General features: G+C 35.4%; 1 pseudogene; it reads left to right on the top strand.

Annotated features, from left to right (window-relative positions):
• The first annotated feature begins 55,482 nt into the window (after nt 1–55,482).
• Nucleotides 55,483–56,058, top strand: LOC143379318 (polyadenylate-binding protein 2 pseudogene; annotated as a pseudogene).
• Nucleotides 56,059–72,089: the final 16,031 nt, after the last annotated feature.

The following is a 72,089-nucleotide window of genomic DNA, read 5'->3' as shown; positions in this document are numbered from 1 at the left end:
GGAGGTGGAAGTCCCATTCATTATTGATGGCATTGTAAATGGTGGCAGTTAGATCAGATAACCAGCTGGCACTTTCAGGTCACCCTAAGTATGTGCCAACTCTGCCTAAGTATGTGCAGTTCCCCTCCTGAATATTTATCCTATAGGAAATTGGATCAGAGTCCATAAGGAAAACATGTACATGAGTGTCATTTGCACCATAATTTATATGTAAAGTGTTGAAGGTGCTCACCCATTTCTAAGAGAGTAGGTAGGTGAGATGTGGGGCAACACCTTGTAGAGTATTATTCCAACCAGAACCAAAAGATCATCTGTACACAGAACTGTATAGACAAGTCTTAAAAAACACATTACCTAGTGAAGAAAAATAATAAAAAAACAGAACAGAGGTATAATATATAATACCGTTCACTTAAATAAAAAATGCATTTGTATAAAGATATATATTATGTGAAAGCAAATACTGGCAACATTATATGCATTAACCACATTAGAATATCTTCTCCAGAAGAAAAAGAAAGAATCAAAGGAGAAGTTTTAAAAAACGAAAGGAATGAAGAGAAAAGAGAAAAGAAAGAAAAAAAGGAACAAAGAAAGATGTTAAAAGGTAGAGAGAGATAAATTAATAACTGAGGCAAAGTAGAGAGCTGAGAAATAATTGCACTTACATATAAATATAAATATGTAAGTGGAGAAATGAGGAAAAAATATGAAATTACAATAGAGCTTGTTTTGTAGGTTAATAAAAAAAGGACTAGGTTTTTAGTAACTGAAATTAGAATACTATATCATACCCCCAAAGACAAATGTCAAAGATGAATTTAAAATTTTTATAAAATAATATACAAATAGCTTTATGCTTTCAGAATAGGAAAGGATTTCTTTAATAGCACATAAAAATCATGAATCAGAAGGAGGATAAATGAAACTAAAATCCATTATGCTAAAATAATTTGTCACAATACATTTTAAAAAAAAGGTTGATTAAGATGTCATAAAGACATTGGAACTATAAGTACAAAGAAAGAGATGGTTATTTTCAATTTACAAAATATCATCTGTGTTACCCCTGGAGTACCTACAAGTGAGCAAGAGAAATTCGAGTAATCCAGTAGAATATTGGTCAAAAGCAATTAAGAGAAATTTCATAGAAGAGGAAATGCAAATCACCAAATAATTTATGAAAAAATTCTTACCATCAGTAGCAACTAGAGAAACGAAAATTAAAATAGAATTGAGATTCAAGTTCTAACCCAATGGCTTTATCAACATAAAAAAAATGAATATATGTAGTACTGGTGAAGATATGTAGTAATTGAAACATTTTTCTAAAACCAGTAAAAATGTAAATTTTCAAAAATCAGTACTATTTAGCAATAATAAAATTGTGCATTTTCTGTGATCTAACAGATCTAACCTTTTAACTCATTGGTCAGGAAATATATGTTTAGGCATATGCATATCCATAAGCAACATTCATAATAACAACAGAGGTGGAGATAACCCACATATCCATCACCACAGATATTTTAGCACTATCTTTAATAGGGTATTGGTCAGCAGTCCAAAGAAGTAAAGTGGAAAGACATACAATAATAAGGAGGACTCTCACTGAGAATTCTATTTTCTAAAATTTCAAAATATTCAGAACTAAATAATATACTAAAAATATGTGTTCAAATTTGGATAAAATCAAGGGAATTGTGATTTGCATGCAATGACTGCACTGAGGCAGGGCAGGTTAGAGGAGAGGTTTGCAGATTTGCCAACAGTAATGTATGTGTGCACATGTGCAAGTATGCAGGAATGTTCTTAGATTAAAGTACTTAGGTATTTCTTGTACCACTCTTATTACTTCTCAACATATATATCTTGGAAGTTACCCATTACATTAAAAAACAATATTTTTTTTTCTAAAAGATTTGTGAGCAAGGAAATGTCCTGGGAAATTTGTTGTTGAAGAAATAGCATGGAATCTGAGATTAACCAGAAAAGGGTCATTCATGAAGGTCATATGTAGGATTCCATTATATCAAATACCAGAACAGATAAATCCACATAGATGGAAAGCAGGTTGGTAGTTACCAGGGACTGATGGGAAAGGGAAACAGGAAATGACTGCTTAATTTATGCAAATGTTTTAGAAGTTGATAGAATGTGATACACTGTGGATTGACTAAATACAATCACTAGTATACTTTGAAATGCTTAATTTTATGATATGTGAATCTCACCTCAAATTTAAAAAATTTAAAAAAATAATATAGGCCAGGTTTAATTTAATTTTGTTTACTTAATAACTTACTTCGCTCTGAATACTTTTTCTTATTTACTCAACAAGCTGCAAGAATAAACTCTTGCTGCAAGAATATCATTGGGTATGCACAGTCCTCATATGTGGTAGAGGGTTACTAAATGGAAGCTGACCTTATTTCATTGTCAACATGGGTAAAGCTGCATGTATAGGCATAGTTTGTCATTTGGAATATACTTAGTTGTTAAATCTTTGAACAATTAATATGCAAATTTTCTAAGTTCTCACAAACTACAACATCAGTTACAAACAAACAATCTGACTGCCCACTGCAAGTATGAACGCCACTCTTTTCCCAGAAAAATAAAATGAGTTTAATTGCAAAATAAATCAAATGATGTGATTTATATATTTTTTTCAAGAATTAAGTAAAACGAACTATTTTTTCCTAATCATAGGAAAAAATACCCTAAAGAAAAGAAAAAAATATAGCCCAAAACTGAGAATTTAGTGTAAAAGAATTTCTATACAGTTTTTATAATTCAAAATTTATAATTGTGTGGATCAAGGAATAAGCTCTTGGCATACTATTGATCTATGATGCATAGAAGTTGAGGAGGTGACAATTGATGTCATAATAAAGAATTCAGCTGCATTTTCATTATTCATAAGCTAAAGCTCTTCTCAAGTTTATGAAATCTGTGAAATATAAAAGGTAAAGTAAAAAGCATCATTTTCTTATAGTTCTTTGCTCAGCAACTGCTCAAAAACTTCAAAATAAAGACATTACTCCTAGGAAAGCTTTTCAAAAAATCTAAAGTTGAAGATTATACTTAATAAGCCATTTATTTTGTTTTGGTCTTTTCACACATAATGATATAGGTCTTCAGATCTGACTTAACCAAATTCTGAAAAAATCTTGCTTGTAGGGTTTTATTGCAGATGATTTTAACAGAAAAAGCAAATAGGTAAAAATGATGATACTTCACTTTATATGTGATACATGTTTGACTTCTAAAAAATATTTCCATTTTTCTTTAGAAACAAAATCACGTGGTTTATGGTTTGACATATGAAGAACCTGGAAGTCATTACAACCATCCTCAGAACCACAACAACAACAACAAAATTTTAATAATGTAAAATCAATCTCAGAAAGTGAAGAGAAGGGTAAACTGTGGGAATCAATCCTTAGTGTAGACAGAAGCCCAGGAAAGGCTGCCCACCCACTGAAGTCAGCACTGCTAAGACATGTGGTGTAGCATTTGTCATTAATTTTGGGAAATTCTCAGTCACCATTACTTCAAATGAGCAGGTAAGATTCATATCGGGTATGCAAGTCTGGTTCCACAGCCAACTGTGAGCCATGTATTCCAGCACATCAGCAGCAGAGGGAAGAACAGAAATTCTATGCAGAAATACCACACTCTTTTGTGATTTAAAAACAAAACAACCTCAGTCAAGGAGGAATAGAGTGGGAGCTCCTTAGCCTTACATAAAACACCTCCAGGTAAGGTGTAATCAAGGTTAAGTGAGGTCCTAAGTGTGGGCCCTCATAGAATCTGAACAACATCTTTATAAGAAGAGGAGGAAAGACCAAAGACGTTCACAAAGAAAAGTCCAGGTGAGGACACAAAGAAGACAGCTCTTTATAAGCCAAGGGAGAGGACTTAGGAGAAACTATGGCAGCCCACACCTTGATCCTGGACTTGCATCCTCCTGAACTGCAGAAGGTGAATCTCCATTAGGTGCCCAGTCTGTGGTCCTTTTTTTTATAACAGCCCCAGTGAACTGGTGCAGTGCCAAAACTTACACGAAAGAGTTGTTCAGCTCTTATCTTTTCCTCAATATTATACAATTCCAATGAAATTGGTGCCATATTATAGCATCCACAGGAGTGCCTGAGACTTCACAAGTCTGAGAGGAGTGGTGGGTCCACAGTTTGATCCAGGGCATTTGGGTTTGAGTTAGTTTTGATTACATACAAAAAAACTTTCTTGTAAATATTTTTCTACTCAGATAACATGAAACCACTGTACAGCATGAATGTAATGTGGAATACTTATGGTATACAAAATAAAAGCTGTTCGCTAGTAATTTGCTTTCATCTTCTGCAAGTGCATAACGTATAGCAAGGTATCTGATAAGTTGTAGTAAAACTTGGTCATGATGGACATCATCATAGAATTGGGAATGGCTATATTTCACCTTAATTGTCTTTATTGGTTAGTATTTCTACATGGGTGTCTATTCCAAATAAATTATTTTGATTTAAAAATGTTTACATCAACACAAAAATGAATTGCATTGATATTTTGTAGAAGAATGATATGCAAAATAAAAACAAAGCAAAACATCAGAGCTTTGGGCTAGCATCTGTTTCCTGTTCCTTATTTCACACTTGGATGCTGAACTTGCAGTTTTTGCTCTCCCTGGGCCTCCCCGGTGTCCCTTTTCATCTTCTGACCTGCTGTTCATAGTGCAGCTTCTCATCATTGGAACATAATCTTTTTCCTGGCGATGGTGAACTCATATAAGGTTTATCACCACTATTTCACTTCAGTCCTACCCACATCAAAGTATGCACATGATCCATAGGAAGGCTTTAGAAACAAATCATCTCTCTACCTTTTATCATCCTGGCTCCTCATAAGCTCATGGCCTTCCCACCAGATAATTTTAAACCCATATTTCAGAGTTTTCCCACAGGATTTGTCCTTTGATATATTTCATTAAAAGATGAGTGTTCTTTTTCCCAGATAATAACCAGATAATACACCCCTCTTTTTTACTTTCTTTTTCTCACAGCATCGAGCCTGCCCCCCAGCAACCCCAACATCATCCCAGATTGCCTGTTCTCAGTCAGTCCTTCCCACTGGCTTTGGTCAGGAGGATAGAAACTAATTGTAAGCAAATGAAGTCTGAGCTGACCAATGTGGTCATAAAATGTGCTATTGCCATTAAATGAAATTTACAGACAATGAAAACATTTATATAGTAGAACTGAAACAAGCCTCATTAGAAAATAAGCTTATTATAATGTTCTTTTTGCTACAGAGACATTTTCCTGAATTGGTTCTTGTCCTGCACACTGCAGTGGTTCGGTAAGGGGGTGGGTTTTAATCTCTTCCTAGGTGAGACTGATACCCACCCAGAGTTTTCCTATATAACAGATGTTTCCGAGAGACAAAAGACAGCAGGTGTACCACTAGTGCTGACAAGAAGACATTTCTTCACATTGACAAGTAGCCACAAGGAACAGGACTGATAGTAAAAATTTGGAGGAAAGAAGTTGAGCTGTCAGGAAGCCAGAGAGCTCCTCCCAGGAGGAAATGCACTGGCAAGTGCATCTCTAGCCATGTTGCATGAGCCCACCCCATGCCACTCACCTGCACAAGGAAATGACAATGAGCTCAATGTGAGCCCCACTTGATCCTGACCCTAAGGGACCCTAAATGCATCAGTCTTCACTGAACTTAGTTTACTGAATCCTATCTCAGTACTATGGCAACTATAATTCTCTATGCTAAAGCCAGTTTCCATAGGAAGTATGGATGGAGCTTCCTCTGTCTTTAATGTAACAAGGATCTTTTACCTGCTGTTTCAGGGACTAGTCAACATGAAACAACATAGACTTTTTTCAAGATAAATTAATTTTTATTAAATTATGACTATTAAAACACTTATTTAGTGTTGCTCAAAGTTAATCATTCTAAAGGGACTGTCTCAATACAGTGTTCTTCCTATAATTACCTGAAATCTGGAAAGCATGGGGTAAAGAGACATAGACAAAATAAAGATAAAGGAAAGCAAAGTGAAGCAAAGGAAGGCATAAGGAAAAGTTCCAGTTTTCCTAGTTTTGCTAGCTTGCTCCCTTTAATGGTCCCCTCATCTATGTGGTTCTCAACTTACTGAGCTCTTAGATAAAGGCCTAAGGAAGCTGTTTACAATATAGAAATAACATAATCAGAGAATGATGTTTGAGAGTCTTGATTTTCACTTTTTAGAACCCTGCTAAAGCTTAAAAAAGTAAAACAATTAGATCAACAAATCATGAGTACAACAGGGCTACTATATGCAGCAATTGTATATTACGCTCCCTCTTATCTAGAAATGGAAAAGCATGTCTCATTTATACAAGTAAGTGATGCATTTGCAATCCTAAAATAATAAATGTAAAACTTAAAAAAAGTAGAAACATAGGCACTTAAATATGTTTTGTTTAAATATAAAGTTTAAATTAAATTAAAGCTATGTGAGAAAATCACATAGCATGCTCAACTATTTTTATCTAATGATGACAATACTTTATCCTCAAATTAGTAGATTTATTTTTTTTGCATTCACGTTTTCAACAATGAGCAAACATATTTCATAGGAGGAGAAAGTTAAACTGATGAAAAAGAAACAATAAGGATTACAACTTCAAACAGACTATTCCTGAGTCAGCTCTTACAGCACAATTAATCCTCTTGCTTGAAGTTTACAGATGACAGCTCAGGGCATCCAGAGGGGAAATCTCAGGGGTCAGGGCTCATCTGGTACAAAAGGAATTTCCCTGTTGGACTCTAGAGCTCAGAAACCCATGTACAAGCTGGGACCAAATCAACTAACTTTGTGTTCTCAGCATTTATAAAGAAAACCAGTTCTGATTAATTACCTACCAGGAGCCCCACATGGCCCTCCACATACTATTTCAGCAACTGGGAGTCCTGAGGGTTCTTCTCATCTCATGCAAGCTCTCTGCCTTACGATCAGATTGAAACATTTTAGAAAATGAAGGGATGCTCAGTCGAAGCACTTGTTGTATTCTCAAGGTCATCAGGAATTGTCTTTTGGGCTAGGAAGGCTGTTTCACTGCAAGCAGGTAAATGGTTTGTATTGAATTATCTGTCCACAAGAACATCGTAATGAAGTAAATGATAAGAATACTAAATGGGATAATGATTAAAGCTAGTTGCAAATTGGTTCAGAGGAGAAATTGAGTCTAGAATACATTTTTTTGTTTTGTCTGATTAGTTTCATCTAATAATATTTGTGGAATAGGATTAAAATATAAAACAGATTTTGTTACAGTACTGAAGGTTAGCCCACCTCAGTATTTTAATATCTTAGAATTACAAAAATAAAATGAAAAATCATTTCCATTGAGGACAAACGAGACCAGTAGTATTGCATAGCATCCATAATGCATTTGCGGGAAGCAGGGCAGACACTGAGGGGAGTATTCTGAGACAATGGCAGCCTACACATCTCTTCAGCCTGAGAGAAGAATAGCAGTCACAGGAAAGATACTGCCTTTTTAGTTAAATGGAGCCACCAGTGATCATTTGAGAAAGTCCCAAGTATAGCTTGCACACACACTCAATCTATAATTTTACAACTAAAATATTTCACATGTGAGTTTAAAAAGAAGGTGGTTAACATTAAGTACTAAGTTAAAAATCTAGAAAACTAAGTCTAAGAAACACCCCAAATTTCAGAGCAAAATTATAGAATTGGAATTGTTGGGTGAAATATAATAGACTAGAAAAGTAAGCCCAAGACATAAATAAGAGAATAAAGGGATTTTAGAAGGAAAAGAAGAACTAAATGTACTTCTGAGAAATTTTCCATATAACCCTCATGTAAAGAAACAACAATTTTGAAAAATAAAGAAGCAGATATAGAAATAATATAAACATTCTAAGTATATAGGTTGTAGAAACTCCTTTATAAAATGCTAGAATAATATTTAAAGAAAATATACAATACATTTTGATATATGAATAAGTAATCTTTTGGAAATGACATCAACCTTATTCTCCAACTGAATAGACTCTTGAAAATCAAATAGTATATAGACCTTAATAAAGAATTCAGTATGGACGAACATTATTCTACAAACAAAATGAAAGCTAGAAAGGCAACCTGAAAGAATGCTAACTTAAAATTAAAAGCAGAAAATAATAATGAAGAAGAACATTCCCTTGTTTATATTTTTTATATAAACTTATGCTTAGATGTACCACACTATCTAAACAAAGTTTATAAAAAACAGAATCATAACTATTAGTATTATGAGCTTGGTGGGGTATTTTAAATTGATGCTTTGAGAATTGAAACAATTTAAAGACAAAAAATGTATTCCATGAAAATAAGTGAAATTAAAAAATGAATAGTAGAATAAATAATTATCAGTGCTAGTCACAGAATTTTATATTCCTTGAACTGGAAACAATTTTATCCATGTGTTCATGGAAGATTTAGAAAAATCAATAATGTCTTGGCCAACAAAAATGAATAAATCTAGACCTTGCCTGCACAGCAGCATGAAGACTGTAGTTAATTTTGTGCACTGTTTCTTTGCTAAGAGTAGACTTAACTATTCTTACCACATACATACACACAAAGGGCAACTAGTCCAGGTGATAAGGAGAATGATTTGCTTTACTATAGTAATCAATTTACTAGAAATATCTATCAAAGTACCATATTATATACCTGAGGTATGTACTATAAAAAAGAATACCTAAACACATTTTGAATAAAAAAATTTATTGAGTTTATTCTGCGAACTGGAACTAATGAAATCAGAAATAATTATAAGAGAGCCAAAAGCAGAATTCCTTGGGAATTTAAAAGCATATTCCTGAATAGGTAACTATAAATTCAACAAGAAAATTACAAGGAAACTTAGAATTATGTAAAATGTCATAAATAAGAATATTCTTCATAGCTGAAACTATTGAACAATGTGGAAGCAGATTCCATAAAAAAGAAAAAAGGGTATGAAATATCATCTTTATTCACAAAGAAAATACAACAATAAAGATAGTTTGTATTCTTTTTAAGAATATAAAATAATCCCCCAAAAGCAAATAAAAGAAATGAATTGATAATAAAAATTAATAAGAAATGAAAGGTAACAAAAATTCTAACAATGTTATATCAAATCAGTTTCCAATGGTTGTTTTAAAACACAAATACCATAAAACTTTCCATCTTAACTATTTTAAGGTATACAGTTCAGTGACACTAATTATTCACGTTGTTGAACAACCCTCACCATAATGTTTCCATAATTCCATGCATCTTGTAAAACTGAAAAACTATATCCTGCTAAACAACTCCTCATTCCTTTCATCTCCAGACTCCAGCAACCCCATTCTACCTTCTATCTTTGTGATTTTCACTGCCAGATGTACTTTATATAAGTAGAATCACACAGTTTTTTATGAGGGATTATTTCACATAGCATAATGTTAAACCATGTTATAGCATATATCATAATTCCCTTCTTCTTAACATTAAGTAATATTCAATTCAGTGTGTATGCCATGGTTTGCTTATTCTTTTATTGTTAAATGGAAATTTGGGTTGCTTCTGTTTTAGCTATTGTAAATAATGCTGCTATCAACATGGATGTACAAATATCTTTCCAAGACCCTGATTTAACTATTTGGGGCATATACTAAAAAGTAGAATTGCTGGATCATATGGAAGTTCTAATTTTAAATTTCTGAGGAATCATCATACTGTTTACCATGGAAGCAACAACATTTGAGATTTCCACCCACAGTGCACAAGTGCTCCAATTTGTTCACATCTCATTTACACTGTATTTTTTTTATTTTTATGGTATCTATTCTAATGAATGTCAATTTCATTATATTAATACCTCATGAGTTTATTCAAAACAAAAAAGAAAAGACAAAAATATAACAAATGAAGAGAGAAAAGATAGGAATAAGCATGCATTTTTTAAGTGTTTAAAGCAGTCATAAAAATACATACAAAACTTTCTGACGAGACATTTGAAAGTTTAGAGGAAATGGATGATTTCCCAGCAAAATATGTATTGCCAAAATTCACCCAAAAAGAAAGGGAAACTTAAATACATCAGTTACCATAAGAGAGTTTAGAAAAAGACACTTAAAGATCTACCATTGAAAAAGGCACTGAGAACAGATGGATTCCCAGCTGAGGTTTATGTAACATGGATTTTATGTAACCTTTAAGAAACAGAGCTTTTCAAAGTTAAAATATTTCAGGCCTTAGAAAAAAAAGATAAAAGACCTTCCCAAATCATTTTACAAAGGCAATATAACTCTTTTTAAAAATATGATAAAGATAGAACAATAAAAGAAGATTGTAGAAAGATTTAGTTTATGAATAAAGATTAAAAAAATGTTAGAATCTGAGGAATTATAACCACATTTTCCTTTATTTATGTGATTTCTTTTTGTTTTGGTTGCTCACCTAACATGTTCCGTACACGGTTCTCAGTCAAAAATTCAGAAATAGAGTATAAAGTACAATAAAATAAAATAAGATATTCTACCACACCCTCATGGGGCTTTCTCTCTAACATGAAGTAGAAGATGACAAACAAAATAAGTATTAATATGTAACTAATATGATAGATGATAATAACTGAAATCGAGAAAAAAATAAACATATAGAGTAATTCTTTTGGGGAGAGGACACTGGTCATTTTGAGTGATTCAGTTATGTTTGTAGGAGAAGGTGTCACTCAAGTGATCAGCACAGATTACAAGATGAGAAAACCTCAGCTACCTAGGACTGGGTATTCAGTGGGAGACCATTTCAGGAAGAGGGAAAGTAGCTGCAAAATCCTAAAGAGCCACTCAGAGGACAAGGTACCTGTATCAAAACATAGTACAATGTGCAAGAGATGTAGTCAGAACAGTAATGGGCCCTGGTTATGTCAGGCAGTGTAAGGCACTGTATTGAAATCGAATGAATGGGGAACCCATTTCAGGATTTTGCAGTACTCCAAGGGTTCACAGTACTTTGGGTGAGAGTACTAGCAGTGAAGAAAAGTGATGAGAGAGACTCAAATGGATATTTTGATGGATTGAACTTGTGAAGTAAGAGGGTGGGGGGAGAGAAGAAGTGATCAGGACTATTTCCAGATCTATGACTCAAGAAGCATACATAAAGATGTAATCATGAAGTGATATTGGGGGACTGGGTGAGGTTAAAGAGTGATCACAAGCCTTTTAAAAGATATTAAGTTTAGAATATCTATTAGACATCCAAAGGGCATCAGGTAGAGGGTTGGATATATGAGACTGGAATTGGTAGGGTGAGTTCCTGTCTAGAAATAAAAGTCTGAGAGTCTTAAGTATATAGCTGATACCTAAATGTGTAAAATTAAGCAAGGTTTTCAAATGAGTTTAAATAGAAAAGGAAGATGTAGAAGAAGACATTCTAAATTTAAAAGGCTTTTTGATGGAGTGCTCGAGATCAAACACCTAATTTGAGGGAGCTCAATAGAGGATAAGAAGACCTGAAATGGAGAAAGCAAATGCAAATGATTTTGAAGAGTTTTCCTACAAGAAAGGAAGAAAATGGGCCAATAATGGGACAGGAAGGTCAGACAAAGTATGTCTATTTTAGTAATTGGAGAAATAACATGATTATATATTGATGGGAAAGATTAGTTAATTAGAACAGAGGTGGACATTTCCAAACAATGTCCCTGAGCTGGTTAGAGGAGAGGGGATGTAATTCACAAGTTGGAGGAGGAGATGGCCTTTGCTAAAAGTGACAGAAGCGAAGGTGGAGAGGAGTATTAGTAATCAGTGTAGAGGGGAGTCAGTGAACAGCCTCTGCAGATGTCTTCTGCTTCCTCAGAGAAACAGACAATGATATCATTAGCCAACTGTGAGAGCAGGGGAAAAGGTGTGGGACGTTCACAGAAAGAAGGGTGGGAGAGGGCAAGGGCTATGGAAGTACATTATGCATAGATATATTCAATAAGTGATAGCTCAGGCTTATATATATTAAAATAGCATTTCTATTTTAAGCTGGTGGACAGCTTTCAGCATTTAGCTAAGGCTTTCTTTTTGCTCCATCTATATGCAGCAGGAAGAGTTTGGGAATGGGGTAGGCAGAAAGATTAATCATTACTTCCTTAAGTAAGTTCCATTATACACACATAAAAAGAAAATCAATGTAAAATGCTATTTTAAAATATGTAATGAAATATTTGTTAGCCTTCCTTTTTTAAAACTTTAAGTTAATAAAAAAAAGTTGATCTGAACTGCTTTGGTGAAATAATGACTATTTATATAAAACATGTAAAATTATTTTATCTGGTAAAATAGAAACTCTATTTTAATTAAAATCAGAAATTAGATACCCATTTCTACAATTATAATTTAATATTGTCTTCAAGGATACAGTCATTTTAATTAGATGTAGAATTTAATAAGTGAGCCAAGGTTTGCAAAAGATAAAAATTTCTCCACATAACATAATTTTATAAGTAGAAAACACAAAGAGCTTCAAGGTAGATGGATATAAGGTAAATATATAAAAATTGTTGATTTTTGTATGTTTAAAAATCAGAACAAAGGAAAAAGATATTGCAATAATGAGAAAAGCAAGAGGTTTTTAAGTATTAAATTCATGCAAGGAAACCAATCATTCTTAAGAGAAAAATAATATTTTCTTGAGGAATATAACATGCTACATAGACAAATGGGAAGACATAATATTGATATATAAAATGCTAAATATTTGAAATTAATTCATAATGTTAATGCATTATTATAGCAAATTCCATTTGAATTATATAAGCATATAATTTATATGTGCAAATAAATGTCAAAAAATAGCAAATAAAATTTTGAATATTAACACTAAGAAAGATGTGATTTGACTTACCAGATATCAGAAAAAAAAGTATAAAGCCATAAAATAAAATTGATATCACATTTAGCATAAATATATACAATAGGAGATAGAGGCTAGTATATATTAAAATAGCATTCTATTAAATAAGAAAAGGATAGACACTAATTAATGGAATTAGAATAAAATATCTACACATCTCGAAAAAGATATAATTGGAACACTATTTCACTTCCTGTAAAAATAATTTCCACTAGAATTAAAAAATAAAATAACATGAATTTGGAAGAAATACTCAATGAAGAAAGAAAAATATAGGGCTGGGGATGTGGCTCAAGTGGTAGTGTGCTTGCCTGGCATGCATGCGGCCCGGGTTGGATCCTCAGCACCACATACAAACAAAGATGTTGTGTCTGCCGAAAACTAAAAAATAAATATTAAAAAATTCTCTCTCTCTCTCTTTCTCTCTCTCTCTCTCTCTCTCTCTCTCTCTCTCTTAAAAAAAAAAAAAAGAAAGAAAGAAAGAAAGAAAAATATAGATGGCCCTGAAAGTTTAACTCCCTATTTTTGGCGGTTGACCAATAATCTGGCTTTGATGATGTAAGTTAAAGCTTCCTGGAAGCTACAGCAATGGGAGCTTGCTACACCCATTCAGCAGTCACATGCCCAGTGTAAGGAAAGTCGAAGGACACTCACCCCAAGCACAGATCAACAGGATGAATTGGTGTTGGGTACCACCTGCTGCATCTGTGAATTATCCCCAACTACATTCACTTTTATGTGCTATATCTATACAATTGTCTGTGTGTTTTTGTATTTTGCATAATTTTTGATGACCACAAATACAATCAAAGAACTTCAAGAATTCCATTTAAAAAAGAGTGGAATCTCAGAATCAATAAATTCATGACAAACACATAGAAAATAAGTTATTTTGAAGGGAACTGCTAGTGTATAATTCTACAAATATCTGAAAAAAAATTTGCCTAAAAGGACAAACAATCCAAAATAAAGATGGTAAACAATGTGAAGAGGCAATTCTCAGAAGTACAAAGTTGAATGATTAGCTACTATGTGACAATATGTTCAAAGTTACAATGGAGATGTACAGGTTACAGTAATGATGAACTTTCATTTTACCCCTATAAGACAGGAAGAAAAGTAACTGTGACTGTTTAGTGGAAATACAGAAAAGTGGATTTTTTTCATACTTTAACAATTGAAATGTAAATTGTAATCATTTTTTGGAAAAAAAATTAGTGTATATTAAGATCATATATATGTAAAATGGCACGTGTGTGAAGATCATTTAAAATAAAACAAAGACTGTATCATAGTGAATACTGAGCAGTGCAGGGAACATGCTATTACAGAATCCCAGACGTGGAGTAAAAAGACCAGTCTGGATTCCACTTGACGGAGAACCTGGAACTGCTTCTAGCAGATGGCCATGTTCAGTTAGGACACATTTAGCAATTACCCAGAGCAGATAGGAAATAATGGACTTTTTCAAGTGAGAAGTTCTGGTTAAAGTATCATTTATTATGAATGCTACTTCTTCCTAGGATATGGAAAGGTGTGGAACAAAAGGTCCTTCCACAAATGACAATCTGTATGGTCATATTTTTTTTTTCTGGAACTATTGGGAGAACTGAGATTACAGGGCTACAAGTTAGGCTGGAATTTAGGGAAAGGTGGGCAATCCAAGGAGAGAGTGGATGGAGCATGGTGGCTGAGCCTGGGACAGAGAGAGACTAGGAACAACATAAGCCATGGAGAAGACAGCTGAATTCTTCACATGTCTACAATTTTGAATATGGGCTGACTCAGGGGAAGAGAACTCTTCAGAGCCACAGGCAAGAGACAGACATAGGTGCTTCCCCATGGCTCTCCACCTGAGAGGGATGGTGGAACAAGGCGGTGGTGAGAGTGGGAAAAGGGCACATCTAGCCTAAAGCTGCTAGAGTGGGGTACTAAGCTCTGTTGGCCCAAGGCACAGGTACAGGCCCTCTGAGGTTGGAGGAAGTATAAAAGAAACTTGGACTTTTAACTCCTGGTAGGGTCAGAGAAATCATCCCAGAAGAAGATCTTTTACCACTGTGTTAAGTTCTTCCAGTAACACAAAAAAGATGGAAATTTCCTCTATCCCAAGTCCCCAGAGATGCTAGGCAGTGTTCAGGTGCCATGGGCAAGGTGGGTAGGATCACTGAGGAATTGCTACCTCTGGACCCAGGGCCTCCCCAAGACACAGGCTGTACCAGAACCACGGAGAGCTCCCTGCTCTACTCTTCTCCACTTCCAGACTAGCAAATGCTGAACCCTGAGCTCAGGGTGGGCCACTGGATGCCAGAGTCAGCAGAGGGACTCACCTGTGGCTCATTTAAACAAGGATGGCTGGAAAAGTGAATCTGAGAAGAGAAAAAAAAATGAGTCCATTTGTTTCTTTCCATATCCTTCCCTGCTCACACTTTCTTGCCCTTGGAAGCCTAAAGTTGACTCCTTTAACTCTGTCATTTCTCAAAAAAGGAATTTTTCCTTTTGGAAGGTGCTGTGTAAGCCAGAGTTCAAAGTCACTACTTTTAAAGTTCCCACTTGTTGAGGTTCTCCTGTGTGATATGCATTGCACATCAATAAACTTACTTGTTTTTACTTGTTTTTATCTTGTTAATCTCACTTTTATTTTACAGAACTCTGTGCTTATTGAAGCTTGAGGAGAAATTATATTTCAGTACCAATGTCTAGGCATTAATAATGTTTTTCTCTTGTACACATAGCTGAAATTCAATTAAAAGCAATTTGGAAAAAAAAAGCAAAGAAGAAAAAATATATTTTCAAGAGATAAAATGATCAGTAGAACCAGACCATTTGAAAATAACCCAAATATTGTGACTGTGAGGTAGAGCTTTTTCAATAAAAATGGTTCATATGTTAAAAACTACAGTGAAAAAGGTTGACCACATACATGGAAAGATAAGGAATTTCAGTAGGGAAAGGGAAATTATAAGTAGTCAAATAGAATACTAAACAAACAAATAATTCCATGACAACACAGATAAAAATATATTTAACAGATTCATCAGAAGACTCAATACAGCAACAACAAATTGATAAACTTGAAGAAATAATTTACTAGAAATTAATATTAAAATTCAAAATGAATAAAGAGTAAAAATTCAATTTACTTAATTAAGTTTTTTTAAGAGAGAGAGAGAGAGAGAGACAATTTTAATATTTATTTTTTAGTTTTCGGCAGACACAACATCTTTGTATGTGGTGCTGAGGATCGAACTCGGGCCGCATGCATGCCAGGCGAGTGCGCTACTGTTTGAGCCACATCCCCAGCCCCCTTAATTAAGTTTTTTGTTCTTTTTATATATACATGACAGTAGAGTGTATTTTGGCATATTATACATACATGAAGTATAACTTATTCTAATTAGGATCCCATTCTTGCAGTTGCACATGATGTGGAGCTTCCCTAGTGGTGTATTCATATATGATCATAGGAAAGTTATGTCTGATTCATCCTACTGTCTTGTCTATTCCCATCCCACACCTTTCCCTTCATTCCCCTCTGTCTAATCCACTGAGCTTCTATACTCCCCTCCCCCATTGTGTATAAGTGTCTGCATATCAGAGAGAACACTTGACCTTTGGTTTTCTGGGACTGGCTTATTTCAGTTAGCATGATAGTGTCCAGTTTCCATTTACTGTAAAATGCCATAATTTCATTCTTCTTTATGGCTGAGTAATAGTCCATTGTCTACATGTACCACATTTTCCTTATCCATTCATTTGTTGCAGGGCATATCATTTATTAATTATTAATTTATGGGACAGGCATCTATTTGTCTCTCTGGACCTTAATTTTCACAGTTGTCTCACTGAACACTCTATTCTATTCCTTTTGTTTTCCATTCATATCCAAGCATCATTTCAGTAAACAAGAACTGACAAACATGAATGGGAAAAAATGAAACATGTACTTCAATGAACGTGTCTAGAAAACCTTTGTTTATTTCTTTATTTGGTACTGGGGATTAAACCCAGGGGCACTTTACCGCAGAGCTATATCCACAGCCCCTTTTATTTATTTATTTTATGTGAGACAGGGTCTCCCTATATTGTTTAGGGCCTCATTAAATTGCTGAGGCTGGCCTCAAACTTACCATCCTCCTGCTTCAGCCTCCTGAGTCACTGGGGTTACAGGCATGCATCAACATGGTTTCTGTAAGCAATTCAATGTGTATACTGGTTCTCCCAAGGCAAACAATCAAACATGCAATTATCTGACACTTAAACAAAAAGTGAGTGTGTGAGGCCTAGGACTGCCCCCAACAATCAACATACCCACCCATGCTGGAGCCAAGGCCCAGGCCCAGGACAGACCCAGCTGACCTTCAGACCCATGCCAGAGCCCAGACTCTAGCCTAGGAACACCCCCACCCACAGGCAGACCCTCCAGGGAGTCTAGACCATGGTTAGGCACTGTACAACTCTACAGCCCACTGGGAGCCCAGACCTTACAGCTATTGCCATAGCCCTCCCCATTCAGTAGCCTCCACTTTGGAACAAGAGATAGGGCCTGAAAGCAGCCACATCTCTGAACAGGCAGCCCACCTGTTAGCCTCATCTCTGAAAGTGGTTGCAGCCATCTTAGGACACCCTCACTGCTATCTTAAGTTACCTCTGTTATTGCCACCACCACCTTTAGTTACAGTGGCATCCCCTGTAAGACACCAGCAGGGACTGGAAGGCCAACACCAAGCTGAAGTACAGGTAATCTTCAGGGGCACAACCATATTATAGGGTGCAAACTGTAAGGAATGCACAATATAGTCAATGAAATAAAATCAGAAAATTTCCCAAACATAAAGAATGAATTGGAAAATCAAACACCAGAGGATTACAGGACACCAAATATACAAAATCACAAAGGATCTACAACAATGCACATTAAAATAAAAAATGCCTAGCATACACAATAAGGAGAGAATTTTAAAAGACACAAGAGAAAGGGATCAGATTACACATAGGGGGAAACTAACTAGGATAATGGCAGATTTTTCAACATAGACTCTGAAAACTAGAAGATCCTAGAACAACATATACCAAGTTCTGAAAGAAAATGGATGCCAACCAAAAATCTTATATCCAGCAAAATTAAGCTTTAGTTCTGATGATGAAATAAAAACCTTCCATGATAAACAAAAGTTAAAAGAATTTACAATGAAAAAGCCTGCGCTACAGAACAACCTTGCCAAATATTCCATGATAGGAAATGAAAAATAACAATGAAAATCAGCAGACAGAGGGATTACACTAAAGAAAAAAATCAATTAAAGAAGAAACCAAGTCAAGTTAAATAACAAAAGTAAACAAAATGGCTGGGAATACAAATAATTTATAATTACATTTATTACAATTATAATTACATAACAATTATAAATATATATATGCCCCAAACAATGGAGCATTTATGTTCATCAAACAAATTCTTCTCAAGTTCAAGAGTCAAATAGACCACAACACAATAATTCTGGGTGATTTTAACACACCTCTTTCACTACTGAATAGATCTTCCAAACAAAAGCTAAACAAAGAAACTATAAAACTCAATATTTCAACCATCAATGAGTGACTATACTTTCTGCTAAGTAGCACATGGATCCTTTTCTAAAATAGAACATATATTATGCCACAAAAAACTCTTAGGAAATACAAAAAAGTAGAGATACTACCCTGTATTCTATCAGATCCGATGGAATCAAATTAGAAATCAATGATAAAATAAAAACTAGAAGCTACTCCAACACCTGGAAATAAATAATATGCTATTGAATGAACAATGGATTGCAGAAGATATTAAAAAGGAGATTAAAATTTCTTAGGGGTAAATGAGAACACTGATACAACATATCAAAATCTCTGGGTCACTATGAAGGCAGTACTCATTGTATGAAGTTCATTCCTTAAAAAAAGAAAAAGTCAACAAATAAATGACCTAACATTACATTTCAAAGACCTAGAAAAAGAAGAACAAATCAACCCCCAAAGCAGTAGAAGACAGGAAGTAATTAAAATCAGAGTTGAAATCAATGAAGTTGAAACAAAAGAACAATTTAAAAAATTGACAGAACAAAAAGTTGGTTTTTTGAAAAAAAATAAATAAAATTGATAAACTGTTAGCCATCTAATGAAGAGAAGGAGAGAGAAAACTCGAGTTACTAACATCCATGATGAAAAAGGAAATATCACAATGGACACTATAAAAATACAGAAGATATTTAGAAATTATTTTGGAAATTTGTGCTCTAACCAAATAGAAAATATCAAAGGCATCAATAAATTTCTGGGGTCATATGAATTGCCCCAACTGAATCAGGATGATATACACAAGTTAAACAGATAAATTTCAAGCAATGAAATAGGAGACACCATCAGAAGCCTACCAACCAAGAAAAGCCCAGGACTAGACAAATACACAGCTGAGTTCTACAAGATCTTCAAAGAAGAACTAATACCAATACTCCTCAAATTATTTCATTAAATAGAAAAAAAGGGAAAATATAAGGCCAATATCACCCTGATTTCAAAACCAGTCAAAGACACATCAAAGAAAGAAAACTTCATACTAATAACTCTAATGAACATAGATGCAAAAATTCTCAATTAAATTCTGACAAATTGAATACAAAACCATATTAAAAAGATTGTGCACCATGATCAAGTGGGGTTCATCCCAGGGATGCAAGGTAGGTTCAACATACAGAAATCAATAAATTTAACTCATCACATAAACAGTCTTAAAGATAAAAATCATATGATCATCTCAATAGATGCACAAAATGCATTTGACAAAATACAATACCCCTTCATATTCAAGACACTAAAAAAACTAGAGGTAACAGTAGCATATATCAATATAGTAAAAACTATCTATGCTAAGCCCAAGGACAACATCATTCTAAATGGAGAAAAATTTAAGGTATTCCCTCTAAAAACTGGAACAAGACAGGGGTGCCCTCTTTCACCACATATGTTTGCATCCTAGAAGGACTACCTGCTGTATGGTTGGATGGTGGCAAATGCTTTTATTCCACTTGCATGGTTAGGGAGTTACGCAGTGAGCCTGGAAGGTTGTACCATCCCTTGAAGGCTGATGTTCTGGTAATCTATCTCTTGAAAAATATAGGCAAAGCAATCAGAGGGATGAAAGAAATTAAAAGGATATAGAGAGGAAAAGAGGAACTCAAACTATCACTATTTGCCAACGACATTATTCTAAACCTAGATGATCCAAAATATTCCCACCAGAAAATGTCTAGAACTAATAAATGAATTCATCAAAGTAGCAGGATACAAAAACAACACCCATAAATGAAAGGCATTTCTGTACATCAGTTACATATCCTCTGAAAAAGAAACTAGGAGACCTACACCATTTAAAATAGGCTCAAACAAAATAAAATATTTGCAAATCAATTTAATGAAATAAGGTGAAAGGCCTCTACAATGATAACTACATAATGCTAAAGAAATAAATTAAAGAAAACCTTAGAAGGTGGAAACATCTACCTTGTTCTTGGATAGGCAGAATTAATATTATCAAAATGACCATAGTACCAAAAGCACTATACAGATTTAATGCAATTCTGATCAAAATACCAATGGCATTCATCATAGAAGTAGAAAAAGCAACCATGAAATTCATTTAGAAAAATAAGAGACCCAGAACATCCAAAGCAATCCTTAATAAGAAGAATGAAGCAGGAGGCATCACAATACCACATCTTAAAATATACTACAAAGCTATAGTGACAAAAATGACATGGTATTGGCACCGAAATAGATATGAAGACCAATGGAACAGAATAGAAGACACAGAGACAAACCCTCATAAATACAGTTTTCTATATTAGTGAAAGGAGCCAAAAAACATACATTGGAAAAAAGATGACCTCTTCAACAAATGGTGCTGGGAGAGCTGATAATCCATATATAGCAAAATGAAACTAAACCCATATCTCTCACCATGCACAAAACTCAACTCAAAGTGGATCAAAGACCTAGGATTTAAACCAGAGACCTGTATCTAATAGAGGAAAAAGTAGACCCAAATCTTCATCACATTGGATTAGGCCCTGACTTCCTTAATAAGACTCCTAAAGCACAAGAAATATAATCAAGAATTAATAAATGGGATAGACTCAAACTAAAAAGCTTCTTCTCAGCAAAAGAAACAATCAATGAAGTGAAGAAAGAGCTTACATTTTGTGAACAAATTTTTGTCACCCACATATCAGATAGAACACTAATCTCCCGGATATACAAAGAACTCAAAAAAAATTAACACCAAAAAACAAAAAAATACAACTCAATCAATAAATGGGCTAAGGAGCTGAACAGGTGCTTCTCAAAAGAAGATATACATTTGATGAGCAAATATATGAAAAAAATGATCAACGTCTCTAGTAATTAGAGAAACGTAAATCAAAACTACTCTCAGATTTCATGTCTTGCCAGTCAGAATAGCAGTTATCAAGAATACAAACAACAATAAGTGTTGGTGAGGATGTGGGGGAAAAGGCACACTCATACATTGCTGGTGGGACTGCATATTGGTGCAACCACTCTGGAAAGCAGTATGGAGATTCCTTGGAAAATTTGGAATGGAGCCACTATTTGACCCAGCTATTCCTCTCCACGGTCTATACCCAAAGGACTTAAAATCAGCATAGTATAGTAATGCAGCCACATAGCAGCTCAATTCACAATAACTAAATTGTGGAATGCACCTAGATGCCCTTCAATAGATGAATGGATAAAGAAACTGTGCTATATATACACAATGGAATATTACTCAGCATTAAAAGAGAATAAAATTATGGCATTTGCAGGTAAATGGATGGAGTTGGAGACTATCCCACTAAGAAGTAAGCTAATCCCCAAAACCCAAAGGCCAAATTTTCTCTCTGATAAGTGGATGCTGATCCATAATGGGGGGCAGGGTCATGGGAAATATGGAGACACTTTGATTGAGCAAAGTTGAGAGAGGGGAGCAGAAGGGGTTATGGGGGCAGGAAAGATGGTGGAATAAGATGGACATTATTACCCTAGGTACATATATGATTGCATATATGGTGTGTTGCTACATCGTGTACAAACAGAGAAATGAAAAGTTGTGCTGTAATTGTGTACAATGAATCAAAATGCATTCTCTATCATATATATCTAATTAAAATAAATAAATAAGCTTTTTTTTTAAAAAAAGTCAGTGTGCATTTTACACAGGAGTATTGTCTCATACAGATCACTTATCTTCTTACTCCATGAAGAGTCCATTTTTTAAAATATTCTTCACCAGTACTCAGCCCTTGCTAATAAAGAAACTATGACAAATATACCCATAAGATAGTATGTCTTGGCATGGTGGCACATGCCTGTAATTCTAGCAGCTTGGGAGGCTGAGGCAGAAGGATGTCAAGTTCCAAATCAGCATGTGGAACTTAGCAATACCCTGTCTCAAAATAAAAAGTAATAAATAAAAAAAAGCCTAGAGTTGTGACTCAGTGATTAAGTACCCCCTGGGTTCAATCCTTGGAGAAAGAGAGAGAGAGAGAGAGAGAGAGAGAGAGAGAGAGAGAGAGAATATGTAAAAAGAACTGAAAACAATGTCAAGAAGCAAATTGGTACTTAGTCAAGTTATTTTGCTGCATTATTTAAGTTATTTAAACTATACACTCATGTTCTCAAACAACAAAGGTGAGTAAGGATCATAAACCATATACAAGTCATAAAATTCCTTTGGAGAGAACAAAAAATATCCCCCTCTGCAGTAGTTCCAGGGGAGACTTCCAACAAGCAGACAGAAGAAATTATCTCCAGGGTGGCTATCAATCCACTGATTTTGGAATCTTCCTAGTAAATGGGTGGTGCCCATTCACTGCTTCCATGAGATTGTGAGAGAGAATAAAATACCTGGACTGTTGTTCATACAAAAACCATGGTAATAATAACATCTACAATTTAGAAAAATATATACCAATCCACTCAACTGTAAGAATGAAGATATCCTACTAAATACTTGTGAAGACTGAATAAATAAAATATTTTTATACTTTCAGGTATTTATTTAAATTTTAATTAATTAATTTTGCTGTGCTGGAGATTGAACCCAGGGCCTTGTGTGTACTAGGCATTTGTGTGACCCAAGTGCTCTACCACTAAGACACACCCAGCTTGGCCTCAATTATTAAAAAAAAATATATATATATAAGCAGCTAAACTTGAAGTTACAATTAATATTCTGGTCTGCTTCTTACTATTTGTACTTATTATACATTAAATGTGTAATATTACCTTAAAAATCATTTTGTGTGAATGTAGTTGTACTAATGGTTGGACATATTTTGAACCAGTCATGTAAATATGAGTGTAATAATTAATTTCAACTGCAGAATAGCAGATTAATCACTTGTACAAACTTGCACTTGCGCATCATTTGTCAATGTTTATGTCATGAAAGCTCTAGAGTAGCTTTAATCCACACACCTGCATAAAATTATTTAATGATATTACACATCACATTAATCAAATATGATTAATACAGAAGAGAATAGGATTTGGGATCATCTAGTACTTTTCATAGTTGATATTTTTCAAAGTGCTTAGCAAATTAATGACTTAGGTATACAGTGGCTGGTAAATACTATAAAGTCATGCCCCTGTTAGAGCTCGTATTCAGCCTTTCACATTAGAGCTCATTTTAATATTACAATAAGGCCTTTTAATGTCAATGTTTATAACAGCCATGGAAGGAACAAAATGAAATCTTGTAATACCTCATTAAGAACTGAACCTAAGACAGTGCAACAACTGGCAAATCTCATTGGCACCACAGTTACCAATTTCATATTCCAGGAGGGTGGAGAATGTCGGGACTCCCTTGCTAGGGATATCAAATCTCCAAAGTGCACACATGTTTCTTGTTCAAAATAATACCCGACTCAATTGGTTGCTAATTGCATCATCATTTCCTCATTTTAAAATGAATTGCAGGCAGAAACATGGCGGTGGGAAGGGAGTGAGCCTCCCCTTTCCCCATACCACCAGACCCGCAGATCTTGCCTAGTTGGAATACTACATCTCCGAGATTGTTAGAGGACCCCTATCCAGTTTCTCTCCACAGAAATGACCAGCGCTGTGACCCCATGTGGGGCTCTGGGCCTCAGTGTTTGAGTAGGATGCCAGGCATAGGAGGACTCATTGGAGGACCCAAAGCCCCAAGTTCCAGTCCACGCAAAACTTGGTGAATGCCTTAACAGAATCACCTATCAACACATCTGCAGATCACCAAGACTTCACTCTGCTCCCATGCAAGTCACTCAGCTGCTACCTACCAACAGTACAACTGCCATCACCTGGTTCCCCCCACCTCACCAGCTCCCCCCACCTCACCAGGCTCCCTTTACCTCACCAGACAATCCTGCGCTGAAAGCAGACTGCCGCCATCTTGACTCAACATTCTCACCATTTAGCTGATGGCAGTTCCCAGATCTTATCTCCAGCAGCCAGGTACCAGATTTCCAACCTTCCCCCCTCCCCAGTGGCAGTAACTCAACACAGTAGTTGCCCAACACAGGTGTGCAGTGCGACCAGGGACCTGCCCAAAGGAGGCCCCGGGTTAGAGTTTCCTAAGTTGGGAACTGACTGCTAGGGGAGAGGGAGAGACCAGGAACTGGGAAATCTCCAGGCAAGAGAGGGAGATAGTACCGGGCACTCACATCATACAAGTGAGGGGTACCAAAAATAGACCCATGAGGTGCAGTCTTTCCGCAGGGACTGGTGGGTGCCAATTGCTGCATCCAGGTGCCCTGCGCCAGGACCAGTCTTCCCACCCTGGTTACCTCCACCATCCAGAGGGCAGAGACACCAGCTTACAACAGAAGACACCACCTACTGGATGAGAGGAGAAGCAGGAAAGATATGGATCTCTAAAGCTAGCTACAACCCTGGCTTCTTCCATGGAGTTTTTTGTTTGTTGGTTGGTTGGTTGGTTGGTTGTTTTTTTTCTCTTCTACCCCTGCATCCTCTGGCCCTCACTTCCTCAACATAAATGAAACCAAGAACTTTGCATGAAATAGGACTTTGAGGACTGAGTCATCTCAATAATATAATATAGAGGTGTTGTATATGCTCTTTTTTTTCTTTTCCTTTTTATTCTTTCATTTTTCTTTCCCCCTCCAAATTTTACAGTTTTAACATCTCTATTTTTCTAAATACATATGTGTGGTTGTTTTATGTACTCTAGTGTCATCCCACATGCTTGCCTATCCTAAATTACTTCCTGCCTATTCTCCTGCTACTAACCCTCTTTACTAGATTTCTCCTTCATACTTCCTAACATATATTAACTCTGTATCCTCATATCCTACCTCGTCAGCATATCATCCTATGCTTCACCCACAGTTTATTGTCCACTGTCAGAAACTGTAAACATTTTTACAAAACTACTGATTATATTTTAGATAATAATTGAATCCAACAATTCTGTACATCCAGACTAAACTGTAAACGTCTTCATAACAAATTGTTCATTGGTGGTACATTGTTAATACTGGGATCTGTTAACATTGTCCATCCCCACAAAGGAGAGATTTTGGAACCCTACAAAAGTGCTACAAACCTACAGGGTAAAAACAATAACAATCTAGACTAACAGAGCTGGAAAGGAAGACACAGGAGCAACATAAAAAGACAAGGGAAGAAAGTTCCCCCAAAAAATGAAGACACCACATTATTAGAATCATTGGCAGCCATAGCAGGAGGAACGACAGAGAAGGAGTTTAGGATATACATGGTTAAAATGTTCTGTGAACTCAAGGAAGATATAAGAGAGAAAACACAGGCAGTAAAAGATCACTTCGACAACGAGCTATATAAACAAATACAGGAAGCAAAAGATCACCTGAACAGGGTGAAAGAGGTGCTAAAACAAAAAAAGAAAAGAAATCCTTGAAATGAAAGAAATAATAAACCAAATTAAAAGCTTAAATGAAAGCATCACCATCAGATAGACCACATGGAAGATATGACATTAGACAATGAAGACAAAATATATAATCTTGAAAAGAATATAGACCTCACAGTGATAATGGTAAGAAACCACAAGCAGAATACTCAAGAAATATGGGATAGCATAAAAAGATCAAATTTAAGAGTTATTGAGATAGAGAAATGACTAGAGGTCCAAACCAAAGGAATGAACAATCTATTCAATAACATAATATCAAAAAATTTTCCAAACATGAAGAATGAATTGAACCAAATTCAAGAAGCCTACAGGATGCCAAGTGTACAAAATCACAACAGACCCTCACAAATGCACATTATAATGAAAATGCCCAACATACAGAATAAGGAGATAATTTTAAAAGCCACAAGAGAAAGAAATCAGATTACATATAGGGGAAAACCAATTAGGATAATGGCAGATTTTTCAACATAGACTCTGAAAGCTAGAAGATCCTGGATCAACATACATTAAGCTCTGAAAAAAAAAAATGGGTGCCAACCAAGAATCTTGTATCCAGCAAAATTAAGCTTTATATTTGAAGATAAAATAAAAACTTTCCACGATAATTAAAAGTTAAAAGAATTTATAGCTAGAAAACTGACACTACAAAACATCCTTGTAAAAATATTCCATGAAGGGAAAACAAAAAACAGCAATGAAAATTAGCAGAGGGAGGTAGTATCCTAAAGGAAAACTAATCAAGGAAGAAAATAAAGTCAAGTTAGATAACAAAAATAAACAAATATGTATGAGAATACAAACCATGTCTCAATAGTAACCCTGAAGGTTAATGGCTTAAACTCACCAATCAAAAGACTTAGGCTAGAAGATTGGATTAAAAAAAGAGCAAACAATATGCTGCCTCCAGGAGACTCATCTGATAGGTGAAGACAAACACAGACTGAAGGTGAAAGGTTGGGACAAATCATACCACTGCGGAAGCAATCAGAGGTTTCCATCCTCATATCAAATGAAGTAGATTTCAAGCCAAAGTTAATCAAAAGGGATAAAGATGGACATTACAATCTGCTCAAGGGAACCATACACCAACAAGACATAACAATCATAAATATATATGCTCCAAACAATGGTGCAGCTATGTTCATCAAACAAATTCTTCTCAAATTCAAAGAGTCAAATTGATCACAACACACTAATCTTTGGGTGACTTTAACATACCTCTCTCACCACTTGATAGATCTTTGAAACAAAAATTGAATAAAGAATCCATATAACTCAATATTACAATCAATAACTTAGACTTAACTGACATATATAGAATATTTCAACCTGCATCAAGCAAATACACTTTCTTCTCAGCAGCACATGTATCCTTCTCTAAAATAGATCATATACTATGCCACAAAGCAACTCTTAGCAATACAAAAATGTAGAGATACTACCATGTATTTTATCAGATCATAATGGAATGAAATTGGAAATCAATGCCAAAATAAAAAATAAAAATTACTGCAACACCTGGAGATTAAACCATATGCTACTGAATGAACAATGAGTTGCAGAAGACATCAAAGAGGAGATTAAAAAAATTCTTAGAGCTAATGAGAACATAAACAAAACATATCAAAATCTCTGGGACACTATAAAAGCAGTTCAAAGAGGAAAGTTCATTGCATGGAGTTCATTCCTTAAAAGAAGAAAAAGTCAACAAATAAATGACCTCACTTTATATCTCAAAGCTCTAGAAAAAGAGGAACAAATCAATAGCAAAAACAGTAGAAGACAAGAAATAATTAAAATTAGAGCAGAAATCAATGAAATCAAAACAAAAGAAACAATTAAAAAAATTAAAAATTACAAAACAAAAAGTTGGTTTTTCAAAAAATAAATAAAATTGACAGACCCTTAGCTATGCTACTGAAGAGAAAGAGAGAGAGAACTCAAATTACCAACATACATGATGAAAAAGGCAATATCACAACAGACACTATAGAAATACAGAGAATATTTAGAAATTATTTTGAAAACTTATACTCCAATTAAATTGAAGATAGTGAAGGCATCAATGAATTTCTTAAGTCAAATGACTTGCCCAGACTGAATCAGGAAAATATACATAATTTAAACAGATCAGTTTCAAGTGGTGAAATAGAAGATGCCATCAGAAGCCTACCAACCAAGAAAAGCCCAGGACCGGACGGTTACACAGCCGAGTTCTACAAGACCTTTAAAGAAGAACTAATACCAATACTCTTCAATTTATTTCAGAAAATAGAAAAAAAGACAGCAATTCCAAACTCATTCTATGAGGCCAATATTACTCTGATTCCAGAACCAGGCAAAGACATATTAAGGAAAATTTAAGGAAACTTTAGACCAATATCTCTAATGAACATAGATACCAAAGTTCTCAATAAAATTCTGGTAAATCAAATACAAAAACATATCAAAAAGATTGTGCACCATGATCAAGCGGGATTCATCCCAGGTAGACAAGGCTGGTTCAACATAAGGAAATCAATAAGTGTAATTCATCACTTTAATAGAGTCAAAGATAAGAATCACATGATCATCTGAATAGATGCAGAAAAAGCATTTGACAAAATAAAGCACCCCTTCATGTTCAAAACACTAGAAAAACTAGGGATTACAGAAGCATATCTCAACATTGTAAAGGCTATCTACGCTAAGCCCCAGGCCAACATCATTCTAAATGGAGAAAAATTGAAGTCATTCCCTCTAAAATCTGAAACAAGACAGCAATGCCCTCTTTCACCACTTCTATTTAACATAGTCCTTGAAACACTGGCCAGTGCAATTAGACAGACGAAATAAATTAAAGGGATACGTATAGAAAAAGAAGAACTCAAATTGGCACTATTTGTTGATGATATGATTCTACACCTAGAAGACCCAAAAAGCTCCACCAGAAAACTTCTAGGACTAGTAAACAAATTCAGCAAAGTAGCAGGTTATAAACTTAACACCCATAAATCAAAGGCATTTCTGTATATCAGTGACAAATCCTTTGAGATGGAAATGAGAAAAACTACCTCATTTACAATAGCCTCAAAAAATAAATAAAGTACTTAGGAATCAACTTAATGAAAGAAGTGAAAGATCTATACAATGAAAACTACAGGACCCTAAAGAAAGAAATAAAAGAAAACCTTAGAAGATGGAAAGATCTACCTTGCTCTTGGATAGACAGAATTAATATTATCAAAATGACCATACTACCAAAAGCACTATACAGATTTAATGCAATGCTGATCAAAATTCCAAAGGCATTTCTTATAGAAATAGAAAAAGCAATCATGAAATTCATCCAGAAAAATAATTGACCCAGAATACCTAAAGCAATCCTTAGCAGGAAGAGTGAAGCAGGTGGCTTCACTATACCAGACCTTAAACTGTACTCAGAGCAATAGTAACAAAACCAGCATGGTATTGGTCCCAAAATAGACTGGTAGGCCAATGGAACAGAATAGAGGACTCGGACTAACCCACAAAATTACAATTATCATATATTAGACAAAGGTTCCAACAACATACATTGGATAAAAGATAGCCTCTTCAACAAATGGTGCTGGGAAAACTGGAAATCCATATGCAACAAAATGAAATTAAACCCCTATCTCTTACCATGTACAAAACTCAACTCAAAATGAATCAAGGATTTACAAATATAACCAGAGACCCTGTGCCTAATAGAAGAAAAAGTAGGCCTCAATTCCCATCATGTGGGATTAGGCCCCAACTTCCTTTATAAGACTCCTATAGTGCAAGAATTCAAACAAGAATCAATAAGTGGGATGGAATCAGACTAAAAAGTTTCTTCTCAGCAAAAGAAACAATCTGTGAGGTGAATAGAGAGCCTACATCTTGGGAGCAAATTTTCACTCCTCACACATCAGATAGAGCACTAATCTTTAGGGTATATACAGAACTCAGAAAGCAAAACACACACACACAAATAAATAAATTAATTAATTAATTAAATTAAAAAAAAATAACCCAATCAGTAACTGGGCCAAGGACATGAACAGACACTTCTCAGAAGAGAATATTCAATCAATCAATAAATATTTGAAAAAACGTTCATCATCTCTATCAATTAGAGAAATGCAAATCAAAACTACTCTAAGATATCATCTCACTCCAGTCAGAATGGCAGCTATTATGAAGACAAATAACAATAAGTGTTGGCAAGGACGTGGGGAAAAGGTACACTCATACACTCCTGGTGGGACTGCAAATTGGTGCAGCCATATGGAAAGCAGTATGGAGATTCCTTGGAAATCTGGGAATGGAGCCACCATTTGACCCAGGTATCCCTCTCCATGGACTATACCCAAAGAACTTAAAAACAGCATAGGAGACCCTCATTGTTATACAAAATTACATAAAAGAGGTTGTGAGGGGAATGGGAAAAAAATAAGGAGAGAAATGAATTACAGTAGATGGGGTAGAGAGAGAAGATGGGAGGGGAGGGGAGGGGGGATAGTAGAGGATAGGAAAGGTAGCAGAATACAACAGTTACTATTATGGTATTATGTAAAAATGTGGATGTGTAACCGATGTGATTCTGCAATCTTTGTAATGTTTTAAATAACCAATAAAAAAAAAGAAAAAAAAACAGCATACTACAGGGACACAGCCACATCAATGTTTATAGCAGCACAACTCACAATAGCTAAATTGTGGAGCCAACCTAGATGCCCTTCAGTGGAAGAATGGATAAAAAAAAAATTGTGATATGGGGTAAAAATGGGAGTTCATATCCCACATGAATCAAAGTGTGAAATATAATATATCAAGAACTATGTAATGTTTTGAACAACCTACAATAAAAATTAATAAAAAAAAAACAAAGCAAAAAAATTGTGGCATATATACACAATGGAATTTTACTCAGCAAAAAAAGAGAATAAAATCATGGAATTTGCTGGTAAATGGATGGTGTTGGAGAAGATAATGCTAAGTGAAGTTAGCCAATCCCCCCCAAAACAAATGCTGAATATTTTCTCTGATATAAGGAGGCTGACTTGTAGTGGGATAGGGAGAAGGAGCATGGAAGGAATCGATGAATTCTAGATAGGGAAGAGGGGTGGGAAGGGAAGCAAGGGGGCAGGGGATTAGCAAGGATGGTGGAATGTGATAGACATGATTATCCAAAGTACATGTGTGAAGACATGAATTGGTGTGAACATGCTTTATATACAAACAGAGGTATGAAAATTTGCTCTATATTTGTAATCAGAATTGTGATGCATTTTGCTGTCATGTATTTTAAAAATAAAATAAAATGAATTGCAGAATCTTTGTTATTATTGAACACAAATAACCTTAGTGAAGTTCAGTTTTCATTCTGCAAAGTTAACAAATCATCTCTGGAGTTGTGAAGATTGTTACTACAAGCATTCTTACGCACTTTTTTTTGTGGGGGGTGGTAAAGATTTGTCCTCGTTTTCATTGGCTAGATTACTAGGAGTAAAACTGCTGGCTGATAGGCATATATGTGCTCCATATTGTAGAGATCTCCACATGAAGAGGTTGTATATGTTGGTGCTTCAACCAGCAATGACTAAGGTTGGTTTGTACCTTGTTCACCCCACTTCATGGCATTGAAATTTAGCAATTTGAAATTCACTAATTCTGATTGGTGCATATTAGAATCCCATTTGAATTTAAGTTGTATACCCCTATATTAATGAGGTGAGCTTTTCGTATTTATTGAGTATATATGTAGCCTCTTGTTAGGCACCTGTTCAATTACCCAGGCTATACTTTAATGGAATTTTCTGTATTTTATATTGATTTGTGGGAATATATATTTGAAAAGATATTGGCAATTCATATGGCACCAAAGACTGGATAATATACATAGTCAGTCTGAAGCTTGCTTCTTAACCCCATTAAGGATATACTTTGATTAAAGCTCTTAATCATAATAAAGTCAAATATGTGATTTTTTTTCTTTTATACTCATGCTTTTTGAGTTCTTTTAAAGAATTCCTTAGTTATGCCAAGGTTATGATAATACTTTCCTATTTTCCATAAGAAGTTTTATTGTTTTTCTTTTACATTTAGATATGTTACCTATCTGGAATTAATTTTTACAAATGATATAAGGTAGAGTCAAAATGGTTTCATATTAAGGATACAAGAGTGAATAAATCACAGTACCTGACATCAAAGACCTTGTTTCTAATGAGACAGGAAGAGAATTGAACCATTTATTACAATATAGTGGATAGTTCTAAGTGAGAATATAATAAGAGAAGGAAGTGATTACTTTAAAAATTATTCATTGAGTTTGCGTTAATAGTCCTAAGAAAAATATCTTAATGGTTGATTTGGTAATGATAGGCAAGGTTTCCTGGCATTGGTGATTTCATGTTTTGCAGAAGAACAAAATCTGTATTGCTCTGAATAATAATTAACAGTTATGCAGTCTCATCCTTCAGGAGAGTGAAACCAGGGAATAAAATGTTCTGAAATATTAGAAGAAGGGAGTTCGGCAGAGATGATTTTTGAGTAAAATGGTTGCTGCAGATCCGAAGAGGAGAAATTTCAGTTCCCGTGGCTTGGGAAGTCTAGGGTAGTGATAACTAGAGTTCCATTTTCAGTTTTCCCTTTTATGGGCTCCTTTGGTCATGCTATGGCATAAGGTCGATGCTTTTACATTCCATAGCCTAGAAGGAAGTAAATTTGTTTGTTTAGATCTTCTTCTACCTCTGTGATCTCTGTTGTTTTCTGTTTTACCTCCCTCCCCTGCCCCTCTTTGTTTCAACTACGACTTTCCTTATGAAGAGGACTTCCATGACTTCTGGTGGTTTGTGGCTGTCTAAACCCTTCCTTCCTTTGCTCCATTCATGTTTTGGTAAAGACACTACCTGTTATAGAACAACTCCAGCTTTTCCTTTGACACTCACAGGCAGAACCACCATCCAGCTGTCTGGTGCCATTTGACATTGACAGTCGCAAACACAACTGCATCTTGACAGCTGCCTGGCAATCATGAGTGTATGATTATATACTCTGGACTTCATTTTGCACATTCTCATTTCTATTAAAGTCTTCATTATTTCCTCATCCTCAGATGATGATGTGCCTTATACTATACTCAGAGAAATTAAAGAATCCAAAGAGAACTGCTGTGCTTTCACCACTCTCCACCTTGCACTGCCCCAAGTCATACATTCCAAGTTCTCATTATTTTTGTAAATAAATTCCCTGGGCTACTATACTAGTTCAATCAGGCCACTTGCTCATAAATTCCATCCCATATTGCATATTCAAAGACACATCTCCTGCAACTTCCCATTTTTTTCTCTCCTACACTCCTCCAAATTGCTCTTGTCCTGCAGGAAGAAAAACAAAGAGGGCCGCTCTGTGGACTTTAGTACCTAATTTTCAGCACATGGCTCCTTGGGCTTTCTCCCTGATGATCCCAAGCATGTTACAGCGCTAGGGTCAACATGTGTTTCTTCTACCCCACATGCTCCATCTACAGACACAAATCTCACCCCTTCACCTCTTCCAAGACTTTGCCAAGAGTTATCTCCTTATCATGAGATTTACTCTGAACAGTTCATCTAAATCAAAACTCAACACTCCGCATTCCAGATATCCTTTACCTATTCTTCTGCATGGCATAAAACTTTCTTATTCACTATATTTATAGTTAGTGGTATAGAGATTAGGTCCCATGGAGGCAGGGATTTGTATCTTTTTTTTTTTCCCTGATGAATTATATGGTACCAGAATAAAACTTGACCAGCATTTGCAGAGTATTATTCACTGAGAGTATTATTCAGAGGATTATTACAAGGCAGATGATATGGACACACAGAAGAGAATTCAAGTCATAGCATAGTAGAGACTACTCTGTTATCACATGATCTAAGTATCAATAGTTTTCATTAAAGAAAAAAAAAACCTGCCGGAAATCCAATATGTATTTTACTAAATTTAAGTTTATAGGCCTATAGGTATGAGCAAATATAGACAAACATAATTTTTATTTAACATTATAAATTTTTTTTAGTTTAAAATGATTTGTAAAGATTGGATATAGAGAAAACATAGGCTGTTAATGCCTGATGGATAAAATAAAGATTTTCATTTTTAGAGTAGCTTTAAAAGAATTTTATTTTAATTGGTCCATGTTCTGTTTAAAAATTCTACATATTTCACTTGAGAAAATGTGGCTCATTATATCCCACAAGAAATCATCAACTTCATTCAGACTCATTAAATATTAAAACAAAAACAACAACAACAACAAAAATCTTTTAGTCTATTGTAGAAAACTTTGTAGTCTTTTATTCATTTCTGATTTGTTCACTAATTAGTTCTTTTTCCTGACCTCCTAGTACTTTAGTCCTTATTATTTTATATTTATGTCATGATGTTTTTATTGTGCAAGTATTTCTAATTATATGTGTCTTCTGTTCAATGAATTGTAAAGCTCCTTGAAGGAGGAATATGGACTGCTCATCTTTGTTTCCTTTCATTCCTGGAGCTTTTGATAGGAATAAAATGTATGTCTTTATCAATCACTTGAAAACATCAGTTCCCTTTTGTCCATCTAGCCTCTCAATTTTTTAGCACTTGATGTAACTGATTTTTAGCAAATGCTGATCCACAGACAAAACTCTGATAATTGACTTCCAAAGTTACACCCTGAGAATCTCCTTGGGAGTTGGTGGTCCCAGAGCAGCTGGTGGTCCTGGGTGCAGGATGCCATGGTGGATCTGCTCTTCCCACAGGCCAGGAGGTAGCATGCAAAGAAGCAAGCTCCAAGCAGTGGAAAAATGTACACATGACTGAATACTTCATCAGCAAAAACTGGAGGGGATTCCACCATTTGAAAAATATTTAGAAAAAAATAAGAATGGCTGGCAGAGTTATTTTATTACAGCTGAATTAAAAAGACTTTACCATTTTTAAAACAATGAACTAGAAGACAAATGTTCCCTTTAGTTTTACAGTATAAAGTGGGGTTACAGTGTTGAAGAAAGTTCTAGGTTATTAGTGTCACCAAAGAAATGAAATAGAGAAGCATTTATCATTAGTGGGTGTGTTTCTATCTCTGTATTTCTTCATGGGTCCCTGTGCTTTTTATGTGCCTTTGTATGTATGCATATGTGCCTGTGCCTCTGTGCATTTGTGTGTACCTCTATTGGTATGTGTCTCTGTGAGTAGGTCTGAACATGTATGTGAAGGTATGCCTCTGTGATTTTGCCTGTGTCTTTTCTATGTCTGTGTCTATCACTCTGTGTTGGGGTGTGTGCTCGGCTCAGTACAAGTCATTTTATTCTGTTGAAATGCAAGTACTTTTACTTCACTTTTCCTTTCATAGTATCTGCAAATTTGAACAGAGATCTAATTTCATTGCTGAAAATGAAACTGTTCTGACTAATAACTGAGGCTGGGTGTTAGTAGCTATTCGTTTTTGTTCTTGGAATTTTTAAAGTTCCACTAAATATACAAAATCAGACTGAAGTTTTTTTTGTTTTTTTTTGAGGAACTCAAACACACAAAATTGAGATCTGAAATCTGTCGATTGGTGCAGATTATGTGCAAGGATAGGAAGTTAGGGTTTCGGTTACTTTAGTGGAAAGGAAATGACTCATATTAATGCTGGTGTGTAACAGAGCTCCTAAATTTAGCTTTCCTTTAGTGTAAAACCTAATATTGATATAGTAATGTGAAACTTTATTTTACTAAACTCCAATTTTCTTGCTGCTCTTTCCTGTCAATCAGTTATCACATCTTTCATTAAGTCCATGTTGCGAAGTATTTAGCCCATAAAATACTCTTGTAAAATCTGAGTTGACTTTATGGAACGTGCTGACTTGGGAAATGTTGAACACTCCACTTAATAAGAATAGAGGGACTTGGGTCCATGTGGATTGGAAAAAAATATGTTCTTGACCCTTATGGAAAGTAGATGTTTATATTTCCAGAGAAAAGGTGTAGAGTTTTTATCAGAAGTGAAATTATTGCTGCAGTCTCTGTCTCTGCATTTACTGTTTGCTAGGAAATTACAAGGCACATTAATAGAACATAACAATCAGTAAAAAAATCATAAGGAAATAGTCTTATTGGAACCTGAGGAAATAAATGTTAAAAAATTATGTATATGTTTATGAAGGGACCATTTAAAAAATTTTTATTGATTTGCTACTAACTGTTCTTGACATTTATTCTTAGATCTACAGTAAGCATGAGAAATAGGTTAAGAAACAAAAGATAATTTTCCTAGCAGACATTTTTGTTGCTCTGTGAGGTGCTAGCAGGCCTAATGACAACCACAGGAAAGAACAGCAGAAGCCGTGTGGAATGATGTTGAACATGCAAAGTGGGCTCCTTGGTTTTAAGCACCTTTGTGATGCTGGTTGCTTTAGAAAATGTAATCACCTGAAATTTTCGCCTGAGAGCACAAGAATGTAAATTTAGTTTAGAAAGCAGGAGATTGCTTGGAACATTGTCAATGAGTGATAGTAATTTATGCCTTCCAGAAATCTTAACTGGCTTATGTAAAAGAGCCATTTGGTTTTCTTTTTAAAATGTCTGTAATTAATTTAAGTTTTAGATCAGTTTAATTAATCACAACTTGTGATGCTGTCTGGGTTGCAGAGACTCTCTTCACTCAGAAATGGGGAAACTGAGACCATTAACTCTGTGACTTGCTTAGATATACCGGCCTAAAGAACCCAGATCAGAGTGTGGCTCATCCATCTCCCAGAACAGTTTTTCTTTTACTTATTGTGATAGCTTCATGTAGCTCCTGTAAATACATATGTAATATGCAGGAAGAGATGTTAAAATAATATTTCAAAAAAAGGAAATGATATTCCCTACCACATATAGTAATGCCATCATTCCTGTGATTCTCCATTGGTTACAAGTCTCAGGTCCTGCTTTAGACAAGGGAAGAATGGTCACCTCATAGTGTATTCTCACCATCTGGACGCCATCATAAATCACAGAGGTGTTAAGCCCCAACCCTCCAGTCTGCAATCAAATATTAGACCACTTTGTGTTAGATGCCAAAACACACACGTTACATTCAGATTCCATAATACTTGTTTTCTTGCTTATAAAGCAATATTTTTTTTTTCCTTAGAGGATACCATTATGATCATTAGTCAAAGAGTTCATGTCACTGGACTCAGATGCCCTGTCTTATTGCTTCTGCATTTGTGAAGAAAACTGCTCCATAAATAACCAGAGCAAGATGGCAATGACACAGGAGGATCACTGATTTCCCCACTTCCTGCATGGGGGGAGAATTTTACTTCTGCAGTGGATGCCTTTATACACTTCTCAATTAATGGCATCAAACCACCTTTGCATAAAATTGCTCCAGTGACATGTGACTATTATTCACCCTTTGAGCAGAACTTTATGGTCCAGAAGAACACACCCAAACTTGGGTTCTTTAAGTACCGAGGGATACACTTTAGATACAGGGGGATGAAGATGGAGTGTGGAAAGAATCAGAATAAAAAATCATTGTGAAATGCTGAGTGGTTTTTGTTGTTGTTGTTGTTGTTTTGGATTTTGTTGTTGTTTTGTTTTTTGTTTTTTATTAATAGAGCAGTTTTCTTCCTGTAAGGGTTGCTCAACAACTTCAATATGCTGATGTGCTTTATGGATTCTCCTGGAAAGTAGAATGAGTAGACTCATGATTCAGGTTATTTATTTTACTAAGTAAAATTTATATTGGAAAGGGGTAGTAAACAGTAACAGAATATCTGAGTCTGGTGACCTTAGAGTCTGGTGACCTTATGGGGATCATTGGTATTAATGGATCCACTGTTCCCAGCTGGGTCTACATTGCCACAGTGTTAACTGAATGGCCCAAGATATTGGCAACTTCTCCTTTTTCATTGACTCTGAACCAGAGATATAAAGTTCTTTTTTCTAAAATAAATCATTCTTATGTGAATAATGGCCTTCTTTTGTTCCCTTCACAGAGGCAGTTAATTATGTTAGACTATGAAGTTTAACTATTGAAATAAAAACTGGGATAAGAACTGTGAATTTTCTCTCTGACCTTTTTTTCTAACCACCATGGAATCAAGGAAGGAAGTATTGTTTGTTTTTTTGTTTGTTTTTTTTTGGTATAGATTTTAGAAGATAAAACATTGCAAACATATCAGCAGATGTGATGTTCAAAGGTGACTCTTATTTTATTTAGAACAGAATAATCTGCATTAGGTAAAATCTGGCTTGTCAACAAATTCCAATTAGCAGTGGGCTTAGATACACGAATGTGCTCACAAGAATTAAATAGAGAAGGGAACAGTCCAGACAACTGATGGCAGCTTTATTTAGTAAAATTCTAATTCCTTTCTACATTTCTCAATGAGGTCAGGTTCTCCCAGCTCACTCCTTCCTGTGTGCCCCAAAGCTGACCTAATCATAGAGAACATCCTATCAGACTCACAGTTTGGGAGATAGCAGAGAGACTGTCAGACAGGGAGAGAAATATGAGGTGCAACTTACAATGCTGTCTGCCACTGTGGTCTTTATTCCTGCTGGTGACTTTGTGTCACCCAGAATTTATGAAGAAACAGCAACCTCTGCCAGAGAGATTATTCTTGTGGTTAATTTTTTTTTTTCTTCACATTATTGCTTCAAAGAAATAACAGTAATCTTTGCTGTAGTCACTGAAAATTTTGATTAAAGAAGTGGCTAAAAAACATGGTCTCCCACTTGGTCAGTTTTCTTTACCAGAAAAGAGGTTTTGCAAGATTATACAACAATTTTGTAGGAGTCTATAATTTGAAAATTTATGTTCCTCAGCTATTACTTCTCAAATGTATCAGTCTTTTGAGTCTGCCATCCTATATTTTAACTTAAAATAGTATTCTAATATACTACACCCCTGGAATTTTATGAAAAAATCATGCAGACTTAGTATTCATTGAACAGATAAAGAGCTTGATTTTTTATTTTCCTGAAAGATTCATTGTTTCCACAGAAGAATCTTTCTGAGAGAATTGGTTCAAAATTCCCAAAGTAGGTGCAGTGATATCTGGTATCCCATATACTGCATTGCATGACTTTAACACATTTTCCTCTGAAAGATAAGGTCAACTTGTCTACTCTTGACTGTGGAGGGTCCTAAGTCACTAAGAGACACCACAGCATGGATTTTAGAAAAAGCCATAGCATTCTACCGGGCTCTCTGAGAAGACTTACTTGTGGAATGCTGAGCAGATAGGTATAAGATATCTGACCCACCATGCTGAGAGGAAATCCCAGCTAGCCCCTGCAAAGAGATCCCACACTGAGGCCCTAAGACCAGATGTGGAGATGGAGATGCTCATGTAACCCACAGATGTCCCAGCACTGGCCCCTTTGTGACTGCAAATATTTGTGTTCCCATGTTTACATGCATGGGGGTATCTGCATATGCTCACGTATTTGTGTATTTGAGTCTGAGCCCTGCCCAGGCTACTGTAAGTTCCAATGTTCTGGGGGAATGTGTTAACCAGGAAAAGAGAACTGGAACATACTTCTGGTTGTACTCTCACATTTATTTCTCTAGAGATAATATGGGAAGGAAGCATGTCTACTCTGAGCAATCTCCAAATAATATATAGGATATATTTGCTATTTTAGACATGATAGAATTTCACAGCAGTCAAAGACATTCTAGGGATATGAATATGTTTAAAATTTTTTAATATCTATAAAAGATGCACAAATGATTTAATTGTCATGTTCACATTTATATTTAAAAAAATCAATCGAGTCACAATATGAGTTAAGGTTACTGCTATCACATTATGTAAATATTTGAATGCATATTTATGTACACAAAAATACTTGCAATTCTAAATTTGACCTGAGTATAAAGAGTTGTGAAAGATAGGGTAATGATCTGCTAAAATTTTAATATATAATGAACAAAATTTTAACAAATGTATGCTTTCAGGAGTATTATTAATTGCTTTGAGACATGCCTATATTCACTTATTATTTCTTCTAACTTAATATATCTAGGACTTTAGAGTGATAGGTAATTAATATTTATTTGTTGTATCATGTGGTCCCGTATTCCTTGGCATGCTTCTCATTTAAGGTTTTGTAGTAATCCAGAGAAAGTAAATTACAGTGTTTTCTTAAGTTTCTGTATATTTTATTAGTTTGGATATGTTATGTGAACATGCAGAAGCTTCCTTGTGAATACGAATAGACTTTTCCAAGAAAGTTTGAGGCACTTGGGAATCCATTCTTAGCAATGTCAAACAGTTTCTTCCTCACAAAGAATAAGTTCTTATCTAAAATGGCTTTATTGAAAAGGTTAAAACAAATTGTTCTTACATTCTATTGCCTGTGCTCACTTCATGCTTTTTAAACTTAGCAGGCGCTTCCTGACCAGGGTCCTCTTCATCCGCTGGATTTTGCATAGATTTGTTTTGCAAAATTTTCAATGAATGCAAATATTCACTTCCTATTTTGATTTATAGCCACAAAGGTTGTAGGCATCAAACTTGTAGTAGCAAACTTAAATGCAAATAGGAACAAAAGGTAAAGGAAGAAGTAGTGGAAAGAGAAAGTGGGTGAGAGAAAAAAACACATTGAAAAAAAATGACATCATGATACACAGTAAAATGAGAACTAGGTGAGGAAAATTCAGAACAAGGGCAGAGGCCAATGTGACACCACATTTAAAAGAATTTAATTTGTTTACTTCTCTGACTTTGCAACAACAGAGGAAAATACCCTGTTTTAATTCTATCTTTTTCACATTTTCTTCTCAATAATTATTATTCCTATTTCACCTTACAGAACTGTTATTCTCTTAGACTAATTGATTAACCAGGAAAATAATATTTCTGAAATTTAGGTTAAACTTTTTTTTTCAACATATACAAATAAAAAGAGTTCATGCTTTTCAAATAAAATCCTCTATAAAATAATATATGGGTGACTTATATACAGGATGAATTCACATATATGTACATATTTATCTCATATTTATAGTAAATGGTGATGTTAGTCATAGTTTCACACATTCCTTTAGAATTTTGCAGCTCAGAGTATTTTCACATATAGTATCTCATGTAAGCTTAAAGCCATTCAATTAATTTTGTTCACTAAGTATTTTAATGAAATCCAAAATAACCTGTCTCATGGTTGGACACTAACAAGGAAGAACTAATGACTAAGTACTTGTAACCTTGGCTTGGTCAGACCTAAGAAGTAAACCTTGTCCTATCTGACTCCCACTGACTGCAGAAGAAGCATTAGGAGAAGGTAAAGGGTCAGCATGGTGGTCAGAGTTGGATCCTCTCAGAGGTCAGCTACCCATCTCTGTCAACATAGGTGATGTGTCATGAGATTCCCAGCTTAGAGGAACTCAAATCTTCCTTTAGATCTTGGTTTGACTCAGGGTCTTGCAGAAATTTACAACAGATAGGTTCTCCAGAGCATGTTTTCCACTTAAGATTTTTGTTCTTCAAAGAGTTAGTAAATACACAAAATTAGAAAGCACATCTCAAAATATTTTTCTACACAGCAAGTATCTGCCTATTTTATAAACATATATGGCACACGTGCACACACACAAACACACACACACACACACACACACACACACACACTCTCCTCTTGAAAAATCTGTAAACCCAAAGCCCAAGAGAAAAAGAGACAGATGGAGATTTAGCTTATTTGCAGATGTTTCTTCATCTTCCTGAAGACCAAGACATTTTTAGTATGAAATATAGGCTCTAGTGCATTTTTAAAGTTAAAAAAAGATTATATGATTTGCCCAGTACGGGTTTGATAGTTCTGGTGGTTGGAAAGGTGCAGGAGGAGGTCTTAATCACCACATTAGCACTAAATATCCCCCAGAGGATCAGCCGGTGTCTAGCCAACCCCGTCCTTCATCATGGAGATCATAAAACTGAGTAATGTCATCATGATGTAGACGTTCAGAGGAGTTTCTACCAAATCATGATAGCAGATGCATTTTCACATTTTTAAGATGCTTCTTGGCAACCATATTATATAACAGGTGTGGCTGTTATAAACATGATAATTAACTTTGGTCAATTATTTTAAATTCTAGAAGATCTATTCCATTTTTAATTATAAAGCCATTTTTATTTTGTAGTTATATAACCATAGAATTGAAAGCCAGGAAACAGAAGAAAACCTCACAATTTCACAACCCTACAAAGTAAACTACATGTTAATCCAGAAAAGTTTTTTCTGCATATTTTGTTAAAATATAAATGCATATCAATTCCTATAGTACAGCTCTCATTAGGGGGTTCCAGCCACTATTAACCTCTTATACTTTCGGGTCTGTGTAGCATAGTGTCTTCCTGAGCATCTATCTACACTAAGACCTTACACCAGTGCATGCGTTCACTTAGCTGTCAACCCAGACAGGAAACTCAACCTTCTGCCAACTTCCTGCCTCCTCTTCTCCCCAAGCACACACCATCAAGTACACAGACATTGATTTTCATAGATTTGGTATTTGGGAATCGTGCCATTTTGTAAGCTACCCAAAGTGAGGCTCTTTAAAGATAAGATTTTAAGCATCAAGATCAGAAGAATTGTAGCTTTATAATTACTCAAAAACCTTGCCATATCTTATTTTGTTTGATTTTTGGATTCTTGACTTTTTTTTCCTGTATGAATTTGTTTATGCCTGCAAATTCAAATGACTTTTTTTCTCTCTCTCTCTCCCCTCCTCCCTTTCTCTCTTCTTCCTCTGTTCCTCCTTTTCTTTCTTCTCCCTCCCTCCCTTTGGCTCTTCCTTCCTTCCTTTCATCTCTCCTTCTTCTTTAACAAAGCAACATATGCCTTCATTTCATTAGTAAGTTTATATTATTTATTTCACAGTCTCTACTTCAAAATATTTCCTTGGAGGTTTTTAATTTCCTACTCGAATATGATCCAACTATTTTCTCATTCTGCCACAGAGTTAGATTTATTTATTTTTTAATCTTTCACTCTTAGGTTATATCCATGATTTCTTGAATCACCATTTGTTCTTCATTTTTAAATGTTTTGTTGTTTTTGCATTTGATTCTTTCTGGGTCAGTCTATGGAGGGTGTAACCAACTCTGACTTGCAGGTGACCTGCAGGAAACTCTGATTTGATTTGGGTTACCTGAAGTTTTCTTGACTTCCTTTAATGAAAATATGTACACTCTCCTTTTTCCTCCAGGTGCTACCAACTTTTGTTGTTGTTGTTTTATGCTGGCCAGTTTCGTATTTTATTTTATTTTATTTTGTCATGCTGAGGATCAAATTCAGGACTTTGTGCATACAAGGCAAGCACTCTACCAACTAAGCTCTATCCCCAGACTGAGTTTCATATTTTAATGCTGTTACCATAGGTGTGTCCATTTGCAATGTCACATCTTACCTTCTCATATGATTCATATTGAGATTACAGAACCCTAGATTCTGTGACTTCCCCTCAAACATTGACACAGTGTCTGCTGACTTCTGGCACTGCTTCACTATTGCTAATGAGAAACCAGAATCTGCTGTCAGTCTGAGTTTCCTTTTGTAAGTAATGTGAATTTCACTCTCTGGTAGCTTTCCACTATCCCTCTGGTAATCTTTATCCTTGGTGAGAGAAAACTCAAGAAGTTCTCTCTTTGTGTCTGTCCTTTTTCATTATCAAATCAGCATAGTTTTATCTAAAGATTAAACTTTAATCTAAAGATTAAACTAACTTTCTTCAGATCCAGAACATTCTACTGTATTTTGTTAGTTTTTCCCTCAATTTCCTGGGTCCTTGGATCTTTGCACTGCATTCCTACTGACTTATTTATTGACATAGCCTCTCACCACATATATTGAATTTCTTTATCTTTTGTACAAAAGTTGAAAGATTTGACTATTTCATCAATCTCTTCAGTGAAATTTTACTTTTTTTATTTCTGAAGCATATTTTATTAAAAATTCCAAAATTTCAAATGGAAATTTCTCCATATTCACATAAAAGGGGCTTAGGTGTTATCAGTTCTTTCCACATGATATGAAACAAAGCTGAAATAATGTGAAAACCCATGACTCTTCTTGGTTCCATCAGTGAACTGAGGTCACAAGGCAAATCAGAGACACAAAAAATGATGACAGACAGGTAGATTTGAGCAATTCCAACTTACTATGGCTAAGATAACTTCTAAACTAGAACTGAGATGGGAAACCTGAACTACAATTGATGAATTTCTGGAAGCTTGTTGTGAATGAGTGTGAGAAACAGAAGCTCCATGGATGGAATCTTCTGGGGGGCCCTCATACTCTCATGAGTTTTGTTTCTAGGAGCTCTACCAGTAAAGATTAGAGAACATATCCCACCCGACACTATGTCTGGATAGGCGGTGGTCGGGGGGTTGCCAGTTTGAAATATGCTGCAGGATCCTGTTCTTCACAATGATGCTCTCAGAAAAAAACCTGTTTGAGCAGAGCATAAACTACTAGTGTTTTAGCAGGGACCAAACTACCTGGGAGAAGAAAAATACTCAACTCTAGCTTCTTCTAGTCTTGCTCTCTAACACAAGGGGTAGAGAGACTTAGAATCATTTATGAAGGACACAGCCCAGGGACACAAGCTCACTAAAAACTAAGACCCAATCATAGGACTATAGGACTACAGAACATGTCTCTTCCGCTGCTACCTTACCACTACATTAACAGAGCTCTTGTATGATAACAGAAAGATAAAACAAAAAGAATGGGGAGTCTCAGATACTATTTAATAAGAAGCCTTGAAGAAAACTCAAAGACAACAAGGAGACAAAAAGAAGAGCACCAGAGGAAATTTAAGCCTCTGATGCAAGTAGAGCAAATGTTAAAGACAGACTAAACCCTGGCCAGAGAAGCAAAACCTTCACCGAAAGTACCTGCTTTGTTTAATTCCTTTCACTCAGAACATCAGTACAAGGCAGGTTAAAAGACAAAAGAACGGTGTGAGGAGACAGAGCAAACATCAGAACAAGATAGAGATATGACAGAGAGATTTAAAATTTCAGAACAGAAATTTAATAACTCTGACTAATATGTAAAGAAATCGAACTGAAAGAGTGGGTAAAACAGGTAGTAAAAGATGGATATTATAAGAAAGAAAGAGAAGAAAATGCTAGAATTGAAAGTTACCATAACAAGAAAGAAGAGTGTCATGGATAGAATTTTAAATACACTGGATATAGCTAAGAAAAGTATTAGTGAACTTGACAAAATATCAAAAGTTAACATTAAATTAAATTTTCTTTTTTCTTTTTTATTGTTTCTTTTTAGTTATACATAAGAATAAATTTTGACATAATTGTAAAAGCATGGAGTATAATTTGTTTTAATTCATTCTCCAGTACTTCCTGTCCCTCTCCCCTCCTCCTTCTCCCTATTCTCTTCCCTCTATTCTACTGATCTTTCTGCTATTTACTTATAGTTGTTTTATTAGTGTCTTATGCATGCACTTGATGGTGAGATTTACTATGGTATATTCAGATATGTACATAGGAAATTAGGTGAAGAAAACAATGGAAAAAAAATCACAGAATAACCAAGAACTGTGTAACACTTCCAAAAATATATAACATATGCATAATGAAAATTCCAGAAGCACAAAAATACAATCAAAGCAAGGAATAGAAAAAATATTTGAAACAATAATGACTGAGAATTTTTCAACATTAATGATAAATACAAAACCACAGATCCAGGAACCTCAGAGAATCATAATCAGCATACATATACTATTAGGTGTATTAAATTCAAACTGCAGAAAAATTTGAAAGCCGGAAAACTTGTCTATAGAGGAACAAGGGTAAGAAGTACATTGGATTTTTTTTAAGACCAGGCAAGCAAGAAAAAAGTGGAATGAACTTTTTTAAAATGATAAAAGAAAAGATCCAACAACTTAGAATTCTATATTCAGTGAAATTATACTTTAAAAGTTAAGGGGAAATGAAGAATTTCTCAGAAAAATGAAAATTTAACAAATTTATTGCCAGTAGAACGACTTTATGATGAATGTCAAAGAAAATTCTTCAGAGTGACGGAATTTATGTACTTCAAAGCCTTGGATGTGCATAAAGAAAGTTTGAAGACAGGCTCAAATTAAGATAGAATAAAATTAATTTCTCATTAGGATATTAATTATTGATTGAAAGTTTATGAGTCATTAACAACTTATTTAGTAGACCTATAGACCTATTCAGATTATTATTTTCTCCTTGTATATTTGTATGTTTTAAGGAATCGGTCCCTTTTATCTATTTTATCAAATTGTGGGCATACAATTATTCATATTATTCTTTTATTGTTCTTTTAAAGCCTATGAAATTAATAGTCATGTTGTCTCTTTTATTTCTGTTATGAGAAGTTTGAATTTTCTCTTTTTTTGTTAATTTGGCTACAAGTTTATAGTTAAAATTCACGTCTTTGAAAGTCCATTTTGATTTTATTGACTTTTTTTCTGTTGTTTGTGTTATCAATTTCATTGATTTCTGCTCCAATTTTATTATTTTTCCCCCTTAGGTTTATTTTTGATTTAATTTGTTCATATTTTTTTTCTGTTTTCCTAAGGCAGAAGCAACGTTATTGATGTTAGATGCCACTTTTCGTTTTTGCATTCAATGCTGTAAATTTCCCTCTGAGCACAGCTTTCAGTCTAACCAACAAATTTTGATAAGCTGAATTTTAATTTTATTTCAACTCTTCTCAGACTTCTTTAACCTAGAGGAGCAAGGATAAACATTTAAGAATATGTTTAATTTAGAACTATGTACTGGGGCTTTCCAATTATTTTTCTTCATTAGGGTAAGTAGTTACTTGAGAACAGTACACACTGTTATATAGTTATACATAGTACAAGAGTAACATAAAACCACTATCAGTGCTAAAACCACTAACAGCATTCTACTAATTACCAAAAAAAAATCATAATAGGTTAAAAATCATGTACATAATCTACAACTATTAAAATTTTAAATTCCGCAGATTCCTTTGGAATTTTATATTCTTTTTATTGGAATTTGTTCATTTCATAGTAATACTAAAGATATAAATTAAGATTATTTTAAGCCTTTATTCTGTTCTCTTATCATTTTATCTTTCTTCTCATCCTTAAAATAATTTAGGGACAGCCACTGGTGTTTTTCTCATATCCTGTCGTCCTTGGCTGTCTGCTTACATTTATGAATGAAGAACTACATCAATTACAGAAGGCTGCTCAGAACTTCTTTTGGCAACCATGGAATTCTATTTCTTCATCTCACTTGAGTAAACAAGTTGATCACAACCTCTAAACGAGAAGCTTTGATAGATCCTAAGACACACATCTAAGAAGCAGGCAGGAAATCAGGGGTATTTTTATCTCCATTCTTGATAGAATGAGGAAAACTTGACTCTGGGCATCAACATTGACAAGTGGCAAACCTAACTCTTCCTGTGTCTAGTTCACATCACACTTAACCCTGAGAAAAAAGCCACCATAGAAAGACTCTGTGTGTGTGTGTATGTGTGTGTGTGTATGTGTGTGCGTGCCAGTGTGTGTGAAGACATGCAACTCATGGTCTTACAATCCATGATGTTGATCTTCCTCTCTTCCCATTCTCATTTCCCATATTATTTTGCAACAAGATTAGGTTCTTAAGAACACTTCAGAAGTGAGAGGCTTGCACCTCCTCTAACATTATTTTCTATGCACACTCCAGGCATGAATCACACTGATTTATGAGTAAATAATTCAAAATGTCTCTCATTTTCTACATATTTATCAGTACTTCTGACCTGATGCAGGATCACTTCCCTCTCTCAGATCTCTTATAAATAAACTTGTACTTATTTACTTATTTATAAACTTATACATTACTTTTTTGGAAGAAAATAAAATATAAATTATGTCTTCAGTCTGCTATCTTGAACTTGAAGAATCACACAACCTTTCCACAAGCATTAAATATATCAAATATACCCTATTTCTTTTAATGATATCTTAATATTCCATTTAGTAAGGGTTCCATCATTTATTTATTTACTGATTTTGTTTATTTATTATCTTCTCATGTTTTGCTCTTAAACATGATATAATGAATTACTTTTTTGTTATTCAAGTAGTATCTGCCTTCATTTAAATTACTTTCTTTGGATCAATTCCCAGAAGTAGGATTACTGAGTCAAAGGAGATATTTATTTTTATGACTCAAATGGTTTTCCCAAGGAGTTATGCCAACTTACAATGACACCAATAATAAATGAGAATAATAGTTTCAATGCACTTTTTCATGTTTGGTCTTTAAAACTATTTTAAATATTTGTTTTCCAATGACTTTTAAACTTACTCTTTCTTAATTAGTTTGTAAAGCCACTAATTATTGCTTTTGCCTGCCTAATTAGTAAAATAAATGGTTTAAAACAGTAATCCTTTCGATTTCTTTTTTTTAATTAAAGCAAGACTTGATTCACATTCTTTTGATTTTAATGCATTCACATTTAGCTAATGAATTAAGAAAAATTAGTTCCTACATTGTAATCAATAATTTCACCTTTCTTTACTTCTCAACTAAATCCAGCATTCCATTTTCACTACCAGTAAATTACTTTTTAGCTGAGCAGCAAGGCTTTCTCTTGCCTATATAATTATAACACACACAGAAGAACAACACACTGCTTGATTTTAAAAGGTAAGAAATTCCTTTTAAAAGTAATCAACTTTAAGAACTTACCCACTATTGTTTGAATCCAAGAAAAAATTTGTTAAAGAAGATTTCTTTTGGCATTGTTTGCTAATATTGTTATCTGCATAGTGGAAATTGGTTCCAAGACCCCTATGGATACCAAAAATCTGCAAGATACTCAAGTTCCCCATATAAAAAGTCATTGTATTGCACATAACCTGCATATGTTCTTCTTTATACTTTTAATCACCTGTTTATTGTATATAATATCTAATTTTAAAAAGTCATAAAATAGTTGTTTCATTGTATTTTTAGGGAATAATTGCAAGAAAAAACATTGTGTATGTGTCCAGTAAAGATGCAACTCTTCAAATATTATTGATCCACTGTTGGTAGAATATATGGATGCAAAACCCATTAGATATAAAGACCATGTCATTTTCAAAACAATCTAGTAAGGTATTTTTTAAAAATTCTTTGTTCTTTTTAGTTATTCATGACAGTAGAATATAATTTGACATATTTATGCAAACACAGAGTACATCTTATTCTAATTTTACTTAATAGCAAATAAGAAACAACAAACCAGGAAAGCTGCTTGAATTTAAATTTTGTTAAGAGGACCCTTAGAATAAAAACTGATGGTTTCTAGCCAAGGGTGAATAATTAATATATATATATATATATATATATATATATATATATATACATACATACATACATATACATACATAAATGTATGTATATGTATATATTTATATATATCATGCTGCATAGATAATAAAAGAACACCTGTTTATAAATAATGATTGATTGGGTCATTTAAAAAAGGGTGATATCTATTTAACCTCTCATTTTAAGACAATCATTCTCAACATGTTGTGTAAAACTATATTTAATTGATGCTTTGAGCCTTGAGGTTATATAATGAAAAATACTTATATGAAATATATTTTGTTCAACAGAGTTATAGAAATAAAAACTCTTCAAAAGAAGTAAATGTGTTTAAAATCCAAATTATAAAATAAAAATCCTGAGAGTATCATGACCCATCTGTGTGATAAAGACACAAAGTTTCTGCGTGGATTACAGTTGTAGCCACTATTGACTGATGGTCAATTTGGAGGGCGCAGATCTGCAAGCACATGCATATGAAGTAGTTTGAAAACAAAACAGCCTCACGAACTGATGAATTCTGAGTACCGGCTCTCAGAACGTTAGGGAACAGACAGCTGTGGATGGTGAGAACACGAAGTTAAGGGAATAATTCTATAAAATGGGCCCACTCTGCTGACCCCCACATGTTTTGTTTTCCAGGAAGCAATTTACGTGCAGTTCTACCTGGCCTAAGTGGACAGAATATATCGCATTCCTCAGCAAACTACCTGTTATCTGCAGGAGAAATGCAGATAATGTCCATTGAAGGAATCCTGATTACCCTGAAGGGAGACACTTTTGAAACCTTTTCTACGCACCTGGTCCTGAAACTCAGGGAGATAAGGCTAATTCCTCCTAACAATAAAATCTATAAGAATCTATGATTAAGAATTCAATGAAAACCAATCAGCATGGGCCAAAGAGAGCTAGAAATGTCATGGAGAGGGGACTTAAAAGTCTGAGGTCATCTTGCTGTCAGCCCAAAGTTGAAAGGTAGAACTGAGTGAGACTCTCTGGGAACTTCTTTGGGATCCCCAATAAAACTACAGTGCAGGAAAGGCATATTGTCCCTCTCCTTTCTGAGAGGACCCAATCTGTATTTGGGGTAAAAATGGGAGTTCATAACCCACTTGAATCTAATGTATGAAATATGATATGTCAAGAGCTTTGTAATGTTTTGAACAACCAGTAAAAAAAAAGAATATAAAAAAAAAAAAGGAAATATCCCCTGCCTCATTTACCATCCCTTCAATAAACTCATGCCTGCTACTCTGAGCAATGTGTCTGAACTCTTTCTGACTTGATCACAAGAATCGGAGCTTGAGGGGGAGTCTTTGTGTTGCGTCAGTTTCCTGAGAGGCCCCAGATCTGTAGCAAGAAGACATCTTTTATTTTTAAAAAGATGTTAACAATATTGCAGAGGGCTGAGGGTTAAGGATTGACTAATAAAACAGAAAACATTTATAAGGGATTAGGATTCGTATCTTCAGATCTTTGCCTTCACTGGCTGTGTTTTTACATTTCACTTTCTTCAAGTAGATAATAATACGATTAGCTGAAAAACAACAGTGACACAATTTCAGCTTACACCTCGAGGAGCCACATGTGATGGTGACTCAGCAAGCATCCTGCCCAAGAAATACACTCTTTTAGTTCAAATCTTCAGTATTTTTGTCTTTTCTGTAAATGTGGTGATCATTATATTACCAAAGAAATCAATACTGAATACTGATATATGCATTCTATATGATCATGATGAAGTACACCTAAAAATGATGGGTCCTTGATGAAGTGATTTTAAGCACCTTGTCTTTATAATGAGGTGGAAGCAGACTATTTGGGTGATAATGAAGCAAATAAGGGGAACAAAAATCACATCTCACTCAAATGTGCTCACACGATAACCCAAACCTGACAGAAATCCAGGCAAATCCTACATTGAACACCAGCTGAGCAGAAATTCTCCTGAAATCTGTTATGATGTGAATGTGTCTCCCAAATCCCCTGTTGGAAACTTCATCCCCAGTGCAGCAGTGGTGAAATCCCAGCACAGATGTTTGAGTGGGGGGCTCCACACACAGGAATGGACTGATGCCATTGCTGAAGGATGAGGGTGTTCATTGTGTGAGTGGGTGTCTCATGGAGGAGGGGTTCCACCCCCTTTTGGTTTCTCTATTCCTCCTTTTGTCCTTCCACCTTGGGAGGACACAGCAAGAAGGCTCATATCAGATGGCAGTCCCTTGATCATGGATTTCCAAGCTTTCGGAACTGTGGGCCAATACATTTCTCTTCTTTATAAAAATTAAGACAAAGCCAAAGAACATAGCTTTGATTTTATGATTTTTGATAATCTGTAAATTCCATCTCAAATCCTCAGAATGCTCCATTGCATGTAAATGTGGATACAGATATATCTAGATTCCTGAGGGCTGCTTGTGTCTTCCCTCGAGTGCCAGTTCTCCTTTCACAAAGAAAGGGGAAAAAAAAAAAGAGCCCTTGACTGTTCAAAAGAAGCACACCTTTATCCTGCTGTAATTGAGACTCACATATAATTCAAGGAAACAAAATGCTTCCTGTTCAGCAACACATGGAAATGGTACATGATTTCCAAGATAACCTTATAAGATAGATACTAATATTGTCCTATTTTTCAGATGAGGAATATTAAGATGCAGAGGGTTTGAGCAGTTTGTTCAAAATTACACATTTGATCAAAGGAATAGTAGCATTAAACCATACCTGGATTTTAGAGCTAATGTTCTGAAACATTAAGCGATACTGCCTCCTCAATGTGTTTGGAAGTGTCTACTTAGCCATCTGAGTAGATGTTGAAAGTGACTCAGTAACTGATAAAATGAATAAAATTCAGTCACAAAGGAATATTCCTTAAATTCTCAAAAATGCAAAGGTTGTTATGCCTCACAGATTTCTTTCATACCTTTAGCATATTTTTTTTTCTAGCAGTGCCAACTGAAGGTTGCTTAATTTAATATTCCTTGGGGACTTTTGCTGACAATGTGGTTTTCTCTCTTTTAGCAAACACAGAGATGATACATTTAAGAGTTACATGAAAATCTATAATTATTCTCCTGGCATGACCTTTCTCTGCTCCCAGAGGGAGCCACTAAAACCTTGATGGAATCTGGAATGTTAAAGGAAAATAAGACATTGCCTCCTCCTGTTAGAATTCTTGGTGTCCAAATCATAGCAGTTATTAACAAAGCAGTTTCTCAGCCCTGAGGACATGCTAAATAGTGAGAATGCCGTTGTGATGGAGGCGAGTGAAACTGACATCATATAGAAGCTTCAAATTGAAACATGCTCATAAGGCAATCAACATGCTGTTGTGTGAGACTCACTACCTGATCATATATTGTAAAATCCTGGCATTATTTTTTCTTCAATTAAAAATAAAACACATTATGAGGTATCTTTCAAAGGCTGTCTTTTGAAATTTATGAAAATAAATGCACATATTATTGTTCATTTTCTAACCACTAAAGTCTTGAATCATCCCAAATCTGAAAACTACCCATATGAAACGAACTTAAAAGAATTTTTTTCAAAATAAGCCAATTATTATTTCACAGTTAGATGAGAAAAATTTCTATTATTTATCTTGATAAGCCAACTTTCAGGGACAGACTATATAACTTAGGTGTTAGCAAATCATCCACTATCCTTGTTACCTTATTTAAATTCAACCTCCACCCTTAGTGTTTAACCCTGGTTCCATTTTGGCATGCAGTCTTTGCTATAGCAAATACTCTATAATGTCTGCTCTTTCCTCAGATATCCAGACATGCTACATGGAGCTAAATATGTTAGGGGTATATTTGGAATGCCATGAATGTGTTTCCAAATCAATTTGAAGCTTCATTTAAAAAGTACATTGCATTAGTAGGTTTATATTACTGTTACATCTATTATAGCAAGAAGATATTCAATAGATACATATTAGCTTATAAAATGCATCAACATTTTTCATAAGAAGTACTGATAGCTAATAGCTATGTAGTATAAAATCTCCAATTCCCACTTTGGAAAGTATCCATAATCCATATGAAAATAACTTAAAAGAAACTTTTTTCAAAATAAGCTAATTATTGTTCTTTCACAATTAGTCAAGAAAAATTTCTATTATTTACCTTGATAAGCCAGTAGGTTTTTACGGCTATCTTGGCTTTTCCTAAGGTAGAGGGGTGAAGATACCTGAAATATCGACTTAGTCCTACCTCTTCTTGGATATTTCAAAACTGGACTGTTTTTTAACATATTTTATATATTTAATATATCTTATATATAACATATTTTATATATCCATATTTTATATATTCTAACACTATTTTGTTTCTAGTATGCCCTTTCTGGACACTGTTGATGAGTCAAGGAAAAATAAATAGATGCCCAAATACATCTCAATGCTTTATAGGATAAGAAGCAGGCTCATGCCGCAGCCCGGCTGCAGCAAAATAACCGGGGGTGACGAACAACTTGTGTAGATTGATACAGCAGGAGTGGGAGCCCTTTATTGTAGGACAGGAGCAATATTTATACATTCCACACAGCTTATCTTAATTAGCATAAACTAGATACAGCAGTCAACCAATAAGGAATCTCTACACTTAATGGCTTGCTGGCGTTACTTCACAAACCACTCCCTCTGCCATTTTGCCAGGCACCATTCAGACTTGTTTACAGACTCTAACATTTCCCCCTTTTGTTTAATTTAAATAACAACCATAGTGGTTTTTACACAAACACCACAAACAATCTGCTACAAGCAGAAGGGGAGGATACAAAATGCCACAATACCAAGCCAATTGATGGCTTCATGCAAGATGCCCTTGGAAAAATTATACCAGCAATAACACCATTAGCAAAGATACAGAGTTACAATTTGTTGTAGATTACAGTTTGTTGTCTCAGTCCAGGTAAAGCAGTGTCTCAATAGATTAACTCACAGTCCAGGTAAATCACAGTCCAGGTAAGTTCTGCAGGCAGCTAGCTTAAATCACAGTCCAGGTAAGTTCTGCAGGCAGCTAGCTTAAATCACAGTCCAGGTAAGTTCTGCAGGCAGCTAGCCTAAGCTGTAGTAGCAGAAACAGCAACAGCTCTGAAGTCTTGTCCATTTCTCAGCTGAAGTTTGGTCCAGTTGTCAGCAACACTGTAAATTCTTCCACTTTTGTTTTCACCGGCACTGGGACGAAGGCAGGAACTCTGCATGGCTAAAGAAAATCCTGTAGTATTCCAGCAGGCACTAAGAAAACAACCTTCTAAACAATTTAGTACATTATCTCAAGTTTTTTTACATTTGAATTAAGCCTTAATAGTGCTCATTACTCATTAGCCTCCAGGTGTGGGAGAACCATTGTAGCTTAGTTATTGGCATTGAAAATGACCAAACATCTGGGATGCCGGTATCATCTTTTGCAGGCTGTAGCATCCCGGGCAGCCCCAGATGGCCCTGGGGAGTGTCCCGGACTCTACTGCTACTGGGCACAGGGAGCAAGAGCCTGCGAGACTGTGCCTCCAGGTCAGGTCTAGATTTGGGCTCTCGCAGTGGCGTCCCACTCCCCTGGGCAGGGGGGCGGGAAGAGCCGGCAACTGCCGCTTGGAAAATCCTTGCTGCGCCATGACCGGCTTGGGCAGGTGGGAGCCGCTGCGCCAATTTACGCACCCTCCAATCACGAAAAGTATTCAGTAATAGCCTTTTGCTGCAACTTTTTTCCTGATAATCCTTCTTCTTCTGAACTTTCTCCTTTCTGAATAGAGTTCCTGGGCTTCCATCAATATATGCCCTAACTATTCTTGGTTCCACTGGGGTGCATTCTTCCCTTAACAATTTACTTCTCACCCCTTCCATATTTTCATCATAAAGACAATACAATATGGGCTGCTGGCGGTCAGGACTCCGGGGCCGGGCGGCGGTGCCATCTTGTGCCCGGGGCCAATGGGGAGGCCGGAGAGGGGGCCCCTGGGGGCGCAGGGGACTACCTGAACGGCCTGGAGTCTGAGGAACTGGAGCCTGGGGAGGTGCTGCTGGAGCCGGAACCAGAGCCCGAGCCCGAAGAGGAGCCACCCCAGCCCCGCGCCCCCCAGGGAGCTCCAAGCCCTGGGCCTGGTTCGGGAGCCCCTGGCAGCCAGGAGGAGGAGGAAGAACCGGGACTAGTCGAGGGTGACCCAGGGGACGGCACCATTGAGGACCCGGAGCTTGAAGCTATCAAAGCTCAGGGCTCAGGGAGATGGAGGAAGAAGCTGAAAAGCTGAAGGAACTACAGAACGAGGTAGAGAAGCAGATGAATATGAGTCCACCTCCAGGCAATGTTGGCCCAGTGATCATGTCTATTGAAGAAAAGATGGAGGCTGATGCCCGTTCCATTTATGTTGGCAATGTAGACTATGGTGCAACAGCAGAAGAGCTGGAAGCTCACTTTCATGGCTGTGGTGCAGTCAATCGTGTTACCATACTCTGTGACAAATTCAGTGGCCATCCCAAAGGGTTTGCATATATAGAGTTCTCCAACAAAGAGTCAGTGAGGACATCCCTGGCCTTAGATGAGTCCTTATTTAGAGGAGGACAAATCAAGGTGATCCCAAAATGAACCAACAGACCAGGCATCAGCACAACAGACCGGGGTTTCCCACGTGCCCGATACCGTGCCCGGACTACCAACTACAACAGTTCCCGCTCTCGATTCTACAGTGGTTTTAACAGCAGGCCCCGGGGTTGCGTCTACAGGGGCCAAGCTAGAGCGACATCATGGTATTCCCCTTACTAAAAAAGTGTGTATTAGGAGGAGAGAGAGGAAAAAAAGAGGAAAGAAGGAAAAAAAAGAATTAAAGAAAAGAAAAACAGAAGATGACCTTGATGAAAAAAAATATATATATAAAAAAAAGATATACTGTGGAAGGGGGGAGAATCCCATAACTAACTGCTGAGGAGGGACCTGCTTTGGGGAGTAGGGGAAGGCCCAGGGAGTGGGGCAGGGGGCTGCTCATTCACTCTGGGGATTGGCCATGGACACTTCTCAACTGCGCAAGCTGTTCCCCATGTTTCCCTGCCCCACTTCACCCCCTTGGGGGCTGCTCAAGGGTAGGTGGGCATGGGTGGTAGGAGGGTTTTTTTTTACCCAGGGCTCTGGAAGGACACCAAACTGTTCTGCTTGTTACCTTCCCTCCATCTTCTCCCTGCCTTTCACAGTCCCTGCCTGCCTGCTCCTGTCCTGCCAGGTCTACCACCCACCCCACCCTCTTTCCGGCTCCCTGCCCCTCCAGATTGCCTGGTGATCTATTTTGTTTCCTTTTGTGTTTCTTTTTCTGTTTTGAGTGTCTTTCTTTGCAGGTTTCTGTAGCCAGAAGATCTCCGTTCCGCTCCCAGAGGCTCCAGTGTAAATTCCCCTTCCTCCTGGGGAAATGCACTACCTTGTTTTGGGGGGTTTTGGGGTGTTTTTTGTTTTTCAGTTTTTTTGTTTTGTTTTGTTTTGTTTCCTTTGCCTTTTTTTCCCTTTTATTTGGAGGGAATGGGAGGAAGTGGGAACAGGAAGGTGGGAGGTGGATTTTGTTTATTTTTTTAGCTCATTTCCAGGGGGTGGGAATTTTTTTTAAATATGTGTCATGAATAAAGTTGTTTTTGAAAATAAAAAAAAAGACAATACAATACACTGAGACAAAACAAGACACAAACATACTGTATCAATCTTCTCCATTTTCTCAAAATGGCCATTTTTCCTCTAGCCCTATATGCCTAGGGATGAGCAGATTTGTTTCCATCCTATCTAGGGATGGGCAGTATTTTTTCTGTCACTTACCCCTGAGTGTCCCCGGGCTCCCCATAGCGGGCCACCATCTGCTGCAGTCCGGCTGCAGCAAACTAAACGGGGGAAGGGGGGGGGGACGAACAACTTGTGTAGATTGATACAGCAGGAGAGGGAGCCCTTTATTGTAGGACAGGAGCAATATTTATACATTCCACACAGCTTATCTTAATTAGCATAAACTAGATACAACAGTCAACCAATAAGGAATCTCCACACTTAATGGCTTGCTGGCGTTACTTCACAAACCACTCCCTCTGGCATTTTGCCAGGTGCCATCTAGACTTGTTTACAGACTCTATCATTTCTCTGGCAAAATGCCAGGCACCATCCTGACTTGTTTACAGACTCTAACAGGCTGATACAACAAGGAGACTTTTGAAATACTCTTTTATCCTTCACTTTTTTTGACTCCTGTCCCAACCCAACATCTATGTAAAATCATATGCCAGACATAGGAGAATTTAAACTATCCTTAATGGAGTGAATGGTGTAGACCTTATGGAGTATGTGTCTCTAACCTCTTTGCATTTCTATTACCAAGTTTCATTTGCCTACTTTGGGTAAATATTTTGAAGAATATCAAATCATGTCTTGTCCCCCTAACAAAAAAATAAGCTATTTCATAGTACTTGCCAAGTCAGGTAATTGATTCCAAAGGGATTTCAGGGGTTAGAACTGCAATTTCCTTTAAAAGAGTGCTCATGTTTGGAATCTTTAGTAGCTGCCTCTATGTTATTAACAACCCTACTTATATTTGACAGACAAGTAATAATGTGGCCATCTATCTACAAGACAGCAGAGCTGAATATATTTCAAACTTTATAAATGAATTTTAAAAGCCCTACAGACAAAGTTCATTAAAGTAAAGAAAGGAAATTTGGTAAATGGAGTCTGGATTTTATTGATGAATAAATCTTTACTTTCTACAACTGCTAATAAGCAGGTTGAAAGTCAAATAAATATGCACTTCCTGTGTATTGAAGGCAGTCCTCTTTGAGCAAATGTGTGTAGAATGCTTTTAGGATGTCTTCAGGGCTGCAACTCAATGCTGAGCATGAGTGATTCACCGGGTCTTTTGTGGCCATGTTGGCTCTGGATGGAAGGGCTTTGATGCTCCACATAGAAAACCCCTGGAGAACTCTCCACCCTTCATCAGAGATCCTTCTTGCTACTTAAGGATCTCCACATTTAGCAGACTTCCAAATCAGGTTGAATATTCTACATCTGGTGTTTTTGCTATGATAACTAACTGATTAATTGCTAAAAACAGGTTTATCTTGATATGATGCAGAAATTGCCCTTTTGTAGAAGAAATTGACTTTCTCATACAAAACACTTTTGACAACATATTTACTTTTAGAGTTTTCAGGAGTTCTTCAACACTTGCAAATGAGACAGATGGACTGTTGGTCCCTGGGTCACATGTCTCACCTAAACGTAGGAGACTCTTCTCCTAAGCAAGTTTTATTGTCAGCTTATGTTCCAGAATGGCTACATATTCAGGGAAAAATTTGCTTTAGTAAAAATGTGTGGTTCCTTCAAAGTATATGTTGACCTATGGCATATTAAAAAGATATTGTTTTGTTGAATGTATGATTATCTAATGAGATTCATTAAAATTTCCAGTATGAGGATCAAGAACAAAAATGGGTACAAATTAACTTTGGTTTTAAAGAATTTGATGGTGCTGAAACCAAGTTAGAAAAGTCTAATTTGTAAGACACTTTCATATCCATACCCATAGTGATAAGCAATAATAAGTCCTAAAAACTACTCAGTGAATATTATCTATAGATGTCCAGGCTCAGATTTCTGTGGGCACACAGATAATTTACTGGAAACTACTTTTCAAGACATTCTGACCACCTGAAAACAGAACAATTTCTGACAAGGCATTTGTTGACAGATATTATGATATCAGGAAAGTTATTATGCATGTAAAGAATAGACAGTTTACCCTTAGTCTCCATAAGATCATTCATTCATTCATCATTTGTTGCATACCGCATACCTGGTCCCTGAGACTTCAAGACATCGATATGCAATGAGAAAGGGACTGGCCCTGATTCCTGAAACTCAGTTTTGCAAAACACATGGCAGGAAAACATCAATCCAGTAATTTACTTTCTCTCTTTAATATCTACATAGATCAACAGGAGCACTTTTTTTTTCTGAAATACATTTGAACATCATTCTATTATGTCAATAAACAATGAATATCTACGATGCACTAAACTCTGTATCATTGTCAAATGTGAATGTTAAAGCATAAAAAGATATGGATGCTGACTACCAAGAATTTATAATCTAATTGCGAGACAGGGTAAATTGAACAGGAAAAAAATTCGAGGAACCATATAACTAAATTGAATAGTGAGAAATTGATTCTGCTATGAAGCAATCAGATGAAGGGGAAAGGGTTTGGGCAGTCAGTTGAACTGGGAACAATGATAATGCAGATCCTCTGGAGGTGAGAAATATGAATTATTGTCAGAGATGAAAGCAAAACTCATACTCAAACTGGTATTGTTACCAGCAGATATTTTTGCATACTGAGTGCATCTGAAACATGTCAAGTCTAAGATTCTGGCATTATGGGGAAAAACAAAGTCTACAGCCTGCTAATGTTCTCTCAGTAAGATAAGAGCTTAGACTCCATTTTACAAATTAGGTAGATAATCTGCAGAGAGTGTTCAGAATTTCTCAGGAAGTAGGTGGATGATCTGAGAGCCAACCAGGGCTAAGGAGTGACTCTGAAGCTCTCTTGGTTCCTCTGACTGCGCTGCTAACTACGTAATGGGCTTGTGGGGAAATAAACTGCTCAAATGAAATGCATCACATGCCACAAATGAAAAGGACCAAGAAAAAGCCAGGAAACAGACTACAAAATTCTCTAGAGCAGGCTGTACTAGGTATGGAAGGGAAAAGTACATGAGAATGGGAAGATGCTGTTCCCTGTGCAGTGAGGAGGCAGTCACAGTGACTTGGAGCAGCTGCTTGAACACTCCCCAGTGTAGGTCCCAAGGGCTGGACATTCACTAAAAGGACAGGAATCAGTGACAGCAAAGGGTGTGAGGAAAAGTTTCTGGGCTGTCACATGTTTTTCTTGTCTGTGAAAGATGTGAAGTACTTGGGTAGAAAATGAACAGAGAGGTAAATTCAAAACAAGAGGCACACAGATTTTAAGGTTTAGAATGAACAATGATATATAACCAGATCAGGGAGGGACACAAATGTCTCAATGCTGGTTGAGGATGTAGGAATTCCAAGGTTGTATCTACTAATACCCATCATCATAAAATGTCACAAAAAATTCTCTAATATCTTAATCTGCTAGGAAATGCCTGTTACCATTTTACATCTTTGATTATTTCATTCCCAGTAATGTCTTGGAATGATATTTTTTAAATTAGCTCAACTACAAGTCACATGCTATTTATTTAAAATCCATTTTCAAAATTCTTTTAAAAGTAATTACAGGAAATTATCTGCCTTTGTATCTTGCTGGCTGACACATCATATAAATCATCCAATGTGTCACTTCTGATAAAGCCCATGTAATCATATTATATGACAGGAACTGCCTGTCATAAATAGACATGATAACCTAATTTGGAAAACTCAGACAAATACAATTTCTTTTAAACTTTAGTTCAAAAACACTGGCACAACTCTACAGAACATTGGCATGTTGAAATGACTTTGAAGAATATATGTAACATTTTCCTCTTTAAAATCTGAGTTATTTTTGTTTCATACTTCACATATAAGCTCATAAAAATGTATTACATAAAATATTTATAGCAAACGTTAAACAAAGAGAATGATATAATTAGTGAGCTCAATTTTTACTTGGTACCCTAATTAGTCTTTGCAGTGCAGGATATTTACAGGAATCTCTTCCTAAGCAAGAAGGTTAGCCAATGAGGGCTGAGGATGTAGCTCTTGCTAAAGCATCTGCCTAGCATGTGTGAGGCTCTGAGTTTGATCTCTAGTACAAAAAAAAAAAAAAAAGATGGGTTAGTCAATGACTCTATGTTGAGAAAAACAGTGCCCCATAGTAGAGAGAGGGAAGATAGGCTCAAAATTGTGTCTATATGTGTGTGGCTGCTGAACTTTGATTTCACAAGCAGTGGTAAGTATACCATAAAGTAAAAACCCTATCTCTTGCATATACCGAGAATTGTTAGGAGAACTTGACATGCTGAAAAAAGAATGAGATTGGGACTCAGCTCTTAATATTGGAGGCTGACACCTGTGAGGCATGTAATGAAGCTATAATCATGGTGCAGACATCAAGGATCGGGCAAAGTGTGGCTCAGATCAGCTCTGACAATAGTGCTGAGTTCTCAGATCACTCCAGGTTTCCATGGGCCATCCTGGAGACTTGGAGAGACTATAGAAGGTTGATGTCGCTTGGATTCTTGCCACCTATTCTTCACTGCCTTTATTCTGCAAACCCAGTAAAACTGTGAAGGGAATTCTAATAGAATATACTAACTTGGCTGTATAAACACCAATTGAGGACCACATAATAAGGAACTTGACCAATATAAGATGCTTAAAATGTGTTTGTGTAGGTGTATGATTTTACCTGTCATTTTCTTTCTCTTTGGCTTGTAATTTAATTTATTTTTCCTCGAGTATGGAAGCAGTGAGATTTCAACCACAATGCAAGGATACACTCACATTCACACTCTGCCAGCTAATTTATCCACACCTTGGCTACTAATCCAGAGAGACACATAAGACTGCATTAATTATTGAATACAGCATCATAGAAAAATGTAATTTATGTTTCCAGAAGACTGACAGTTTTTTTTTCTTTGCAGATTTGTGAATGAATCACTTCCTTCCATTTTCCTTTTTACAGAAGTTTTAAAACAAAACAAAACATAGTTCAGTAGCTCTGCAGAGTAAATTGGAAGGGGATCAAGGTGAAGAATATAAGTAGGATGTCTGCTACCCATAAAACTCACATGATATTTCCAGTTCATTGAGTGTTTCTTTTTTTTGTCCAAAATAGTGAACATTTTGAGTTAAAGTTCTTAGAAATATTATATGAAGTTTCCTTCTGGAAGTTTTGATTTAATCCACTATAAAATGAAATTAATCATCTATAAAATTTACTTTAAGTTAGCTATTTACAAGTCTGCAACAGGAAGATTCAGCTTTGAAATTTGAAACCTAATAAAACTAATTGACCAAATCCCCCCAACAAACAGGTATTCTTACAATTGATGAACTATTTAATCAATAAAAAAGGAATGACCCCTCTGGGGACTAGAAAAGGAAGTATTAGAGAACAAAATGAGTATGGTATATGTATAACACAACAGAGAGTGAAATTTAAAAATCTCATAGATGTGAATATTCCTGACCCTTAAAAGGATGTTCTACTTTGAAGCAACAATGGGTCATGTTTACTCATGACCTAGAGAGGAAGTTTTTCTGGAGAAAGTATTTCTCAAGAGACACACTTCGTAACATCATTTAACACTACTTTAGAGTTCCAGTAAATGCAATAAGGCAAGAAAAGTTAAATGTAAATGTTAGAAAGAAGATATTGAAAATTCATTTTGATCTGTTTCCTTCAAACATCCTTTATAGACATTTACCTTCACTGACAGTCTGACTTATCCTGACCTTGAGATATATATATATATATTCTGACCTTCACTATAGCTTAGTGATGATGTTAGACTTCTGCCTCAAGAGTAGCCCACTAAAAACATGTGATTTAGGTGGTTTTGTCAAAACATGAATGAGTCAATCACATTTTCTTCCCCCCAAAATAGAGAGGATTTTGCTCATTAGGAGTGGAGAGTGGTAAGAGGAAAAGTCAGAAGGAGAACGTGATGAAAAGAGAAAGCAGAGAAAAAGGTGAGAATGCCCTTGCCAGAAAGTAGCCCTTGTTTGACACTTGCCACTTTTTCATAGAAAATGTCTCTACTTTAATTTTTGTTTTCAGATTCCTGTGAGGTCTTTCCATAGTCTTTTAATAGGTAAGTGTCAACCTCCATTTCTTGAAGGTGAAGAAAATCTGGAAATCCAGAGTAGTTAAAAATATTTAAATCATCAACAATCATTGGAAGTTCATATGACAGATGCTTTGTATATATTCCTCATTTCCTCATATAATATCTATATCCTCACAATAATCGAGGATACAGATATTATGAAAGGAGTAAGGGGATAAGATCTGCTTTAAGACATAGCATGAATTGATCATAAATTCAACAATGGCAAGCATAGTGGAGATTCAAACACAATAATTATGACTGTGTATTCTGTTTACCTACTTGGAGAGCTACCCTTTTGATGCTGCTTATATAACAAGCTAGCGCACTGAAAAGAATGAGAAAACTATTAAAACTACTGCAGTTCTTTAATTCTAAATTGCAATCAGTTCAAATATTTTAAGCTCTTGAATAAATAATATTTACAGAAAAGTAAAACACTTCAAAAAATGTCATACTTTTCTTTAGGAGACAATAACACAATTTTTATCCATATTGTCTTCTTCTGAAATATAAAATCAATATTTGAGATTCAGTGTCTTTACAGGCTGGAAATTCTTCTGAATAATGTTCTGACTTGGACAGTCATGCATATTTTCACAGGCACTCATTAATTCTAGTAACTTGCAGTCATGTTCTTTAGGGTTAATAGTGTAATTTCCAAGATTAGTTAAAAGATTGGGGTTTGTCTATACTTTCATTTTGATCAAAATTATAGTTTTATTTGTTTAATTATTCTTTAGTTAAAATGCATAAGCATGAAATTACTAAACTTTTCCTTGGCAGAAATTAAAAAAAATAGAAAGATATTGAGCAGTGATGACATCTCACAATGAATGACTCCGTTACAAAAATTTCTGAATTTGACAATTGTGTGATCTATTGGAGATATTTAAAAGTCAGTACTACATTAACTCAGTATGCAGAAGCATTGTCTGTATGCATGGTAAGTTTTTGTCTCAATATTTTATCATGTGTAATCATTTCACAGACAAGTGACACTGTTTGAACCAAATTTAATTTAAATTCCAACAGCATCCAATACTACCAGCACAAATAGCTCATGTGACGGCCAAATGAACATGGCTTCTACGCCCAGATGAAAGCAATGTACCGGCAATGACAGCTCTGCCATGACTTCTCTTCCAACGACAGCTGTAGAGAGCACATTTTTTCTGACATTGATTATAAACCATGCCTTGATTTCAGAGACATTAAAATGTGAGAAACCATGCATTTAAAAATGATAGAAATGGTGATGAGACAGTTCATTAAGGTGGCCAGGCACAATAAGTATTTTTTAAAAATATATGGTTTTTTTGTATGATTGCAATAAAAAATGATTACTTTTTTGTGGCCATATTGGAAAATACTATACTATTTTAATATTTATGCTATTATAACCATAGTTTCATGATCACAAAAATGACCTTGAAGTAAACTAATCAAACAACTTCCTGTTGTGATAAGAAAAATAGCATCCTCTGAGTCCTCTCCTTCTGCCAGGATCTGATCCTGCCAAATGTGTCATCTCCCCATCTCTCTTAACCTCCAGAATTCATGCAGGGGTGCATCATTTAGGAGGAAAATAACAAAACTGAGGTTTACAGACAAGTTATCCAGTGATGAAAAACCATGAACTTATTTAAAAGAAAGATTGGGATTTTGTTGTTGTTGTTGTTGTTGTTCTTAAGAGGGAACACTCAAATCTAATTCTTTTTTAATTCTGAGGTATAAACAAATTCTCCATAATATGTTGCTTCAATAAAAGATTTTTTCCACATTTTTACTGGTGAATTATAGTTGTACATATTGATAGGATTTATTGTCACATATTCGTACATGCACACAATTCAAAATATAATTTGGCCAATTTCATTCCCCAGCCTGTGCCCCCTCCTTTCCTACCTCCCATCTGTTGGTCCTTTTCCTTTACTGATCTCCCTTTGATTTTAGGAGATCAAACCTCACCTTTGTTTTCCTTTTTGCTCTCTAGCTTCCTCATTTGAGAGGAAATATACCACCTTTAACCATCTGAGTTTGACTCATTTTACTTAACATGATGGTCTCTAGTTCCATCCATAAGTATTTTATCTCAGAGAAAACAATCAGAACTGGTTTTTTCCCTCAAAAGTTAACAAAAGACCCATTGTTTGCTAGAAGTTTCTTTTTGGTTGAATTTCTTAGTAGTTATTAGAAAAAGTATCAAAAGTCTATAAAATCCTATTTCAATATTTTTCACATAGCTCCCTGAAACATGGTCCAAAAAATAAGAATTTTTGAGACTATGAACAGAATCAAAAGCCAATAAAAAACTTCTATATTTTTCTGTCCTCAAATTAAGGAGTGTTCCAGTTCCAGTTTAAAAACATGTTCTGAATTGGTTCATCCTTCTCTAATCTCCACAGTGACGTGTAACCAAGGCAACCGAAACAACACCATATGGAATCTATCCAGGACAATGCAGTCTTTAAGTGAAGATAATGCACAAATATCAAAACAGAAAACTGATGAAGCAATGGAAAATATATTTTAAAGTTCTTTTAAATTTAATTTTAAAAGTTCTAGAGGCTGCCCTTTTTTTAGTTTGAATGCGAAATTCCATTAAATCCTTAATATCAGCACAACTGAATTTCTATATTTTATTTCTCAATTTTAGCTAATTCTCAAAATGTGGAATATTGAATTACATATTTACACACTAGATTTGAAAGTAAAACCATGTAAAACAAAAACACCATTGAACTAGAAATCTAAGGAGCAGAGGACATCATAGCTCCAGGGGTTAGAGGGAGAGGCCAAGATTTTCCCTGTTTTATCCACGTGCTAGCACGGCCTCGCACATCTTGTCCAAGTTAAATCTCTAGCAAAATGTCTCTTTCTCTCACAATTCACTGTCACTTTTGACAATTCCTACTGTGATTATAATTCTATAGCTTCTTGTAGAACTCAGAAACATTCTAACTAGAAACATAAACATTACATAAACACATGAACACTGGGGAAAAGTGGATTTAGACAAAGTATAGGGTCTTTTATTACTTTTTACACATCACAAACTTTAATCCTGTTTCTGTGACAGTCTTCAAAGAGTAGGATCTTTGTGCTATACTACTGACCTGGCGACCTGCCTCTCACACTCCACTGGTGATCCTTCTTGGGAGCCAGTGAACCACCATTCATTACTGTGGACATCCATTTTCTATGAAATTAGTGAGATACAATCCAATCTGTAGAGGGCAGCTGTCTATGATATTAAAAAATACTATCCCAATAACCATTGTTATTATATAAACCATTCATGTAATGACTTCATTATATGAATGAGAAGCAAATGTTCAACCTTTGTGAAAATCACTTGAGAGAGGATTTCTAACACTGTACCTGTATAGTGATAAGAACACTTTTCAGATAATCGCAAATGTCAATGACCAGTTTTATTGCCTCTATACAAGATTTCTCATGTCTCTGAAAATAATTACCAGAATTATTTATGAATTTAGCAAATAGTCCTAAGCACCTGCTGTATGCCTAAGAGACAGTGCCCTAAGTACTCTTATTTGCATCAAGACAGAACAGACAGATTTCTGCCCTTGTTCAACTTACTTTTGGGTAAAAACAGACATTCATAAACAAAATTACAAATTACATAGTAAACTAAAAGATGATAAACGCTAACTTCATCTCCCCCAGAAAAAAGAAAAACACACACATAAACACTGGGGAAAAATGGATTTAGATATGCAAGAATTTGGTGTGGTAGGAAAGTTGCAATACATACATAGCATTGAAAGGGTGAGTTTTAAATCTCTTAAAAAAGCAGAGCCTCCAGGCACACTACATGATTTTAAATTCCATGCAAAGCAAAATTAAAACTGGGTTTTATCTATTCCCCATGCCCAAACTCAGAGTTGTACTCCCAGAAAATTCTGATTTCATTAACATCACATAAAGAGGCAAAAAGAGAACAGAATTCTATTCGCTATCAATGAAGATCTATTCTGTTGTCTTAATATCTTTCTTACAATGTAACTTTCTTTTACCTTTCATCTTATATACATCCATGCCATACCTGCATATATATATATATATATATATATATATATATATATATATATGTATGTATATACATACACACACACACACACACACACACACACACACAACATTCATCTCAGGGAAATATTTTTTGCCCTTAGATAAATGAAGTTAAGCCCATGGAATAAGGCAGCCACAAGTTAATGTGGTTGTGAATATGCTTGATATGGACAGGGACTACCCAATGCACAGCTTGGATTCCACATGTCAAAAATGAAGAGCTAGTTTCTTATTTTAGAGAGGACAAACTGAGGTCCTCCATGGCTGCTCAGAGCTGACCTCTGTAAGGTCACAGATTGAGTAAGCTGGGAACTGTGGAGTGGTCAACCAGTTCCAGAGCTTCATGTAAGATGTTGCTTTGTTTTCTCCAAACACTTGCAAATAACCAGCTCATAAAGAGATTATCAGTCCCTGTGGACTTGGACAGTCTGCAAACTAAAGTACACAGCAAGCAGTGTGAGCTTTATGCTCACATTGGCTCTCCTTGACACTAAGTCTACCTTCTGCAGAGGTGAGCGTCAATGAATACCACACACATGGTGGTCTGTATTGCTCCTGAGGACCTGTTACATAAGACTGGGGCTGCTGGAAGACCTGCTCATCCTCTCTGGAAATAAACCTTATCTTTAATTGTTTGAAATGTTAGAGAGTTTTCTCAGGGGAAAAGAGAAAGAGAACTTTATCTTTGTTTTCTGAAATTTGGATAAATATTAGCAAATTCTTATTAATGTCTTAATGAGAAGACACATATGAGTGTCTTTGATAATTCTCTCTCAAGCCCACATTAGTGTTTGGTAAATGTTTGCTTGCAGTCATTGATCCATCTGACCAACAAGAGTAGGACCAATACATACATGTACTACCATTTCTTTATTGATTCTCCTGCTGATGTGCATTTAGGTCATTTTCATATCTGTGCTATTGTGAATAATGCTGCTATGAAGTTAGGGATACAGATATGTCTTTGAGATACTGAGTCTATTTGTAAATAAATCCAGAAATTGGGTTGATGAACAATATAATAGTTCTATTTTTAATTATTTGAGTACCTTCCATACTAGTTTCCATACTGGTTATATTGATACCTTGCACATATTCAATCCTTACTTGTCTATTAAATACTTTAAGAACAGTAGGGCCAATCTTTTGGGTTTAATCTCATTTAGCATTTAACCAACACATAATCAACAAGATTGCAAAAAGATATAGACAACAGGCTGACAAACATGCATTCTATGAAACAAAAAAAATACTCAACTGTTTTGTTGAACTAAACTGATATAGCACATTGTGAGGTGTATATATTTTAGTATTTTTGTACTTAAGTAAAAATGAAATTTTTATAAAAGTGAACTTTGCACATTTTTCATAACTTCCTGTGGATTATCTCAACCTACTTACTGAGAGATTATTATTTATATTAAATAGTTTTAGACAGTCTGTAAGGGAGGCAGAGAAATCCGCAAATTCATTCCAAAAACATTTATTAATTTCTTAGAGCATTATAAATCTGTGATCTTATGATGGTTACTTATAACCCCAGCTAAGTTATATACAGTGATAAAAGCAATAAAGGAAGCAAAACTGTGCGTTATAATGCTGTCATTCAAGTTCCCCCCAAACCCTCACACAAATCTGCTCTTCTCTTTGTTTCTAGCATATTTTTGTCATTTCTTACCTGAAAGATGTTATGTTTATCCATATCTTTAGGCTCAGCTATTTTATTTAATTTATAACAGCATGTCTAGCTTAAAGATCATTTTAATGTCTGCTGATCATTTTGAGACTCAAGTACAAACTTAATCACCTGATAGAGTAAATCATTCCATTTTCTCACAAATTCCATTTTCTCCTCCACAAACTTTCCCAGTGTTGTTCCCTGCCCCAGATCCCATCCATTTCCTCAATTCTGGAAAAGTGATGGGTTGTTGCATCCCTTCTCTCTTTTGCAAATAACTTTCCTCTGCTCAGAATATTTATTTCCTCCCCAAAGGATGATAAGGTTCTTTTTCTCACTCCTAACAGACTTTAAATGTCATTTTCCTTGACTTTTCTCAGGACCCTTTGTAACCTGACTGTACCATTATTTCTTACTCATTGTACCTTTTGTGTAGATTGCACTTAAGTCAATGTATTATAGCTATTTATTCCAATTTTATTTTACTGTGTCAAAATATGCACAATGTAGAATTTGTCATTTTACCTATTTTCAGTGTATACTTCAGTGTTATTAAATACATTCATAGTGTTGCACAACCATCAGCATCATCTATCTCTGTAACTCTTTTTATATTGTAAAATTGGAACTATATTCATCTTACAATTCCTCATTCTACTTTTTATCTCTGTGATTTTGACTACTCATCTGTGTTTCTCATCTATGTGGAATCACCCAATATTTGTCATGCTCTAATTGGTTTATTTCACCAAACATTGTGTCTTTAAGGTTCATCCATTTCATAACATCTGTCCAAATTTTCTTCCATTTTAGGCAGAATGATATTCAATTGCATACACATTTTTCATTTTGCTTGGTCATTCATTGGTCAACAAATATTTGGGTTTCGCCTACGTTTTAGCTATTATAAATAACACTATTATGGACTTGGGAATACAATATCTCTTCAAACCCCTGCTTTCCTTTCTTTTGGAAATATATACTTAGAAGTTGAATTGCACAATCATATAACAATTCTATTTTTGGCTTTCTAAAGGAACCCCACATTGTTTTCCATAGTGATATACATTTTATATTCCCACCAATTGTGAATAAGGGCTTTTGAGTAGTAACTATCTCAATGGTTATAGGTGGTATCTTATTGTAGTTTTGATTTGATTTCCCTAATGGTTAGTTGATGTTGAGCAAATTTTCATGTGCTTATTGAACAGTTTTTTAAAATATCTTCTTTGGAGAAATCTCCATTCAAGTCTTGTGCCAGCATTTGAATGAGATTTTTGTTGTTGTTGAGTTACGACTATTCTTTAAAGGTTTATTTCCTTTCCTAGATGTAGGCTTACTGGAAGCAGGAATCATATTTTATCTATACATATATCTCCATGGTTACTAGTACTTAGATCATCCATAAGTGTTTATTAAAATAATAAACAAATGCATACATATGCAGGATTTTAGCAGCATTTGAGTGTGAGACCACACTGTCGTTAATTGTAGCTGATCACTTTTCAGGTTTTTCCTCAAATTCTGTCTCTCTTTCTTTCGCAGTCATGAGATTCTAGTATGACAAATGATTTTTCATCTAACCTCCATGAAATGGAAGGGCCTTGTGGGAAAGGTTAGGCCAGAGGAACACAAATAGATGAGGTCTGTGAACTGCTGACATATTCCTCAGCTTAAAAACAGACTGCTTGTCTGAGATTTTGCCCTGGCCACTTTATGCACGCTGGACCCGCCTCGAAGCAGTGACTGAGATTTGATAGGATGCAGTACACCGGCAAGATCAAAAGGACAGGAATCCCTCTGTGGATTCTCAGTGCAGAATTACACACTTGTGGCACCGTCCACCTTGAAGCAGTTATGAAATGTAAGAAGAAATGTCTGTCCTCTCTCTGTCAGACACCATATCTGGGGCTTCTTTATTGGTGGAGGGGGGCATATCTCAGTAGATTCAGGAGCAGTCTCCACAGAATGCATGTCAAGTTTTCCTCTAGCATTGATTTGAATGCTTCCAGTGATGTTCCCTACTGCACAAGAATACTTGTTTCAATGCAGGAAACTCTAAGTACCCAAAAGTGTTTATTTACAGTTAAATTATGCCTCCTTGCTATTTCCACCAACTGATTCAGTTTCTTAGACCAAAGCTATGTTGGTTATGTGAAAAAAACACACTCTTATTACGAAGAACACCATCATCTAGTCTACGCTTTTCTAAACTATATCCTCATGGAACTTTGAGCCATTTTCCCCATAACACATTTCTTAGGCTATGTTTGCATTCAAGACTCACACAAGATGTGCATTTTACTGTTTGTTAATATCTATTGCTACTGTTACTTTATGAAACTGATATAACCATTGACTGAATTGTGCCCAGGAAGGGATAATAATATGCACACCTGATATTTTGTATTTTTTTCATTCATTCAAGAGGAAATTTATTTGGTTAATATCAAATGGGTGGCATTCCTTTGAGCACTGGAGAGAATAGTTCAATTCCTGTTTTCAAAATCTCAGAAATTGTTGTGGAGAATAATTTTTCTTCAAAACCATTAGAATAGATCATTCTGTTTCAGGTCCAACAGAATAGTACTCAAGTGGGACACTTTCTCTGGCTATAAATATCATAAAAATTTAGATTTTGAAGTCTAAATTTCTCCAAAATATAGTCTTCTGCTGTAATGAGATTGTTTTTTTTAACATCAAAGAGATAGAAGCCTAGCTTTATTTTTTAAATATCCTCATTCCAAGTATATGTCCAATAAATGTTTTTATATTTCTACATTTGAAGGAAGCTAAGATCATTTATGAATAAGCACATGTCACATGGGCTTGTCTCTGTAAATCTCTCTTACCTGCCAACATCTCGCTCAAGTAAAAGTGTGTGAGTATCTGTAAGTTTGCATACATGTGCATACTTATATATAGTTAGGTGGTTGGGCAAAATAGAGCATGTAAAGATGGAAGAAACATGTCATAATTTAAAAGAAATTATCCAAAAATTTCAGGAAAAGACTTCTTGAAGGAGAGTGACTATCCATCAGGCTGCTGTGATTTTGATATATGCCATTATGGCAATAGGATATGGGGGAAATTGAAGCATAAAATATTAGGCTATTTCAATTTTGATAGATGTCTTTTAAATTTTTTTTTCTTTCTCATTTTCCCAGTCAGCATATATTTTGTATTTGAAAGAATAA

This window comes from Callospermophilus lateralis, chromosome 13, assembly GCF_048772815.1.
Source record: "Callospermophilus lateralis isolate mCalLat2 chromosome 13, mCalLat2.hap1, whole genome shotgun sequence".
NCBI classification, from domain to species: Eukaryota; Metazoa; Chordata; class Mammalia; order Rodentia; family Sciuridae; genus Callospermophilus; species Callospermophilus lateralis.
Note: the sequence above shows the minus strand (reverse complement) of the source record. Positions and strands in the feature narration are given on the sequence as shown.